Source organism: Botrytis sinoallii (genome assembly GCF_014898435.1).
Source record: "Botrytis sinoallii strain Bc 23 chromosome Unknown BSIN_013, whole genome shotgun sequence".
In the NCBI taxonomy this organism is placed as follows: domain Eukaryota; kingdom Fungi; phylum Ascomycota; class Leotiomycetes; order Helotiales; family Sclerotiniaceae; genus Botrytis; species Botrytis sinoallii.
The window spans coordinates 762,938-835,026 of NW_024066040.1; the positions used below are offsets into that span (position 1 = coordinate 762,938).

At 34.2% G+C, this 72,089-nt stretch overlaps 7 protein-coding genes across 7 annotated transcripts; 5 read left to right on the forward strand and 2 right to left on the reverse strand.

Annotated features, from left to right (window-relative positions):
* Positions 1-14,448: 14,448 nt before the first annotated feature.
* EAF02_007645 (uncharacterized protein) lies at positions 14,449-15,835 on the reverse strand (the record flags this gene model as incomplete). Its single annotated transcript, XM_038903693.1, has 2 exons — positions 15,277-15,835; positions 14,449-15,222 (listed from the first exon to the last, which is right to left on the reverse strand). The coding sequence occupies exons 1-2, from the start codon at positions 15,289-15,291 to the stop codon at positions 14,449-14,451; spliced, it is 789 nt and encodes a 262-aa protein (XP_038756507.1). The 5' UTR covers positions 15,292-15,835.
* A 1,037-nt stretch (positions 15,836-16,872) lies between these two features.
* On the forward strand, positions 16,873-18,060 carry EAF02_007646 (uncharacterized protein; the record flags this gene model as incomplete). The annotated part of the gene is made up of 4 exons (XM_038903694.1): positions 16,873-17,346; positions 17,434-17,751; positions 17,806-17,904; positions 17,965-18,060. 4 exons carry the CDS (start codon positions 16,873-16,875, stop codon positions 18,058-18,060), a joined length of 987 nt encoding a protein of 328 aa, XP_038756508.1.
* Positions 18,061-18,961: 901 nt separating this feature from the next.
* EAF02_007647 (uncharacterized protein) lies at positions 18,962-20,053 on the forward strand (the record flags this gene model as incomplete). The annotated part of the gene is made up of 1 exon (XM_038903695.1): positions 18,962-20,053. The coding sequence occupies one exon, from the start codon at positions 18,962-18,964 to the stop codon at positions 20,051-20,053; it is 1,092 nt and encodes a 363-aa protein (XP_038756509.1).
* A 546-nt stretch (positions 20,054-20,599) lies between these two features.
* EAF02_007648 (uncharacterized protein) lies at positions 20,600-21,733 on the forward strand (the record flags this gene model as incomplete). Its single annotated transcript, XM_038903696.1, has 3 exons — positions 20,600-20,986; positions 21,056-21,391; positions 21,449-21,733. 3 exons carry the CDS (start codon positions 20,600-20,602, stop codon positions 21,731-21,733), a joined length of 1,008 nt encoding a protein of 335 aa, XP_038756510.1.
* A 7,184-nt stretch (positions 21,734-28,917) lies between these two features.
* On the reverse strand, positions 28,918-30,255 carry EAF02_007649 (uncharacterized protein; the record flags this gene model as incomplete). The annotated part of the gene is given in 3 exon segments (XM_038903697.1): positions 28,918-29,718; positions 29,773-30,014; positions 30,030-30,255. 3 exon segments carry the CDS (start codon positions 30,253-30,255, stop codon positions 28,918-28,920), a joined length of 1,269 nt encoding a protein of 422 aa, XP_038756511.1.
* Positions 30,256-32,501: 2,246 nt separating this feature from the next.
* Positions 32,502-33,704, forward strand: EAF02_007650 (uncharacterized protein; the record flags this gene model as incomplete). Its single annotated transcript, XM_038903698.1, has 1 exon — positions 32,502-33,704. One exon carries the CDS (start codon positions 32,502-32,504, stop codon positions 33,702-33,704), a length of 1,203 nt encoding a protein of 400 aa, XP_038756512.1.
* A 3,509-nt stretch (positions 33,705-37,213) lies between these two features.
* Positions 37,214-38,654, forward strand: EAF02_007651 (uncharacterized protein; the record flags this gene model as incomplete). Its single annotated transcript, XM_038903699.1, has 4 exons — positions 37,214-37,239; positions 37,524-37,776; positions 37,919-38,113; positions 38,193-38,654. The coding sequence occupies 4 exons, from the start codon at positions 37,214-37,216 to the stop codon at positions 38,652-38,654; spliced, it is 936 nt and encodes a 311-aa protein (XP_038756513.1).
* Between the last annotated feature and the right edge of the window lie 33,435 nt (positions 38,655-72,089).

Below are 72,089 nucleotides of genomic sequence, written 5' to 3' on the forward strand. Positions count from 1 at the left end.
GCAGTATTGTGGGCTGAGTATTTCTTGTATTAGGGCTATCCACGCTAGACGTCTTGCTATAATCCTTTCAAGGCCCTTTCCAATACAGGAGAGGAGAGCGATAGGCCGCCATGATCGTGGGGATGTTCAGTCTGTCTTCCCCACTTTTGGTAGCATAACTACCTCTGCTTGCTTCCATGCTGTAGGAAAGTGATTGAGCTATAGATACTTGTTGAAAATGGTATGTAGAACTGGGCCTATTTCTGTTTAGATAGCCTTCAGTAATCTCACTGTGATCCGGTCTGTCCCCAGGGATATACTCGAGACCCCTATAGTATTACATTCCACTTCCTCTATAGAGATGGGCTCCCCCCAGAGTAGTTTTCCCCACTTTGATTGTGTCCAGAGTCCGGGAGATCGTCGGTGGCTTTGAAACGCTGCAGAATCTCCGAGCATAGCAGCTCGGCCTTTTCTTCATCCGATATAGCAGTGCGTTCGCCTACTATGATCGGTGGAGAGCGGTATGTGGGGCTTAGGTCGTGCCATCCGATCACTCTATACAGATCTCGATCTGATTTCATCTCATTAAGGAATTTCCTCCAGTACCCTCTTTTGGCCTGTTGTATGCACAATAGGAATGCTCTGCATTCTGTAGAGTAATCGCTATTGGTTGTGTGGCTCCGGAGGTATACATCTCGAGCGATCGTGTAGTCGGGTATCCACCAGGGAGCCGATTTTCCTGTCTTCCGATCCAATCTTCCTGTCGTTCTGATTGCCTATTGTAGTACCTTCTGCATGTTTTCAACAGCTCGATCCAGGGCTATACTTGTGACTGCTGTCTGTGCCTCCCGTTTGATTCCCGCTATATTAGCTGATACCATTCTTTGAAACAGAGGTAGGTCTTCCTCCCTGATGCGATACGCATATTGGAATCTCGGTGCTGAGCTTGCTCTTTGTATAATGGTGAGGAGGGTATTGTAATCGGATCCGCAATGCATATCAGCCCTGACTTCTGTATATGTTCCTGGGATATTGGAAAAGACTAGATCGATCACGTGTCCTGCTCTGTGTGTCGCTTGCCCCGGGATGTTCATGAACTTGAGGCCTCTATCATTGGACCATTCCACAAGCCTATTGCCACCATGCACTGTATTCACACCTGGCTCGAATAGTGTGTGGTGAGCATTGAAGTCTCCCCCAATGATCGTGTCCCCAGTTGGTATTAGATCAAGGATCATCTCCAGGACTCCTGAGGTATTCGGTTCCCTATATAGGTTTAGTAGTTTAATTCCGTTTATAGAAAGCCACATATAGTCTCTATACTCCTCTCCTGCTAATTGTAGCACTTGTAATCTAGTCTCAATTCTGATATATGTCATTACTCGTGGGCGTCCCTGCCCTTCCTCACACGTCCCGCTTCCCCTCCAGAAGGTTACTGGGGACAGGCATTGGTATCCATTATGTATTTGAATATGTGTATTGGATACCCAGGGCTTTTGTATACATATTACATCGATCTTTTCCTCAAATGCTCGCTGCAATGCTACTGTATGCGGTGCGAGGCTTTTCCGTGTGTTTATCTAGACAATAGATAGCGGCTTTGATCTATTCATATAGATCTTCTATTGTTATATCATATCCCCCAGTTATAGCCTGATTATTCAAAGCTTCAAGGTTGAGATTCTTATTGATCTTTGCTGCTCTACTATAAATGATACATTGGCCTTATGTATCCCGCTCTTTATCCGTTGAGCTCCCCGAGATATTGTTTGCTTGCTCTCTTCCAGTATCGCTTTCCGAGTTGCTGCCATCTTCATGTTGGGAGACTGCATCCATCCTAGATTTCCTTTTCCTTCCTTGCACTATCACCGGTATTTGAACTGTTACTGCTGGTGCTAAGGCGATAGTAGTGCTGATCTCCCCTGCTCGTCGGATGATCTGGATCTGCTTTCGATCCGGGCGCACTGTCTTGCTGTTCACCCGCTGGGGCTTGGTGGGGCAGTTGTTATGATCCGCTGGGAAGGGCCCGCGGCATCCTGCGCATTGTATTGGGTGATTACAATCCCCGGTTGGCTCATGAGTAGATAGCGGGTGTGCGCACTTTCTGCATACCGCTTCTCTTTTGCATTTCCAGCTTTCACAGTATTGCTGATACCCTGGGTCGTGTCTTCCCAAGGCTCGTCTTCTACTTGCTGGGAACATTCGGATCTCGTTGAATAGGTTACAACAAGGTGGCTACTCCTGGAAGGATAGTATCCAGGTGATCCGATTCTGCTCATCTGCTTCGAGCTTGGATCTCGCTACCCGTACTGGACGTAGTCCCGTCTGATACCAGATTTCTTCCCTCATTTATTTTTCCCCAATCTCTGTGGGCATTCCCAGGAGATCGGTAATGATCATCGGGACCCCTGGTGCTATATATGTATACCATGGCTCACTGATCGCGAGATCTGTAGCTTTAGTAGCTGCTATAGCCTGTTGCTTGTTCGCAAGAAGGACTATACGGGCTTCTGGGGAAGCTGTGACTGCCCACCCAGTTCGGGTGGTTGTTACTGCCGCAATAGCTCTAGCCCCTAGAGTAGCAATCTCTGGGACCGCCTTTACTAGCACCTGTCTGATCCCCCATAAGGACGACTCCATCTTGGTTCGTTCGTCGAGTCGGAGGAAGAGTCTTTCGTCTGTGCGTTCTAATCTCGGTGCTCCACTAATCACCTGCTTGGGCCCATTTGCAGCCCCTGCTTTCACCGTTGAGCCGGAGGGAGTAGCGGTCGCGGTTTTGGGGGTTTGAAGCATCCCCGTATACGTTTGTGTAGTTGGCTTCACGCTTTCTGTTGCTAGCTTCGAGTTGAAGGTCCCTTTTGTACCGTCTGTGATGGCTGTTAATGCTCTGTGTACCAGTTCTCCTGCCAGTCGGCTCAGATCCTGTTCCGCAAATTGCACTGCGAACTGTACAAGGATCGTCTCGAAGCTGGTGAGTATTAGAGCCTCGTCTGTAGTACGCTTCCGTTGTGTATCGATCTTCTTCTGAATAGCTGTCTTCACAACTGTTTCAATAGTGTTCTGGCCGCTCTCGAGCGAGCTTGAAAGGGGACCAGCGCTTTTGTTGCTAATCCGCGCTCTCTTCGGAGCGGTGGTTGAGGAGCGGTCATCGAGATCGATCGGGGAGCCCGCTGTCCCTGTAGGTGACGGCTGGCTCGCCGGCCCTCTCTGATTCTGCTGCGACAGCATTCTCGAGCCAAGCAGCTCGGAGCGCTACAGCGATCGCGCTGGTATGTATTGTATAATATGATTTCGGGATATCCGTAGATATGGTTGTTATGAGCTCGTTTGTGTTGTTCGTGATTATCTTTATAGTAAGATGCGGATATCTGAAAAAAAAAAAAAAAATATCCAATCACACTGACTAGCATAATATGTTGGCTAATGTATTGTATTATTGGTGATTATGTTAAAATAGTATCTTTTTCTTGATCTTTTTATGCTTATATAATCAATTAGGATTTGGGAAATGCTTTGTCAATTCCTTTATTCTTAATTTCGTTGATAAAACAAGAATTAAAAATCCTTGTATTTGCAGGGATATTCACAATCTTTATAAGTTGGAAAACATTGTTTTCTATAAGTCCATCGATTTCCTTTTGTTTTGATTCTACGAAAATTATTGATGGTAAAGTATCAGTAAATGTTATATAATATTCAATATATTGTATATTGTTAGATTCGTCTTCCTCTAATAGAAAAATCGATAAATCCGATAAGTGTTCTGTGGATTCGATATTTTCTCCTTTCGCGAAAAGTGTTGATTATACTGGAATTACTACTTAAGGGATCCATCATTGCTGAGATTAGGGGTTCCTGAATATATCTAAGAGGGTTTCCTCTGGATTCCTACTTCTGGTAATAGCTGGTGAGGGGGTAGATATAACTTTGCCAGATTTTGGCAAAGTTGTTTTGCTTGCATTAGATATAGCAAGTTGCTCTTACTATATCAATCTAGTTTGTATAGATAGTATTTGTACTAATTTGGCAGGTGGTTGGGGTTGATCCTGAGGTTGATCCTGTATATCCTCTATATAAGGTTTAACCTGAGTAGTACGGAATTCTGTTGATCCGCTTAGTAGTTGTATTATATATATCTTATCTTTTATACCCAATAAATGATATAGTTCTGTTTATCTTTTATATTCTCTTTATATCTAAACCTTTGAATTGATAGGTAAGTTATATAAAGTCATTGTAGACAATCTATTTCGCTGACTTAAAGTGTCAGATATTTGTTGTGTTGCTTGTAGTTTATAAATCTCATTTATTACTTTCTTGATTATTGATTATTACTGTAGAATTATAGATACAGGTAGGTCAGATTCAAATATCCGCGGATATGCTCTAAAGACTAGAAGTGTTGGAACTAATCTGTTTGGTTCTGTAATATCGTTTACTGCTTTTATAGTTATTTGTAGCATTATCTCTTTTGTGATAGAGCTATTAAGCTTGTTGGAGATAATAGTATATGCTTTCTTAATGATTATATGATAGTATTCAACTATATCAATTGATTAATATACCTTAATTGATATACTCTTTGTTCTTATCGATATGGTCGCAGTGTATTGAACAAATTCCTTGCTTACAAAGTTCTTTCCAATATTATATATAATAAAATCTGGTGGATTGGTGTAAATGTTTATCTAGCATTTTCGAAGCGTATCGAAAGTGTGTTTTGCAATAATGTTGTCTAGTTATTACACAGTTTGAAATCGTATACCTTTATTAATGATATATAAAATAGAGTGAATATCAATATATATAATATCAACTATTATTGAATAATTGAAGTCAACATCATTTCGTAAATTGAATTTAAATCGATTTAGTGATTTTCTGTATTTTTGATAATGTTGATAGAATTTGTTGAGTTTGTTAATCTCAGCTTTTGAAATATCATTGTGGTTAGCTTGCTGTAGTACTTGTAAAAGTCTATATACTGATGGATAACTAAAGCGATGGTATAGGCGTTATAATTCTGTATCGGTAAGGTAACACTCACTATTCTTAATAGTTTGTTATATGAATTACTATATATTTATTTGCTATAATAAAACTGTATATTTGTTGTGTTAAATACAAGGGTAATTTTTTTTATTCTTACAACGATAGTGTCAATAATGTTATTGTAGTATATGCCGAGACGATCTATATTATTAAGTAATAATAGGAATAGTGTTTTTGCATTTATGATATGAAATTCGATAATTCCTAAAAATAGATAGAGTTTGACTGATCCGAAAGATTCAGCTTTTCCGATCCTGAATATCATATTTATGATTCCTGCTCTGCTTTTGTTTAAAATAACATCCTCGATAGTTGTTTTGTATACTATATATTGATTGAATCCTACTGTGGACCATTCCGCTGCAGCTGTATCAACAATAATGCCCTTGAACTCTTTGGAGTTGTATTCGTTTATGAATATGGTTTCCTCCCAAGTTTGGTGTATCAGGGTATGAATGAGTGTTTTATTAGCTAATCTTATTATGATCTTTTTATTATTGATAAATTCGTTTTGAATAACAAAGCTTAAATATAATTCTTATTCTGATGAATCTTGAAGTTTATACTAAGCGAAATAAGTTTTGATCTTCTTATTAGTATCAGTATCAGATTCCTCAATATTATTTTGATTGGGATCTTTGTATTTAATAAGAAACTACTCAAAACCTTTATCAAAGTTGTTACTAGTATTCTTAAACCACTTCTTATATTTGTGTTATAACTTGTCGTGCTTTTTCTTGTTATGTTTGATTAACTAATAATTATTCTTTTTACAAACAAAATATTTCTTTTTAGTTTGTGATTTGAATGGTTGTTGATTATCTTATTCAAATTCTTTATTCTGATTGTATTCTCCTTTATATTGATATTTCTGGTTGATGTAGAATGTTATGTTTTTATTCGGATAAGCTAGCTCCTATGTCATAATAGCTGAACAAAGTTCTTTAAGGAGATTTGGTATATTGTTAGCTGGGTGAAAATAAGCTAAAGAACATGCTGGTATTGGTGTATATGTGTTAACAATCTTTTAATAAAATAAATCCTTTATCTTAATTATATTACTGAATCCTTTATATAAGTAATATAATCTTATTACTATCTGTTATAGATAGTGAGTAATTGATTTTCTATTATTCTTTGGTTATACTATTATTTATTTATTTATTTATTTATTTATAGTGATTAACGTCTTGTGGGGGACCTCCCTAGGGGTATGAAAGATGTGGCTAGATCTAGAATTACAAATACAGAAAAGTGCTGATACATACACTAATAAAACCTCATAGGGTAAACCCAGTTCCTTCTATATATCCTAAACAAACCAGTGTAATGATCGCAAATAGAACCATTTGATCGGCCCTATATTCCTAGCGCTTCCTGCTGCTCGTAAAGAGGAGCACTCTGATTGTATAGTTACTCCTGCCATAAAACCATATGAGCAAAAACAGTATATACAAATATATTGCTTCAAAAAAACAGGTGTATGTGTGATGGTGCTCCATAAGAGCAAAGGATTCGGCTATTAGGCCGCTCGAGAGGAGCAGCCGGAACAATGGTTCCGCTGAGTAGTGGAGTGGCGCATAGGCACAGTGGTGATGGCTGGAAGGGGGATCAGTTCCCCCTCAGCATTCGATCGATCGCTTTTACAGCCCATAATAGAAAAGCTCTATTAAGGTTAACAGTAAATTGTCGGAGCTCAGTAAAGCTGTATCAAGAGGTCCACACTAAGGTGGCCTATAAGACGGCATATAGGATAGATCCATGTGGATCAAATCACTATAACCTTAAGTTGTAGAACAGTAAGAGAGTGACCCGATCACTCTACCACTAAACCAGCCGGGCTCCTTACGGAGGACAATGGTCTTTTTGTCATGGTTATACTATTATATTCTTTAATATAACAGTTTCTCATTGCTATATGATATTCTTTTTATACTCGAGGCCTTTGAATATATTCATAAATAACTTGCAAATCTCTTATATCAATATCGGCATAGTCTCTAAATTTGTATAATAGAAATCAAATGCTGTATTGATAAGTATAATAGGGAATATTCTTAGGAATAGATTATTAGATAAATCAATATGTTAGCAATTGTTGAGGAATATATTAAATTTGTATATGAAATTATTATTTTATCTATTATATTTATCATTCTTATTATAAAGTTTCATAAGATTTCCGAGAAGTTGATTGATATTTATAACTCTTGATAATGGATTTGAAAAGATCTTTGGAATACTATAATTATATCCTAGATTACCTTCTCCTTTTTCTCCTATATTGCCTTTATCTCTATTACTACTATTCCCATTATGATTACCTTGTGAGAAATCGTTTCCTCTATCTCTATTACCTTCTTTTTCTTCTTTTTTATTTGAATTATTATTATTACCAGATAGATCATTGAATGGTTGACTACTTTTCTCTTGTAATGGTGAAAGCGGTTGTAGTAGTAGAGGGTCGGGTTATCGAAAAGGTATTTCGGATCGAACTGTCCATACTGAATTGGTTGCAAAGGTAATAGTTTCTTCTGATTATAGAATAAGTATACGAATAAGTTGGATTCATTATTTTCTTATAGAAAATTGGTATTAGATTGGGAAACGGATTTATAATAATGGGGTGCTTGTAGTTTTGATAACACTTTTTATCTAATATCAATACCCTTTCCTTTATTATCTAAAGGGCTAAATCCTGAAATTGTTATGATCTGAAATAGAATACTTGATAATTATGGTAGTCTGTATTGATTGAAACCTAATGGTTCAGACTGGCTGCTTATTTGAAATATCTCGGGTTCTTTTAGTAATGTATATACAGAAACTTGAATATCTTTTTGTCACGAGAGAATTAGCCTATATAAACCCAATTAGCTTAATGCTATCGGTGATATCACTTTTAGCGTGATAGTTATGAGCCCGGTATGCGTTTATAGCGCAGTGGCATAATTCTTCACTTTACCGTACTCTCTTGTAGTGGTTTTTCGTGGGCCCACTTATAAGAGGGTATTTCAACAGACCCACATTAGTCATCTGATCTTGGCCTATTGGAGCTAATGTGAGGACCCTGCTCTGTTGCCCCACTATCTCCGCTCAGCCTATTAGATGTATCCAGAGAGAACCTAATACTAGTTGTATCCAATCAAAAGAGAACCTAGATTCGGCATCACATGGAGATAGGAAGAGATTTGCGCATTTATGACTCAATGAGGCTAGTACAGAGATTACTGCCTATACCCAGCTAGTCAGCAATCTCGGGGGTGTGTCACGAGAGAATTAGCCTATATAAACCCAATTAGCTTAATGCTATCGGTGATATCACTTTTAGCGTGATACTTTTTCATCTATTTTCTTCTATATACTTTTTGATCGAAATGTAAATCCCTTATCTGCAAGTGTATCCATAATCTTTTTATCTGATTATTCTTTATATAGTAATCGGATTGTATTAACTAAAGCATTATAAATAGATTATATCATGCAAATCTCGTGCTTCACAATAAACACGCTGTACGAGTACAGTTTGTATCTCAATTTGTATAAAAGATATATACCGACTGCTTGAAAATATCCCGAATTGAAATATTCAAATTCGCGAAAGTAGTCCGATCATAACTCGTTGTTATAATACTTTGATCGTTGATATTCATAAAGTTTATACTTACAAAAATCCCTGATCTCTTTTATACCTACTTCCTTTATAAAATCAATAAGATTGTTCTACTATTACTCAACTATTATATTAAAATCATTAATCACAATAACTAATGATACAGTCGATTTGACCACGCTTCCAACATCGTTGTCGCATTTAGACTTGTACTCCACAAAGTCGTCTTTGTAAGATCCTGCTATATTGACAAATAACAAATAGATAATAAAGTAAAATACTTAAATATAACTTTACCAAAATCCAGTAAAGTTGTACTTATTCGTTAGAAGATAGTACTTAGCTTGAGCTGGTAACTACTAGTTTGTATTCTTCAACACACATTGCCTTGAAGAATAAAATATAAACTAAGATTAATTGTAAAGGTTATCGCCACATTACCAACTAAACTCGATTTATCAGTATTAAACCACATTAGATTAATACTGAACACAAGAACTGCCACCACATTACCGACAATCCTTATTCACACAAAAACAAATATCAAACCACATTGCTTTGATACAAGAGCTTATACCTCTTCAGAGAAATATCAACCTTAGTCATAAACCCACATTACATTTGAAATTAAGATACCAGGCTTCTGATCTATAATATCACTAATCAGTATTAATATCACTATAGGAATGGTAAAATAATATAGTACTAATGATTCACACTGTTGTAATATTGCTCGAGGTTCTAAAAGCTAAAGGCTACGAACGTATATGCTATAGTGCGGGGGCGCTAGCGCATGCGCTAGCGCGGTCAGTCACATGATCCCTATCCCAACAGAATACTTTTATAGAATTTTATCTTAAAAAAAGATATATTTCATATTACCTCAGGAATTCAAGATATCAGATAAATATATCTTATATATATTGAAAAGCTTATATAACCTTAAACAAACTAAATAAGATTAAAATCAATTTTTAAAATTTTAATTAATCAATTAAGGCTTTATTTAAAGTCTCGCTAATTCATATCTTTATATATATATTACTTATCAACTCAATCTACTAATATATATTAATAATATAATTGCTTTCTCAACCTCAAAAGATCAACTCAATTGGTTTTCTATAATATTTTTATTATATTTCAATACCAAGAACCTAGGAAAGATTAGTAAGATTCTAGATATTAAGGTTATAAGAGATTAAGCAAATAGATCTCTTATATTGAATCAAAAAGAATATCTAAAAGCTATATTCACAAAATTCGGAATCTTATATATTTAGTATTATACTAAAAAGATATTTACTATTGATTATTTATATTTACAATCTACTATAGAAAATAACAAACTGATTAATATTATTAAATACTAATAAGCTATAGATAATTTCATTTATTTAATAATATATACAAAACCAGATATCTCCTTTATATTAGGCTGATTATTATAGTATATAGTAAAGCCAGCGAAATATTATAAAATAAGAGTAAAGAACTTAATACAATATCTGAAAGCTATAATCACTTAGAAATTCAAATATAGGCCCAAGAAAATACAATATTAAATTGTAAAGGAATATAATCTACCAATAAATATTATAAAAGTCTTTATTAATATAAACTAAACAAATAATTGATATAATCGGAAAAGTATTTCTAAAAAAATTGCTATATTCTATAGCAAATTAATATTGTGGGTTAATAAGAAGTAGAATTCAATAGTAATATCAAGTGCTAAATCCGAATACATATCAATAGCAATATTCATCAAGCAAAGGAAATGATTAGTTCAAATACTTAAAGATTTTGAAAAGACTGAATATATATCTATATACAAAAATACTATTCAATTATTAGATAATAACTAAAGAATAATTGCTTTAATCAAAAACTCGTATTTATATAAACAATTAAAGCATATTGATATATACTATTATTTTATCAAGGATCTTACTGAAAAAGAAAAGGTAGTAATTAATTACATCAATACATCGAATATGATAACAAATAGAATAACTAAACCCTTAACGAAAATAGTATTTGAAAAATTCAAAAACATACTGGGATTAAGATAGTAAAAATACAGAAGATCAGGGAGATCAAAGGTGATAATTTCTATAAAGGAATGTTAAAAGGAATAGAAGTTACTAATACTAAGTACATATAGTGATTAATAATACAACTACCTAAATAGGTTAGATTAGACGAATTATAGATAGGCATATTAATCCCTTTATATAATACTACAGGGAGATTAATATGCTTACACGCATAACTATATAGTCTATATAGAGGCCTCTTCCACCCAATCTTCTAATAAATAGTTTATTAGAGATTTTTCGAAGATTATTAATCTGATGGTAGACCTGATTAGAAAGAATGTTCCGTTCCTGTAGAGCTCTGCCTGTCAAAAAGCGTTTGATTGATTAAAGCAAGTGTTTATTGAAGTATTTGTCCTGACTTCTTTCGATTAGAAAAAGGAAGTGATTATAAAAACCGATACCTTCGATTATGTATTTGTTGAAGTACTTTTCTAATACAATAATAATAGAGTATTTAGATCTGTTATATTCTTTTCTAAAAAACACTTGGTAATTAAATATAATTATAAGATTTACAATAAAGAATTGTTAGTTATTATTCATTACTTTGAAGAATAGCATTCTGAGTTAAAAGGTGTTATATTATTAATTCAAGTGATCACTGATTATAAGAATCTGGAATACTTTATTATAATAAAGCTATTGAATTGCCATCAAGCTTGCTAATCCGAATTTCTATTTCGATTTAATTTTCGAATCATTTATTGCCCTGGAAAGCTAAATGTCAAATCCGATATACTGATTAGGAAGTCAAAAGATCTCCTTAAGAAAGGGAATAAACGTTTCCTATACCAAAGCTATATTATTCTGAAACAAGAGAATCTAGATCCCGATCTGTTTCCCACTATTGTTACCCTAATCGAACTCAAGATTATTAAGAAAGTATATTTCACTATAATTACCTGTAACTAGAGAAACCCCAACCCTATCAATACTACCAACCACTTGGATTTTGATAATATTATAACTTTATTAGAAAATGACAAAGTTATAAAGCCTGCAATCCCATATACCATATCTATATCCAATTCTGCAATACAACTAGAAAACTCAGAAATCCCTTTAAACCTTTCTGTCAATTTGTTTACCCTATTCCACAAAGGCTATCAAACCAACCCTATATCCGAATCTATCCTGAAATCCCTACAAAAGGGATTCTCGAAATACCCGAAAATCACTCTTGCCAAGTATATCGAAAACAACAATCTGTTGTATTACTAAGGAAAACTATACATTTCCGATCACAACCCTCTGAAAACCTACCTGCTCTGTCTATACCACGAATCGCCCGCCGCTGGTCACTCGCATTATATCCGAATCTTTGAATTATTGTTCCGAAATTACTACTAATCTGGATATTACAATTATATTATATAGTGAATTCATAACTGCTATAGTTGCCACTGCACTGCCCTGAATCGCAAAGACTAGAAGGGAATTCTCTGTCCGTTTCTGATTCTGCAGAGAGTTTAGCAAAATATTTCAATAGATTTCATTACACATCTACCCGAAAATACCGATTTCGATATTATTATAATAATAATTAATTGATTAATAAAAATGAAATATTTCTTGTTTTATTATAATATCTATAATTCTGAAGAGATTGCTTATTTATTTCAAAAGAATATCTAGAAGCTTTACAACTTACCTCTAATCATTATATCTGATTGTAGAGTTTAATTCATCTCTGAATTCTGGAAATATATCTGCAAGCATTTAGGCATAGCCGCTAAGCTTTTAATTGCTTATTATTCTAAAACTAATAAATAAACCGAAAGAGCTAATACAATACTGAAACAATACCTCTAGTCGTATATAATCTACCTACAAGATAATTAGGCAGAGTGACTTTTATTTATCAAATTCTCTATCAATAATACTTAATCCAAAAGTATTCAAATAACCTTGTTCTTCTCGAATTATAGGTTTTATCTTTATCTAAACTTTAAGTCTATACTATTTCAAAGTAATCGTTCTATTATACAAAATGCTGAAGAATTTGTTATTAAAATGAAAACTATCTCTTTATATCTATAAATCGAATTAATTATTAATCAAACCTGATATTCAAAGAATACTATATTCATTATTCCCTTATCTATAAATATTTACCCAATAATCTGGTTTAACTGAATACCAGAAATATTAAGATCCTATATCTACAAAAAAAGCTTGATTAAAAGAATCTTGAATTTTTTAAGATTCTGAATTTGATAAATCTCTATATTTATAAACTAAAACTTTTGGTTTTGATAAAGATTTATCTTGTTTTTTATATTAACTTGCTATATCCTATATATAATAATTCTATTCCTAAATAGTATAATCTGTTACCACTTTTTATAAAAATAAATAACCTCAAGCGTTTTGAGATTACCGAAATCCTAAACTCCTATTAGAAAAGAAGAGATTATAAAGAACCTTGTTTGAAATACACCATTTATTAAATCAACTACAATACACTGACCAAGGAATCTACAAGCTACCTAGAAGATATATAAAAACTGATTTGCAATTTCTATCGAAAATACCTTAATAAACCAGAACCTGCTTGATCGAATACTACCCGCCTCTAAACAATCGAACTATGATATCTTTGTTTTAACAGAGCTTGGCTTTAGGAAGAGAATAATATTACAGTGTAAAATCACATAACATATTGATTCCCTTAGAGGGAACCGAATTGGGTGCTTACACCGAAATGTAAGTGAGCTAGAGCCCGATCGGGCTAGCTCGCTTAGCAAAATTCTGTATATCTTCAACTTGAAAGATCCTATATCATAACTCTTTGAGCTATATCTTAATCCTCAATCTGAACCTATTACCCCGAATCAGTATAACCTTGCCAGATTAGGGCAAAGTTATTAGAACCCTATCCCGCCCGCCTGCCCTGTGATATGAATATTGTTTATTATTATTAAATTATATATTTTTTAATTTATAAAAACACAGTTTTATAAATTGAATTAAAATTATAATTTATCTTTTTAAAATTTTGAAATAAATTTATTATAATATTTAAAAAATATTTTTAAATTGATTTTTTTTTATAAAAATTGTATAAAATTTTAAAACTTAATATAAAATTTAATTATCAATATTTTTCGAAATTTCAAGTTTTCGATTTATAATAATAATAATAATAAATATAAAAATCTAATTTGCAATTATATGAATTTATTTTAATATAAATTTTCAATATATTATTAATATTTTAAATTATTATTAAAAAAAATCAATTAATATTTAAATTTATATTCAAATCTTTTAAATCTTTGATGTTATTTTTTAATAAATATGAAGTCTTATTGTATAATTTTAAAATCATTATAATGATATTCAAATTTAAAATCGATTTTTAATCTAATAAATCAAAATGTGCATGATATAGGGACGTGCACGATGTAGGGATATCGGTTATCTGTCTCACGCCCTTTTTGACGTCAAAATGTGATTTCTTATAATTTACAGATTGATGCCCTGCTAAATGATTGAGAGTATATTACTTGTTATCACATGCACTCATGCTGTAGACTTCGTGGAGACATGTAAATGGTTGAAACAGCTGATACTTACGTTTATAGATTTTGACATTACCAACTTAATCGCTGCTGCTAACTCATAGAATTATTCCTGCTAATCGCTGAAATTGTATAAGCCTGAATATACAAAGTTATGATCACAGTCCTACCACCTGTCTTATCGTATTGACGCCTTTTGCTTTGCCGCCTGTTTCTTTTCTGCTTCTGCCTTCGCTGCCGCTTCTTTCGCTGCCTCTTTTATCTCAAAATCTTCTAGTTTCGTCTCGGTTTGCCCCCCAAAATCATCGAACCTCTGAAACTCTTCCCAAGTGGTCTCAAATCGGACTTGATATGCAGCTCGAACTACCTTTCTTATTTCCCACATGAAATCATCTTGGTTATACAAGACGGTCTGCACGAACAGTAGTGCTAGTATTTGTTTTGAATTCAGAACATTGGAGTCGGGAAAGTCGCCCAATATCATCAAATACACAAATTTGAAGGCAGCAGTGCCAGCTCTTGCCCTGTGGAGCATTCTGTCATCTTGGGAAGTCTCTGGGTCCGTATACAATAAAATTGAATTCCATAGTCCCAGTAGAGACTCGGGGCTTGAAGACAAATTCTTGGCTGATATAACATCAAGCGCTTGGCAGAGTTTGTAATAATGTGAAAGCTCAGGAGGAAGCATATTGAAGCAGAAATAATATCCATTTATGACTCCTTGGGCAGCTATGAATAAGTAGGGAACGGATTGATCTGGTTCGTATTCGCTCTCATAGCCAGGCTGAGTATAACTTGCATTATCTCTCGGCACCAAATTGATATACGCCCCCAGCCAAGGTACCCTGGATAATTCGACCACAAAGCGGTGACTCCCAAATGATATAGTATATTTTCCCGGAGGACCTGACGCATCGATAGGAGCGACTGTTGCTTTCGGTGAAGGTGTAATCTATACCTCTTTGTATCAAACTCGGTGTAAACAGTGGCTTGTGGAACTCCTCACCTTATTTGTAGACATACTGATTTAGGAATTGCTATATAATATATCGGTATATATTGTTTATTTGATAAGTGTGTGGAAGACCTTTTGACACCAGAGCACATGCCTTTATTTGAGATTAACTGAGGTCTTGTGGTGGCTCCTTCCCAGTACCAGGTATGCATTGAAAGAAGAGATCGGGAATGTGTGACTGAGCTCTGCATCAGCAAAAGGTATCCTGTTGTACCCAAGTTGTTTGTTAAAATCAATGTCGCCAGGCATTTTGCTCATTCACAGCTAGAGTACACATCGAAGTTTAATGTAAGAAAGATTCTTGATCATGATCTTATAACCTACTCCAGAAACCAAAAAAAACGGTAGATGTTATCTGTCCATGAGGTTTTCATCAATTGATTCACCACATTTCCTTTGCGCAATGTGACTCATCTTGAAAGATATTTGCATACTGATGGATGAAAGAAGCTTGTATTGGTGTCATAATTGAAATTCTCGTAAAAGTCATTGAAAATTACGAATCCCAAACAGCTGATTATGATAGGAACAAGAGTGAACAATAGATGACTGGGTCTTGCTTGCAAATATAGAGTTTATTCATTCCTTATTCTCGCTGAGGGAGAAAGAATTGCCAGGCTTACTCAAGCGGAATTCAATGGAACCAAGCATTGCTAGAAACTGCTAAGATGTATACAGACCATGCAATTTTCCCTCTCAATTGAACGACGCTGCGTTGAGTCATCGTTGTAGAAAGCTCTTTCAAACTAGGAAGGTAGGTAAGTGATTGCCTCAAGAGTGCATATCAAATTAAAACTCACCTCTCTGTGATTCGGTGAATTTTGACATGTTTCCAAATCTCGCAAACCACTGCAGGAAGCTATGAGCTCACTCCAATCAAAGTGCGCCTGTTACATACTCTCGAGATACTATGACAATTATTAGGATTGATGATCAACATTGGACAGTCCAGTGAGGTAATTCTTTTACATCTCAGATTTTGGATCAGTCAATCAGATAACAGCGATAGCGACGTTGATGCATCTTAAATAGGTTAGTTCCTGGGCACGGGGCCACTAAGAGTTACCCCTCACTTAGCGCATGATTGTCGGACTACTTATTCTCTGTGTGATTCCGAACATAATCTTCTCCCTTCTCACCATCTTCCAGAAAGCTCATCCTTTACATATCAGAAACAAACAAACATTCGTGTCAGTCATCTTGCACTCAGTTAGAGGGAAACACTGACATCGTCCACTCATCCTAGCAAACGACAACTCGTACCAAGTACAACTCACTTCCAACAGTTGGAAGCCATGTAATCCTTAGCATGGATATTATCCGCTCTGCGGATCAAGGTATCGCATCAATTGTATAAGTCACTCTCGCATGAACCGGTGTTCGATCCTGCAAGTCGTCAGCCTGCCTCTCATTTACCACCTTACACAGTAAGATGATATGAGAGTGCCGTTGATGAGGGGTCGTTCTGAGATTATACGGTTATATGAACTTGATCTGGATAATACCAGCGAAAGGATCATGCTCTTCCATTCCGTCCTCATGGACGTCACTAATCTCTCGCAGGTAATAACTTGAAAAATATCGAAAATGGCACCACCATCAGCATTGTTCGCCGAGGAAACATCTCCCATCGATGGAGTTCAATTGAAATCAGCCTTCGACGTTAAAGTCGAATCTTCGCAGGCAGCCACTCAAGGCAAGACACTTGCTGACCTTGCCGAGAAATGGGACCAAGGATTTACATTTGCTCCTATTCGCGAATCTCAAGTCTCGCGTGCCATGACCCGCCGCTACTTCAATGATCTCGATACATATGCAGAGTCTGATATCGTCATCGTTGGTGCTGGTTCATGTGGTCTCAGTACTGCCTACATGCTAGGCAAGGCTCGTCCTGATCTCAAGATTGCCGTCATTGAGGCTTCTGTTTCTCCAGGTGGAGGAGCATGGTTGGGTGGACAACTCTTCAGTGCTATGGTCATGCGAAAGCCTGCTGATGCCTTCTTGACTGACGTTGGTGTTCCATTTGAAGATGAGGGAGACTTTGTTGTGGTCAAGCATGCTGTATGTTTCAAAAACTTTCTTTATCCATGCCCTTCTAGATGTTCTTCGTTTAACATGTCCCATGGTACTAACGATAGCTGTCAACAGGCTTTATTCACTTCAACTCTCTTATCCAAGGTTCTTGCATTCCCCAACATCAAACTGTTCAATGCGACCGCCGTTGAGGATCTGATTACACGTCAAACTACCGACGGCAACATCAGAGTCGCAGGAGTGGTGACAAATTGGACACTTGTCACAATGCATCATGATGACCAGAGTTGCATGGATCCAAACACAATCAATGCTCCTGTTGTCATCTCTACCACTGGGCATGATGGTCCATTTGGCGCGTTCTGTGTCAAGCGTTTGGTTTCAATGAATCAGATCAAGGAACTCGGTGGTATGAGAGGACTTGATATGAATGTAAGGTTTTGAGGCTTCCTCATTAATGGACATACACTAACTTCAATGTTTCAGGTCGCTGAAGACGCTATTGTCAAAAGAACTAGGGAAATTGTTCCAGGTTTGATTGTCGGAGGCATGGAATTGTCAGAGGTCGATGGTGCAAACCGCATGGTAAGAACTTGACCTTCTACCAAACCAATATCACAAATTCTGACCAGCTTGTTACTACAGGGTCCCACCTTTGGTGCCATGGCACTTTCTGGCGTGAAAGCCGCTGAGGAAGCTTTGAGAATCTTCGATGAACGCAAGGCACAAAATGCCTACTAGGCGTAATCATTGTGCATGTCAAGGAGCAGCACTTGTCTAGGTCAATACACGAGGACTATCAGGGTTCATGAAATGAATGCAATAGCAATAAGAACATGATATTTGCTTTGAAATCTTCGAATTATTTGTCAAAAGTGTGCTTGCAACATGATTTTTTAAGTTTAGGTTTTGTGGTCTCAAAGTTGTCTATCGGATATTTAGTGTCCCGAATAACCTCCGAAACCAACGTCAGATTATAGATGAGGCCATTTTTCTTCCTCGCTGTCTACGCAGTAAAACTCCTTATCATCTTCTAGGGTTCTCAATATTTAAATGTAATCTTGACTATAAAATGGGCTTAGAGATCTTTACTCCAATATCCACTTGACCAAAATTCTGCAATAAACTTTCGGTCCCGAGAAATATGCTTGTTTTAAGTTTAGTCCACTAATTCCCCTAGCCACATACTAGGATCTTAATCCATTTCTCCCCTTCCTCATCCAATTGTAGGACTGTTTGGAATTTCACACGGATATTGACATCCTTATTCAGGATTAAAAGGGCAAATACCGATGCGACAACCCCGCAATCGAGTAATTGAGGGTGTCGTTGCGACGGTAATTTCTTGGCACTGCCGGGCGGAATCAAGACATGCTTTCGCCAACGGTGAAGAACTCTGATTTAGGTAGCTGAGGACGGATACCCTTGATATTTGAAAGACGCGTACGTGTTCTACACACGGACGATGCTGGACGGTTCGGGTGAAGATTCAATGACTGGGATGAAGATCTACATGTACAAATGAGCTGATCTTTTCCTCGCGTCAGTTCCTTATTTATTTCTTTGACATTGCTTTGAACTAGATTCATCTTCGTCTTCTCTCAAATCCTGATTTGCCTTTCAGTAAATTACGAAAATCATCATGTATTTCTCACCTCGAAATCTTCTAGTTTCCACCTCTCTCCTCTCCTCCGCCTTTTCAGCCACCATCCGCCATGCTCCCCGCTCAGATCTCTCTTCCCGTGTGATCCACCAGTTTCCTAATCCTACCTGGCTCGAAAATATTGTGATAACTTCCAGTGATAAAATACTCGTCACTGATATCACAAATCCCTATCTCTACTATATCGACCCTACTATTTCATCATCCGCACCAGATTCAAATGACACTGCCACACTCATTCATTCTTTCACACCTGAATTATCTCTCCTAGGCATCACCGAAGTCGCACCCTCCCATTTCTACCTCATCACAAGAAACTTCACACTCTCCTCAATAGCCAGCACTCTCACAGGTGTCAACACTATCTACTCTGTTGATCTCACATCCTATGTCCCCTCCACCAATAGCGGTGCCTCTGTCTCAAAAGTGGCAGTTATATCCGGCGCCGGATCTCTCAATGGACTCACCACCCTTTCCGAATCACAAAATTTGATCATCGCAGCTGATCCCATCCTCGGAGTTATCTGGTCCATCAACGTTCTCACTTCCGAGTACTCTATTCTTCTCGACCTCGCAGAGTTGAAACCACCCGTTTCCACTTCTTTGGCATTCGGTGTTAATGGTCTTAAAGTTTTGACCCCTACCACTGGTGATACTGATCAAGTGTATATCTATTACACAAACACGGGACTTACAACCTTTGGGCGAATTCCGTTCTCGCTTCGTACTTTGAACGTCACAGGACCAGTGAAGATCCTTACCGATGCTTATGGGGCTGATGATTTCGCGTTGGATTCCAAGCAGGGAGTTGCTTATTTGGCTTATGGAACTGGAGCCAGTGTGTTGAAGATTGGTCTTGAGGGTGGTGATGTGAGTGTGGTTATTGGTGGAGTGAATGATACGTTGGCTGGAAATGCGAACGAGACGGTTTTGTCTGGTCCAACAAGTGTTCAATTGGGCAGAGCTGGTGATGGATTGGGATGGGCGTATGTTAGTCAGAGTGGAAAGAATGAGGGTGTTTATACAGAGGGTGGAAAGGTTCTCGCGATTGACATTACTGGCTCTTCTTAGATGTTAGGATTGGTTGCTGGTAAGACTTCGAGATGGATTTTGATTGTGTGATAATGAGAACGAGAACAAGAAATAGAAACGAATAATGTACTTTAGCTCATCGACCTGCACTTACTTTCAAGTGTGTTTAACGGAAAAGAAATCTGCAAGTGTATGTATTTTGGAAAAAGAAAGAATATTTCCTTTCTGTATTTGTTATCATTGCAAATAAGATCACGAAAAATGGTCAAGTCTATGGCAGTGAATGGAGGCTAGTAATAATCTCTCGATGAGATGAAGGTAATCTTCTTTCATCTTTTATATTATTCGAATATATGAGCGTTATTCTAGTGAATTTCAAGCCTCGGTACCCCGCACAATCGAAATCTAACACAGAAGCTGCTCTAGAAAGGCAAGGCCTAGTTTCCAGTTCTTTCAGTTGCCATACTTCTTTTATTCAACCTCCCATATTCAACAACAATCTTCCACGCTCACGCTTTACCAACATAACTTCTTCAATTAAATTCTCTGGTGTTGTCTTTTCGGCAGACAAACACTTACACCACGATGTCCTCCGCCGCAGATGCATCGTCTTTCCCTCAGTTTCGTCGATTTCCCAAAGAAATACGTCTTTCCATCTGGGAACACACAATTCCTGAGCCGCGCATCGTTCACATTGTTCAAGATGCAGCTACACGAGCAATGAAATCATACACTTCGATCCCTACAATTCTCCACATCAATCATGAATCGTTCTCTGTCGCTTCAAAACAATATCACCGTGCGTTTCGTTGCTGCAAGCCTGGACAGGACAAACCAGATAAGGATGTATCTTATGTGTGGTTCGATTTTGAACGAGACTTTCTACTGATTGATTACACGATGGCTGGCGAACTTTGGCCCTCGTCAGAGGATTGGTCTGCTACTAGTACGAATCCTCTTCGTTACACTTCAGTAAGATGGTTCCCGGATGAAGAGGTGAAGCGCATCAGAAATCTGGCTTGGTATACGAATCCATCTTAGGTTGCTGAGGATGAACATATCTGGAGACTTTTTACTGGATTGAGACAATGGTTTCTGGTCCAAGAACTCATGGGTTGTGGAAATGTTTTAGAGCCACGCAGCGTCCACAACTCAAAACCTTCCATTCGTAAGATTGAACAGTATCATCTTGCACCTTCATATGACTTATCGTTCTGGGATGTAAGTGGCGAGGAAGATGTCAATTTTGAGCTATGTATGAGGTTATTCGACATAGCCAAGAAGGCGCCTCAACCTACGTTAGAACCTCGAGAACTTCTTCGTTATCCGAGTACTACCTCGAGGCGCATAAGACAGGCATTGGAATTTTCCATAAATGTATCATCCTCACCCTATAAAAAGTCAAAAGTTCCTTGACTGACACATAACAAACAGCGTTCGCATCTCAATAATACACCTCTACCCGAGATTACACAAAAAGTCATGCTCAGCCCCAGCTTAAAAAATAAGTTCATGGAGGAAAAACTACGCTATGAGGCACACATCTTGGAGAACACCCAGAATCACGAGGAACACAAGGCTGAAAATTGTAATTGCCACACGACAGGTAAATACTGGCGCAGCGAAATGAAAACTATGGCACGCCATCTCGATACACCTCGGCCGCTGACGCGAGGTAATACAAGAAGTCGAGTTATCAAGTCAAGAGGTCGGAATTAAGCAAACATCTCGTTTTTCCATTGCCATGAACTACCACGTGGTCGCAGGCAATCTAATCGCAAATGCCGAAAAGAATTTGTCCCAATGTTGCAGATCAGAGTTTCCGGGAAGTTGTGCTACGGAAGATATCTCCATGTTGGCTATCTCTGCAGGCAGAGCGGGAGGGCAAGCATGTTTGGAGTTTTTGACCGGATGATCAACAGGTTTAGGATATCGGTATGGAAGAATTTTTGAGACATTTAGTGATATGATTCAAGATTTTACTACAAAATTTGATCGTTGGCTGCATGACAGTGAGGTTCAATTGCAGAGCACACTCCTTTTTGTTGAACCCGCAAAGCAGTCAGCATTGATGGTAACGACAAGTCATTGCTTTATGTACAATAGCATTAAATACTTGAAATTCTCATAACCAGCTTTATCAATATCTCCTGGGTTTATAACAGTCTGCTATGTAGTTCCACAACAAATTCAGCGTGCAAAATACTTAATCTGCCTCTCATGTTTTTTGCCAACAATATAACTTAAGTGGAATGAAATGCGCGATCTCATTCTGATTAATCCCCGGATTTTACTCGCCATTACTGATAAAATGTGACGCCTCAATAATGCTCTGTGTATTCCTCATTATCTACGTCTCTCACCACGTGGGTCTCGATCTTAGCCTCTGGACAGATTCAGTTAAAAAGCTTAGCTCCGACGACTTCGATGTCTACCAAATTTCATAGCTTGTGAAAAGAATATGGGGAGAGAATGCTTCCTATGATTTCGAGGACTATATTGGGTGATACACATTGTACCAAAGACAAAGAGGCGTCATATTCATGATCATGGAGGCAAAATCTCATTCAGTAGTCAAGAGACATTAAATTCTGTTACCATTACTGTGCTATGATTGGTATCAGAGCAAGCATATCAAGCCTTCGGGACTGAGCATCTAACTTGCGGCTATTCAATATTGGCTTGGAAGCCTTTATCAGTTTGGAAGTCTCGAAACCCGACAAACTTCGCGTCTATTAGAAGGGATAAAATACTGTCTTACACATCTTCGACATCCTCAGGAATTAAATTTTGCTACTCCTTGAGCATATAGATACTCAGATTTTGGAGCATTTTTAGCAAGACTTTCGCGATAGGGTTTGTAATAGTGGGTCATTCGCTAAAATAACATGAGAGTGAAGGTATGCCAGACCCACTTATTACTGTGAACATTCTATTACGTGGTAAAAAAGAAGTGGATAGCTTCGATGATACTACCTAACTTTCCAACAAAACGGCTGGTGTTCTTGAGCTGTTTTTTTTAACAACATATTTTCGGCCAAATCAGTTCTCCCTCGATGCACAGAGCTTAGACGATGACTATGCAGAATTTTGTTTATGAGAATCCACAATTCTGTCAAATTAATGGGAATTTGATTTTAACACCGAATGGAGAAGAGACTGGTTTGTTTTACTTCAAGAAGATAATAGGAACCTTTATCTGATAGTAACTATGATCAGAAACATGAGAATATGATAGGACGGTAGGAGACAAACCTTGCATTTGGTAGCAATAACGCATGTTACAAATCCCAAAGAACGGGAATGCTTTTCCAAAGCGTTCCACACGACTCTTCACACGATTGTTTTGACAAACGGTTTTCCTTGCTAAGTATTTGCGTGGTTGAAATGCACAGATTTAATCCCTTTGAAGTCAAGTTGATAACTGATGAAAATCCTGGTAACATCTTGGTATGTGTCACATTAGAGTGAGTGAAAACTGTAAATATTCTAAAGCTTGCAGGAAAATCAAAGTGCCGAATCAGGAGGTCTTCTGTGGAAGCTTCTCGTATTCCTTAATGGTTGGTACTAGATCAATTTATATAGTCAGATGGCCTATGAATCTTATTTTAGTATCAGACAAGACCTTTGACTGTGAAAGTATTCCGCTCTCTCCTTTCAGTGTATGAAAGAGGATATTGAAAAGAGATGAAGGAAAAAGAGATGAAGAAAGGAAAAGAGGAATGGTACAAAACATCGTATGTAACACATTTCCACAGGTCATATGTAGTGAGTAGAAACATAACTTGGATATTCGACGGTACCATCAACTATGGTACCTCAACATAATCTGCCAGCGGACGCTCCCAAGATAATATTTGTAAACGTGACTGACTGCAATGGAGTGCATTCTGTCATGTGTTATGTTTGTTGCAAATTTGTTAGGGCCCACCATTATCAATTCACTTTTCGGCAAACATGTTTGCTGGATATAATATTAAATCGGCTCGCGTAGAGTATCGAACACTCACAGGCTGCTGGCTCAATGGTAGAGCACACGCTTCGCATTTTCAACAAATGTTTAGCAAAGGCTGGTGTAGTGGGTAATACTTGAACATCTTGGGAACCGAAATCACCCCCTGGGGAGCCTGAAACACACCAATTTGCTAGAGGATGCGTTACCCGGTTGAAGAGGCAGTCTTCATCGATCATTATTCATATTACGTTGACCCAGTTGGGCGGAGTGTATCTGTATCAGTGCATGACCGTAAAGTGGAGGAGAGATTGGTGCGTGGGTCTCCCGCCTTTCACTCTGTTGAAGCTTGGATTGGACGTAGAATAATAGACACCTGTCTTTGGGAATCACGAGTCGTTCCAAGCTTTAAGCAGATTCGCCCCAGGTAAAAAGTGTTCCACTTTCCTAACCAACTGTAACAGTTGAGTTAGGCCTTGAGCCAGGAAAAAAGCCTTCGGGCTAGGGTGGTCGCTGGTCAAATATATCCAAAACGGCAGCGGTGCAAAGATCGAGTAACAAGCATCTCTATAGAGCGCGCTACTCCCTCAAGTGAATTTTTGCCTCTTGTGTTCTTACTTGTTCAGTTGGTGATATTATTACTGGCGGGTCTTCTCGTGTCTTTTCAAATAATACTGTTAATAATTTATTCTTGGTCATTGTCATCGTACATTGTTTTTGCGACTTGGTCGCGGATTTGCGACGAAGTGAGTGAATCATCACATGATTAATATCGAGTCCTGTTTCACTGATAGTATCATAAGACTTTGGATACTGTAGCTTTGTTTTCCTCTCAAGGCCACCTCGCTTTCTATACACATCAAAAATATAGCGAAATCGGATAATCACAAATGACTTTCCTGAATGGCTATGGAACGAGAAGCTCAAAATATGAATTTAACACCGAGCAATCTTGCGACATGGAGACAACGTAACGGGAGACAAAATACTGAGTTGGAATGAAGATAGCTAACTTTCAGCCAGCCAAGAAGTATACTAAGGCATTCTACTTAGAGGACATAGACCTCGCATTCATTTTGAATATCAATCTCGTTTCAACATACTACTGCAGTCCAATATCTTTATTGTACTTTCCAGTTCCCCTCTATCGCGCCTACCTGTAAGCTCCAACATATCATGACTTCGGAAGTATGATGGGCTTGATATTTACATTTTATAGAAGTATGACGTATGACGTATGCAGTGCTGTAATTAGTATAACGTGGTTTATCATCGAGTGGCCCACTTTCACCTCAATTTATACTTTCAACTTATATTATTTAATAACAATTTGAATCAATTGATTGAAACTATTAAGATCTAATAATCTAGGATCTATTATATTATTTTGATAGGTTCTTGTATTATATTCTAGTTTTCTGTATTTACTATAATATTGATTAAAAAATACTTTCTTATTAAAATTCCCTTCTTTTTGATATTTATTGTATTGAATCTGAATATTAATTTCTTATTAAGATAATATATTAAGAGCCTTTTATTCAATAAGTATTCCTTTTTGATATAATTGGGTTTTTTTTGTATATCAATATTTGCTTAATATTTTATTTGCTTTTCAAAGTATATGAATCTTTATATTCAAAAGTATATTTTTATAAACTAATTTCTTTATATCTTTAGCTAAAACTAATACAATCTTGAATATAAGTATAGGGGAGCTTAATTGATAACAAATTATTTAAGATTTAATTAATATTGATTGTGACGGACCTAAAGCTCTCTTCTTTACCACTAGGCCACACAACCCTAAAAGGGATAATTTAAGATCGAAAGATCTTAAAGAAGAGAGTCTATATACTAGATAATGTGACTCGTCACATTGATTGAAAAAAGCTTCAATTAAATTGTAAAGGATTTAAGAGATTTATTGATTTAGATTGAAAAAGAAAGAAGTAAGTATATAAATTTAAATATCGAATTTCGAAAATATAGTTTTAGAATTAAATAGAATTAGATTTGTTTTTCGAAATTCTGATTTCATATTCTAAGAAGTGATTGATTCTTTATATATAGCTTTAAAAGCTATAAAGAATTCAATCTTCGAAATATAATTAATATATATCTTGATAAATCTATTAATTCGAGTATTATATAAATATTTCAGATTGCTAAAACAGTTCATATCAAATAATTGAGTTAAATAATTTGAATATAATAATAAATATAAATATATAATATCATTCTCTTTATAATATACTTGAAAAACTACTAACTCATAACTTTCATATTCATTCAATATTGTCACGGGGTGACACTAAGCCCTTTCTGTCCTGTCCTGTCCTGCTATATATGTGAGAGTAAGGTAGAACTTCCAGTTCTACCTCCTAGTCTTTTGGGCGTTTAGCTCAGCGGTAAAGCTTCTGAATACTCCCAGAGGTGATCCTGTGACATGATCGCTCCTTGACAAGTAGTATATTAGTCGTATATTAATCTGATATTAAAGAGTAGTAGAGGTGAATAAAAAATAAAAGATTTTTTTGAAGATTTATTAAATAATCTTTTGAAAATATCAAAAAGCTATATTGGAAATTGTTGGAAAAATGTATAAGGATTTTAAGAGTATTTGTTATTTTAAAACTATTAATGAAATTTTGAAAGAAAATTTTAATGAAAACCTTTAAGTTTTTGATTCAACTTTTTTTGAATTATTTGAAAAACATTTCAGTTATATTTTATTTGTCAAATAATTATCTATTTTTCGTATATTTTTGTTAAATTTACTTAATAAATAATTTTCAAAAAGTGATTCGAACGCACTCTTAGATTTAGAACTAGAATTAGAATTGAGATTAAGATTTGAGATTTATTTTAAAAATAATATACAATTAATAAATGAGATGATATATACAAAATTTATTAGATGAGAATATAAATTAGTTAACATCAAGAATCTAATTATCATTATCTGATATTGTTTTAAGAAAAAATATCCGCATGATATACTATATATAATACTGAATATGTAATATAATAATGAGAATAACTAATATTATTTTAAGATGACTGAATTCAAGACTGCTAGGGTGGGAACTCTACTCTAATGTCTAATAGGATGAGAATTACTCATATCGTTAAGACGAGAGGAGTAGAATTATAAATGATTTCATTAGAGGATGTCATTAACATCAAACATATACTTACAATAATGACTCTCGTAGTCAATAATGTTTACAACATCCTATAGAATGTTACAGGGTGAAAGTCAACATGCTTATCAAACCATCACGTTTGTAAAAAAAATATAGATATAATAAATATCATATACTTATGTAATTCGTCATCATGCTAACCTTAGTTCAAGCTAGTATAATCATCTAATATAATTCATTGAAAACAATCTTTAGTATATCTTATAAATATAACGATATAAATTCGAACTTATATAATTATTTAGAAGTTAGTAATTGATATTTAAGCCTTTTTAAAGCTCTAAATCATCTTATTAAAAAGAGATTAGAGAGATATAAAGAAATTTAGCTTTTAGAAACATATTTATAGAAATGAGTTTTTGTTATAAATAATAGCTATATCACTTAATTACTTTAATAAGAGAATAGATAGGAATAGAGATAATAAACTAGATTAGTATAAGATATAAATTTAAATAATCTATCTATTATATATACTCGAATTAGACGATGTAGCTGTCTATTAAAGTAATACTTATATACTAAAGTATATCGATTAAGTTGAGATTAACTAAAATAAGAAAGTTATAGAGAAAGGGGATCTTTAAGAGATATCTTTATCTCTTATTGTGTGAACAAGGGAATTCACTTCAAAAGAATGACTTCAATACAATGGCTACTGTATCAAAGGTATTTAGGCGAATGCGAAGGAGACTAGCTCTTTCAGTAGTACCTATATAAGGCCTACTACTTCCCCTCATTAGCTAGCTCTTTAGACAGAATACAATACAGACATTTAGGGGCCTACTAATGATAGTGGGAACCACGTCTCCCGTATTCCTGATCTCATTATTGAACCAACACTTATATAATATAGATTGCTTAGTTTAAGCTAGTCTTCAACTAAAATCAATATGATTAGTAATTATTTAGATATATAACGTTCGTTTTAAGATATATATTATAAGTCTTGATGAAACTAGTTCATTTTATAGTAGAATTATAGAACTATACGATCTTATATAGCTAGATTCTCGAATATATATAATTATATTAGGTTTTAGGCCCTATTGAAATGTTATATTATTTTTTTAAAATTTTTAAAATGTCTTGTGAAGAAAATAATATAATGTAAGTTTGAATTTTTGTAATTATTGAGAATTTGAGTAATAGTATATACGATTTTTAATACTTTAAATAAGATATAGATAGAAAGGAATAATTAAAGATTAAAGAATAAATAATAAGAGATTTAATCTTATTCTATAAGATAATAGTAATAAAATATTAAGTTATTAGTCTGCTAATAGTATAATACTAATGAATTCTTTTAGATTAAGTATTATTAATTAGCTTATCTAATTAGGATTATAAAAGACTATCATCTCAAGCTTTATAAAATATAATAATCTATTAAGTATATATGAATTTATATAGATATAAGATATATCTAAAATCCTAAGTAAAGTCGCGATGAATGTCTATATTTCATTAGATCATTGAATCAATGAGAAGAAACTATTAAATGACAACCGATCGATTTTCAGCCACATGTTGTCTCATTAGGACTTCTATCTGACTAACATGAGATGAAAGATTGTAGATCACTAGAACAAACACGAACATTGAAAAGTCACATTAAATAGTTCAGACGAGTCAACTTGAAAAATTCATCGATGCTTTTATAAAGAAACCCTAATGTTTTGCGAAGTGATTTGTCACCCACAAAATGAAAAACTAATGTACAAATGAATATGAGACAATCATTTTCCCCGACCCTTTCCCTTGTTCAAACCACTACCCTCAGCCTTCTTTCCAGCCTCGTCTCCAGCCTCGTCTCCAACGCTCTCCATTTGCTGCAGCTTAGAAGGCAAGACCATTTTCAAGAGGTCTGATTTGTTCCGAAGGGGCTTATTAGCGAAATGCTTGCCACGCTTCTTTGGTCGACCAATGGGAGGTCGAGCTGGCTGCTCAGCCTCGTCACCAGAAAGTCCACCCCCACCAGCAAGAATGGTCTCACTCTCGATGTATTCTCTCAAGCCCAGTTCGTGTTCAAGGTCCCAGCAAAAGTCGTTACCAAGCCGAGTATATCTTCCCATCTCCGTAATGACCCCATTGACCTCAGACAATGAAAGCGTGTTATTGTCTCTACCTCTGCCATTGTTCAACTGGCTTCCAGCAATTTGCGAGCCGTGGCAGCTCTGGAGAAAGGCGATAGCCTTTCCAATGTCAGAAAGCGAAATGGGAGATTCAAGAGCTGTGTCTGGTAGCTTCGAATCGACCTCCTCCAGTAAAGCCAAGTCAAAATCCTCAATTGTGATCAAACGGCCCTCGTTTCTTCGAATACTGTCCAATCGTTTCATAGCAACCAGTGTGAGCGTACGTTCCAACGCGTTCCGCTGAGCCTCAACTTCGTAGACTTCCGTGAAATCGATGAGTTGAAGATCGGTGAGTCCGAGATACGAGACGAGATTCTTGAATGACATCTTCTTGGTCAGTTCGTGAAACAGCATGAGCTTCGCAGCGCTGGAAAGGGAGTCGTAAGAAGGAGGGGCCATTAATCCCTAGAGAAACATTATGATTAGCTATGAAAAGAAAGATAAAATGATCAAACTCACGGGGGGGAACCATCTCTCTTGGCTTTGGTCATCAATATCGATTCCCAAATCATCCCACTCTGGTGTGTGGTTCAAGCCAAAGTAAGGCGAATTGATGTCATAGTCATCAGCAGGTGTGCGAGCTGGCATCTGGGCAGGCTCAACTGGCTGAGCTGACGCAATAGAAGCTGCAGGTTCTTCGACATCTGGCTCTGGCGAACCTTCTAACTCAGCTCTTGACGGCAACAAAGCTCTTTGTTGTTCTCTTCAGACTTTACCAGCTCTTCTATAGACTGGAGTAGGGGTGTTAGGTGCAACACTTGGTGAGGATGAAGAAGAGTACAAAGGAGTTAGTCGTGGAGCAGTAGAGGATGCAGAAGCAACTGAAGCTGGTGTAGTAGGAGCTGGCGCTGCAGATTTGGAGGATGAAGAAGCTTCCTGATCCTCTCCATTGCGAAAACGTTCTGGAAGGGCCGCCTTCTTTCTCTGACTTTGTCGAACCATGATGATTTAATTAATTAATGAAAGAGAAAGACTGTGGATGAAAGAGAAAAGCTTTGAGTAGGTACGAGGGAAGCCAGAGGCTGGGGGTGGAGGTGGTCGAAGTTGTTGTATGGGTGAAGAAATAAAATTGTGGGAGGGGAAAGGTTGACCTCTTAAATAGCGAGCCGTTGGATTTCCATTTCCATTTACCCCGCACGCGCAATCTCTGATGTCTGCCGTATCTTCAGTAAATGTCACTTTTCATGCGATCTCGACGTCTGTGCATGGATTCACTGTATTCAATATCTGAGTAGATGACCTTGGAACTTGCCGTTTTGTTGAAAATTTTCTTCAATCACCCCAAATCGTACGTGCATGGACGTATCTAATTGGCCCAAGTGAGATATGAAGAAGTTATGAGTGAGTTCACTTTGTCGAAGACGTTAGTGAATGTCCTTGATGGTCGTACGTTTGTTGAGAGATAACGGCAGACCCATGAGCTTGTCTAATTAGCGCAGATGGGGCGGTGCATGGGCAGAATTATCATCACATTCACTTCTAGAGTTAGATGAGTAGACGGCTTGATCGTCCCATCTAATCGTGGTATCTGGCTCATGTTACCTCGGGATTACTTGAATTCACTTCTCGAAAAAATGATAAGTGGTCAGTTGAAAACTGAGCGCGAGATTTACACAGTCATTAGCACAAAGTTGTGGGTGGTACTGAGTGTGGTTAATTAGTTGTCTTGACCAAGAGCTATCTGTAAGGAAGATAACTCTTATATACACAAGAGGGCTACCAACCCACCGTACATCATTAGAGAAAGATTTATCACCTCGAACATCCAAGTAGGTACCCATAGGCGCATCGCACAGTCGGCGTGACATTAGCTATGGATAGACTGAATCAATTGAGAAACTGTCGCTTCTACTATCCATATATACTATCATTTCTTCTCAGATTATATCATAAATAATAGCATACTACGATCAATTGAAGTTACTTGGGAAGTAACATCTCTAATATGTCGTCTAATTTAAGTTAAATTCTCACGTGTCCATATTCAATTAGCCAGACTGTCGTCTAATCTTAGACCCAATGTTCAAATCTTTCTGAATGGCCTTGTCTCAATGTTACTCATATTTAATGTTTTCATCTCATCACACTTTTATGTCATTTTCTTTACATGCTAATAAATTCTATTTCAATCAATCTATCTGGCCGCCAAGCCCTTACCGAAGCAAGCACTCATCTAAGCGAAACTATCCACCTCTCCAAACTACACCCATCCAGGCTCCATTTCCCAGCCCCTAAAATTCGTCCTCACACACTCCCCTGACTCAACATTTTCCTCAATAATCTCGGTCAACGTTCTCCCTCCCTCCGCTCTCAACTTCGCTATCTCATCTCTTTTCACCTCGAGCATCCAGCGCTCGACGTAATTTCTGAGAGATGAAGTGATGTAGATTTTTGGGGGCCAGGGGTCGGTATCGAGGTGTTCTCCGTCGGGGTAGTAGAGGGGAGCTTCGACTTCGAGAGCGAAGATGATTTGCGGCCAGGTGTTGCGCCTGGTGCGGTGCTTGAGGCGGATGTTGTGGAGGATGCAGAGGGAGAGGATGAACGATTTTTCGGTAGGTGGGAAGGGAATGGGGGGTGTATGTATGATTAGTTTTGTGGGTTGGATTGGGATTGGGGTTTGGTGTGTCTACTTACTTTTGTCTTTGGAATAGTTCGGATGGGAATGTCTGAAGAGTAAAAGTAGGTATAGATAATAGATGGAAAAAAGAACGTCGAAACATGCTTTATCCCGTTGCTGTATTTGCATGACGATAAGAGTTTTGTTTGGATGCAATTTTCTTGGCTTGGTGGATAGTCAGTCTTGATCGCTTGCTTCAGGAGGGTGCTTCCACACACTAATGCTCAGACTAATCAGTGAACATTTGCATATCAATAATTGAACAATGCTCACACCCATAATGAGAGCACAATAGCCGATTGTTAATATCTAAACATTCTTTGTGTAAAAATGCTTTATCTAATAATTTCTGAAAGAAAAGCGAATTGGATCAAAGAGAGATTGTCTGAGGAAAAGTTACTGAACAATCCACGTGCTCACACATAAAATGGAGAGAAAATATCACATTAATTTATCTCAGCATTTCAAACTATCTACTCAATCTACACACTTCTCACTACAACCAATCAGCCTAGTTAGAAACCCCGAGTATTTATACCCAAGCTTTTTCAACACTCCAAAAACCACCATCATGGTATCTAATAGTCCTCGCTGGATTCGCCAAGAGCTCGAGTTCCTCAAAACCCTCTATCAAGCACAGTCTTCTCAGAGATTAACCGGTCGCACGCTCTACCAAATGTATTTGACCAAACAAGCACGACATTTACCCGGCGGCGATCTCCATCCTTCGGAGCCCTGGCCCCCGAGACCGATCTCATATAAAATATTTCTTTCCAAGTATCGCCAATGCTATAGAAGAGTGCATGAGATGGCTGAGGCGGCCGCGATACGTCAGGCTCGAATTTCGGAAATCCAGGCCCAGATACAAGGGCAGACGCCCGTCCAGGCTCCGAAGGGACAAGAGCAAGTGCCCGTCCAAGCTCCACAGGGACAAGAGCAAGTGCCAGTCCAAGCTCCACCAAGACCACAGCAAGTGCCAGTCCAAGCTCCAATGCCAAGACCCGTCCACCAAGCCCCAAGACCCTCACTTCCTCCAGGCGCCATCCGCATCCCCGGAAACAGCATCCGCATTCCCGGCAGCAACACCCGTTTCCCACACCACACTTACCTCCTCCCGGGCCACCGCATTCTTCTCCCCAACGGGCTGATCATGACCAGATCCCCCTCAGCCACTCTACCCAGCATGCAAAGTCCCGAGTCTCAAGCTCTCCAACGCGCCGCCGCCCTCTTCCTCGCTCGCGCCCATCTGCAACCTCCGCGAAGACACACCAATTTGCAACTTCTACTTCCGCGCATCCGTCAAGTTCTCGGAAGGGAGTTGCAGGGAAGAGCGCATTTAAATGCGACTGCAATCGCTCGTGCTTCTGCCGCTCACTTTCCCCAATATAGACAACGATCTGCTGCTCCTGGGCCTTCGGTTCCTTTGCGCACTGCTGCGATTTCCCATCGCGCGGCAGTACAAGTTTCCCGGCAAAGACAACGATCTGCAGCTCCTGAGCCCTCGTCCCGACTCTCCGCCCGTGGATCCCGCGAGCAACCTATCAGTCTCATCGACGATGAAGATTCCTCATCCACTGCGGAAAAAATGCCCGATTCCAAATCCGGTTCTCGAGATCAAACTCCACTCTTTGCTCGCGCGTTCCGAGCCCTCACGGTCGGGGATGAGAAGTCCTCGCCCACTTCCGTCGTGCGACTCGCAAATGGGAGACATCCTCTTCCTTCTTCTCATATTGTTTCGGCTGGTCCGATGGCTTTGGGGAGGATCTTGAATTGAAATGTCTTTTGATTCTGCTGGTGAGTTTGGATGATGATGATGATGATGATCAGGCTGGTTCTGATCTCGTCTTGCGATTTCTTTATTGTCTTTGTTTTGCAGTTCTGTAACCTATATAAATTGATAATTTTCTCTGCTTAAAAAATGTGTGCTCTTTGTGATATGTGTAAATGTATGTGAGATTGGCTTTAATATGTGAGATGAAAATTTTATAGATAGTAGGATTGGTGAAGCGATTTGCTGCATAAGCTACTTGCTCTAGATGCATTCAAGTCTTTGTATGCCTTGAGATAATGTGCTAATCATTAGGTCGTCTAAAGATAGACAAAGAATTAACCTTGATATCTGGAGCTCAGTCTTTGTTTTCCATATCTTGTTATTTCTCTTCTGATTGTTTCTCTTGTTGACAAGAGGATTGCTTGCAAAAATTACGGATGCAAGTGAATCTCATCTACTACGGATGGTATGTAGTCGAGTCCCGGGAGGATATACTCAGGGTACGCTCAAGTATTCTTCGGGATATTTGATGAATATCTACTTTGCTATGATAATTATCACCTGGGCAGCCTTTGACAATTTGGCCGACTGGTTCCAAGTTCTTGAACAAACTAGTATCTCTTTCAATTTAACTCAGTGAATATTTTAGTCAGTTCTGGAATGAACATGATGATTATATATATTCAGAAATAAGTTTAATATGATATTTATATACATGCTGCGAAAGTTTTACTCCCGATATAAAAGTAATAATAAGACAGTACAGCTTTAATTTATATATATAAATCATTAATTTCAATAATGATCTGATTCTCAACACGAGAAATCGCTATTTTTAACGCGATTTGCTTCTCGAATATGAATCCACAAGACAGTATTCGACGAGAAGATGGGGCAAAGTACATACTTGGAGAGATTAAAACTGTTAGATAAGGTATGAGTGCTCATTACTACATCCACTTGAGAGTGATTTGCTAAGATTATGACAAATTACTGACACAACTCAATATATAAACCAATAAACATAGAAATTAAAGATTCCCTTCATATTTCCATATATCAAGCATCGAGAATGAGTCTTTGAAATCAACAGCAAGACCCAGTCACTCAGATGAGTCAAGCAGACACATCCTTAAATAACATATGAGTATAACAAACATATAGCCCCAGTAACAAAGTCCAGGATGCAGAGTATATATACCAAGAAAATCCCCTCTAACACCATATATAATCCCCATCTCAAAAGCTAACAACCATGAACGACCCACCCACCGAAGCACAGCATGTCGAAACCCAAATCTCCCGCATCTTCAACCCACGCTTAAGAGGGATATGTTCCTTCACCATCGTCGACAGCTTTAATATCTGTCCTCTCGCTACTTGTACTCTTCTCCGAAATTGTCCTAGCATGTGTCGTCTCCCGATGCGAGATTATGGAGAGGACGATTGCATGGAAGATTGGTGTAGATTTCAACATGTGCAACTTACGTGTGGGGATGCGATGGTGGGGGAGTGTAATGGGCTGGATTATAAGGTGCATCAAAATGATGGGGATTGGAGTGATAGGGTGGCATTGTGGGGGTTTATGGAGGGAATTTGTTGGGGGATGTTGGGTCGAGGTTGTTTGGGAGGAGGTGTGAGGAGGAGAGGGATTGGATGGGAGGGTTGGGTTGGTGATGTGTGGGAGGAGGAAGGTTATGGGTAGTAGAGCTAGGGGGGTCGAGTTTGTTTGGAGGTAAGGTTTGGGATGCTGTGAGGGGTGTTTGTATGTCTTGACTCTCAATGAATTTCAATAGAAGAAAGCACAGTTGCTGTGAATCAAAAAGCATACTCTGCAAAACCAGAACACATTATTCCAAGAGAAGCATCATACACGAAGAAAGTGAACCACTCAGTAAACCACTTATCCCGGCGTATTCGACCAAATATCAAAACTTTTAACAATCAAGAGTAGCCATTCTCCCTATTCAAAATAAACATTTCAAACTCACGTGGGAAAGTTCGGCACGCGTCAATGTCATTGATAGGGGTCCGAACTCTAATATGCAGCCAATAACTGCCAAGTATTGGGCATTAATAATTCTTCGAGCTGAATCTCGATCTCAACCTCAAGCTTCATTTTGTAGATGCGTAGAACTACTTGGTTCTTAGCAAAGTTTTTGAGGATACTCTCCTGACGATACTATGTACGACCTTGGGTACACAGTTGATATCATCAAATGTCGAGATTTGTTTGGATTCATACTGCTGTTCTGCCATCGCATCGCCATGATACTCGAGTATGATAGTAACATAAGAGAAGTAGCTGGTTTTAAAGTCTTCGGATATCCCCAATCATGAGATATAGGCAGGTATTTAAACACGTATATGCAGCCAACAATCCAGAGAATGTATCGAGAATATATCAGAATCGAAACCTCTCACTTGATGAATGATTTATAATTTCTTGTCCCACGCCACGCACGACACGATTCCCATCACAACAGATTTCGTGAGATTAATATGCACCAAGAAAATTAAATGATGAACATTCCCATCCATCCATTTCAAAAGCACTCTACGCGTTTGATAAGTAGGTTGGCATCCGTGTCCAGCACGATACAATCGAAAAAAGACGAGAGGTTGGGGAACGCGCCACGGCTTCGGTCCATCCCATGCCAATGCCATCTTATCCCATGTATGTTATCCTCTCTGATCCCATGTCATCCTCTCTATCCCATGTCATCCTCTCTATCCCATGTCATCCCACTCCACCCTCGAAGATTTTGGTTCCTGGATTAAACCATTTTCTCGATTGGGCTTTTATCTTATTATCGTAAAATTATAGGGATGTGATGGGATTTTTCTGACATTTTGATAGGTTCTTCCATCTCACTCTCAAGGGAATTATATGGGGCCCTGATTGATTTATCACCTAATCCAGCCAGAAGAAAAGTTCCACCGGTTATTTTCGTATTTTCGTATTTATTATTTTTAATTATTCTTCTTTTCTTTTCCTTTCCCAGCCACATGTTTGTTACGCTGATGGAATTACTTATTTGTTCAAGGAGGGAAGCTTTGTCATTTTATTGCATCCATTTTGATATACTCACTCTCTCTCTCTCACGCATTCGAGACTGATTGAATTGAATTGAATTGAATTGTACCTAATTAAAGATCTTTCTTTTCATCGAGTTGTTCTTTATCAAATCATACATCTCTTGCTCCTTCCATCCATCCATCCATCATCCAAACGTATTGGGTTTTCCGTTTCTCTCTTATCTTTCCAAGTACACTACACCTCAACCTCCTGTTTCCCGCATCTGCATCTACCGCCCTTCTCCCATCTCTGCCTATCACTTTTTCTCTCCGATATCAAAATCAATCAATTGTGTTTCACAAACGCATACCATAACATCCCTAGGACAAGGAGATTAATTCTCTTGATTCGAAGGAATAAAAAGTGAAACTCATATCTTGTACATCCTTTTCTGTACTATTGGTTTACTTTTTGGGAAAATCATCCGATAGCAATGGCATCCCCTCCATCCCCACCATAGTAAGTTCTATCTATTCTATTCATTTCTTGATTCATTCATTCCAAGTTGTATTCATTCATTCATTCATTCATTCAATCTCTCAATTCCCAAATCATACACACACATACACATTCACATCATATCAAATCACATCAAACCACCGTATGCATTGGCACATATTCAAAATGCCACGCAACAAATACACGCCGACCAACTCCATCCCTCCTACCCAAACCCAAGCTTCCCCACGCGAACCCATCCTCCCCTCCAAACCACAAACTCTAACACATTCTTCTCCTTCCAGCGATACCACCGAGGATCCTTTGGCCAGTCAGAAAATGATGCATGGCAATTCCATTCCGGAACCGAGCGAATCCCCCAAATCCCAATTGCATGATGCGATTGAGAGGATTCAGTCGTTGCATAAGAGGAGAGCGCAGATTAAGACGATTTATGAAAATGAGAGACAGTATTTGGATCAGAGGAGTCAGAAGACGAAGAGTAGTTTTGAGGGTTTGATTGTTAGTACGGAGGAACAGATTCAGAGTATTAATGAGGTGAGCTTTTTATTTTTCTTGAACTTTGATGGAATATGAGCGTGGGGATAGCTAGATGTGGGATAGCTAGATGTGGGAATAGTTTGGGGTGGAAGTGAAGAGCTTCAGTCCAGATTTACAGCTTCTAACACCTAAAAAATAGTTCCCAGCTTTCGACAGTCATCCAGATTACACAGAGGTTAATGGAAAATTACATTCCGTCGCATTAGACACCAAAGCTCTCTTTCAAAATGTTAATGCTTTGAGTGAGTCTATCATCATGGCATTAGACGCTTGGTATCAGAAAGAAGTCGACAAATGCGCATATGAAATCAAGCTAGCAGAAAAAGATTACAAGGTATGTCACATTCACACTCTTCTCGGCACACCTTCTCCTGGCTCCCCAAATCCCAAATTCAATAACTAACCCCATCCAGCGCTCCTTCGATACCTGGCAAGACCTCATCAAATCGGGCGATCTCTTCGGCGCATCCGAACCCTTCAAATCATCCGCTCCCCCAAACCCCGGTCCTAGCTCCTCTCGTTCCTCACACCAATTGCAAGATGGTCCCGATCCCCATATGTACGCGTCTGCTCCGGTTTCCAACCCTAATATTCCCATTCCGCATAAATCCGACACGGTCACTTCGCAGCATAACAATACTAGACCGCAGAGTAGTAGAAATGCGAGTATAGATATGGGTGCGAATATGAGTGGTGCGATGATGGGTGGAAGTATGAATGGAAGAGGAAATGGAAATGGAAATGCGAATGGAAATGCGAATATGAATGGAGATATGAATTATCCGCCGAATTCGAGTGAGAAGCGATCTGGGGGGAAGAAGAAAACTTTTAGTTGGTTGAGTGGGGGGAGTGGGAATGGGAAATATATTGAGTGAGTGAGTGAGTGAGTAGTGGTGGTAATGAATGAGAAAGGGGATTGAATCATGAGGATGGATGGATGCGGATAAAATGGCTTGGATGGTTGGACGGAGGGGATATCTTTGTAAATGAATGGCGTGGCGTTTGGGAATACCGTTTATGCATGTGATGTTAAGGCATACATGGAATTGCGAGAAGATGGTACATATAGTGAGAGATGAAGGATGGATGGAGGCTTCATTTATGTTGTGTTTGTGTTTTTTGGTTTTTTGGTTTTTTGCAGGAATGGTAATGATGATGAAATGAAATGATTGCATATGATGGATGTAGAGATTATGTATTTAATTTATGAGGTTATGATTTTTATGATGTTTTTGTGTGTGTTTAAGTGAATGGACAGGGAGTTTGAGATTGTATGTATGGATGTATGAATTGGGTATAGGATGGGGAGGGGAAAGTATAGGAGGGAGTGGAAGGGAGTAAAGTGAAGTAGAGTGAAGTTCTTGTTGTATTGCATTGTGTTGCATTGTGCTCTTTTGTAGGTAATGGATGAGAGGGATAAGAGGTATAGGGAGGATGATGTAAGAGAGAGGTAGGAAGTGCGAAAGGGAGGGGTAGATGGGTAGAGAGAAAAATGGGATATGGAAGAAGATGGAGAGGAAGAAGGGAGGGGAAGGGGGATGTAAAGGTGGATATAAAGATGAAATTGAATGTGAAGAGCAGGAAAATATAAAGGAGGAGAAAGGGAGGAGAAAGGGAGGAGAAAGGGAGGAGAAAGGGAGGAGAAAGGGAGGAGAAAGGGAGGAGAGAAGGAAAAAGGTAGAGGTGAGAAGGGGAAGAGAGAGGAGGAGACAAGGAGAGTTTTATACTAATAGAATTTGGGAAATAAAGAATTGAAGAGGAAGTTGAAGTTGAAGATGGAAGATGGAATGAAGTGTTGGGGGGGCATGGGATAGGAGGGGGAGGGGGAGGAGGGGGGGGGGGAGGGGCGGGTTGTCGCAGGAGCTCGGTGGGTGGTTCTCAGGGCGTGTGTTTCAGGAGTAGCTACGATGGTGTGAGTGGGTACAAGTGTGGAAACGAAATCGACTTGGAATTGGCCTTGGCTTGGAATTGGCCTTGGAGGGTGTTTTTGTATTTGGGATTTGGATTTGGCTTTGGGGACTTGAGCTTGTCTATCCCTAGGGAAAGGGGGGGGGGGGGGGGGGGAGGGGGAGGAAGAACAGGGGGGGCAGGAGGGGGGGGGCGGGGGGAAGAGAGGAAGGAGGGGAAAGAGGAGGAAGGAGGAAAGAGAATAGGGAGAGGGGGGAAGGAAGGAAGAGGAGGAAAGAGGATGATATCGAATTTTGAGGATTTTGATTTTAATGAGTAGAAGTAGATGATATGGAGGTGATATTGGGGTTAGAGCTGGAGATTGTTTTTGAGGGAGGATAGAGAGGGATTGGGTTTGTGTGAGTGAGTGTGTATAGATGGCTGAGAATAAAGGCTTGGAATTTTAGAGTAGGGAGAGGGGAGATTGGAGGGGATAGAGGAAAGGGGAAAGGGGATAGAGATAGAGATGGAGATGTCACGAAGTGATATTGACTCTAATCTATTCTATTCTATTTTACTATATATATGAAAGTAAAGTAGAACTTCTAGTTTTATCTTTGAGTCTTTTGAGTTTTTAGTTTTAAGGATGAAGTTTCTAAATATTTTTTTTTAAGTAATTTTATGATAGGAGATTTGGAAATTTGGAAATGAGAATGAAAATGAGAATGGAAAGTAGAATTATTTAGTGAGATGGTGGGGGATTAAGAGTTTGGGGATAGAAAAATGAGAAGAGTTGAATGAATAAATTATTTAGAGTTGGATTAGTAGATTTTGATATTTAGATAGATAGTGGGATTTTGAGGGGGAGGGGGAGGTAGTTGTGTTTGGGTTTGAGATATTTGAGTGGAGAGTGGAGAGTGGAGGGAATGAAGAAGGGGGAGAGGATTGTCATGGTACGGGTAAAGACTTATATTGTACCATAAGAGTAGAAGAGCTATGGAAGAGTAAAGCCCTATTTATAGAAAGTAGAGTATACTAATATTCTGTATCTGAGGCATAAAGGCAATTACAGATTATATAATTGGCACTATAATAGTACCCCCTGCTCAAGGCGATTGATTCACGATCATAATATTAATTAACCTTTTAGAATACAAAATAATATTAAAATACTTTAATTTCTATTATTAGATTAAAATAAACTTTTTTAGGAGTAATAATTAATTGATAAAGCTTTTTAGATTTATCTCAATCTTAATTCAAGGGTATGTTTGATATAAGTATTAGTAAGGGATCAGGAGTAGTAAGTCTTTTGAAATCTATTTAAGCAGATGGTTTTGGCTTATTTGGATTTGCTAAATAAAAAGTGATGATTATATCTTTCTAATTGTAAAGGTTTTCAATAGATTACCAGAATGCTGGGTGATATTTCTATTTGATCTGATAATAAAATCCGTTTTTATTATAATAATCAAATAATTTATTGAATTTTTATTATTCGATTTCTTTATTCGTTTTATTATCTTTTTTTAGGATATATTCTTGGTTCTGGTGGGATTCAGTATTGTTGATTGTTTCTTAACCAGCTAATCCGAGTGAGTGATAGAGTGATCAAAATAATGAATTATAGAATATTGGAAAGATCTTGAAATTAATAGAAAGCTAGAGTAGATAGATTTGTTTGTAAACTTTAATGATCTTATAGAAACTATTTTATTTGTTATTGCCTTTTTTTATCAATCAATTAGTTTTATATTCTTAATATTAATTTATACTCTATTATTCTCTTTATATAAAAAAATATCAATACAAATCTTATTAGTGTAATCTTTATATTTCTGAATAAACTGAATGGTTAAGGCTTTCAATTTTGTTAGAATAATATCAAATCGATTTGTAATCTTATTAGCCTTTAAGAACTTGTGTTTGTATTGATATAACAAATTTGGGGGAATAGATAAAAAGGGCTCAATATTAAGGTATAAATGAAAATTATAGTTAGTAAAGAATAGGGATATACTAGTAGTCTCCAAGATTGTATTATTAAATACAAATTCTGTGAGCGAAAACAATTGTATTAATTATTTTAATAAAAGTTTATAAAAGCTCGAAGGTATTATTCTACTATAATATTTATTCTCTCTATTTGTTTATTAGATTTAGGATAGAATAAAAAAAACTGTTTCAAAGTGATTGATAGGTATTTGGATAGATATTTCCAAAATTCTAATACAAATTGCAAACCTCTATCAGATATAATATTATTGGGTGAATTGTATAAATAGTAAACTTTCTTAACAAACCAATCAGCAAACTTTTTTGTAAAGAATTCTATAACCAGAATGAAATAATATATTTTTGTTAGGCAATAAACGATTGTGATAATATATTGATATTTTTTATTATAGTATTTGCTAATTAATAGTAATATAATATAATCAATAGAGATATTGGACTAGAGGCGAAATAGTATAGGCAAAGGTTCTAGAAATCTGGGTGTAGTAAGGCGGGAGGCTTTAGTTCGGAAATAGAGTTGATAGGGTTGTATATAGATTTCGATTTCTCTCAATATATTGGGTTATTAGTATATGCAGGAGACAAGGTCAATAGTCTTAATTCGGCTAGGGTGCCCGACAGGTTTGGTAAAGTGTATTCGGTATATAATCTGAATGCGGAATTTAGTGAAAAGGGGAACAAAAAGGTGATTGCGATAGAAGATTTTATTATTGATTAATCTATAATCTTGAAGAGCGATTCGAAGGTCTTTTTAGATAGATAATGGTTAATAATGGGTGGCTGAGTTCTGAAGGGTTTTGTATATAATAATAATCAATTCAGATAATTTGTATACTATATCGATAAGATCGTTAATCGGCTTCTCGGTGTCGGAAATGATTATATTCATAGGGGCTATAATAAGATTAATATTATTATTAATTTATTAGATAAGATCTTTAAGTATAATATTATTAAACACTTTTTCTGGAAAAACTGTTTATAAGTGATTTTTAATCCGATTATTATTGGGATTAGTGTGAATAGGGCGGTCTTTTGTTTTTCGGCTTAATGTATCAGAGCAAATTGCTTTATAGCTAGGACGGTATATGATATAAAAGTTGAAACCAGATAGGAATTCAGTCTATCTAGCTTGTTTTTGATTCAATATCTTTATTGATATAAAGTATTCTAGATTTTTATAATTAGTAATAATTTCGAATAGCTTTTGGGTTTTATATAGTTTAGATTTCCATTTTTTTAAAAACTTAATAATAGTTAGTAATTCTTTATTATAAATTTTATAATTGTATTTAGCTATGTTATATTTTGAGGAGAAGTATGTAATCGGGTGTAGTTAGTTTTTATTATTATATTGAAAGAGCATTCCGCTTGTAGCCTAGTTTAAAGTATTTGTTTTAATGATTGTACAATAGTGGTAATTAAATATTATAAGAATTGGAGTGGAGGCAAAGGTATACTTCAGATTTTTAAAGATATTTTTTTAATTAATAATTCAATTCTATATATTCTCTTTTTTCAATAGGTGGTTTAAAGATTCTGTAATTTTAGAAAAGTTGTGAATAAAGTGTTGGTAGAAGTTGGTAAACCCTAGAAAGTATTAGAGATTTTTAGCTTAATTAACGACTTTTATTTGAGGATAATCTTAATCTTATTAGGGTTTATTTCGATATTATCAGGAGTAATGATTAAATCGAGATATTTTGTTTTTCTTGTTTCGAATTTATATTTATTAATATTAATTTGTAATCTAGTATCAATAAATCTTTAAATGATTTTGCAAACTTGCTTTCGATAATCTGTAATATTTTCAGAATAAATCAAGAAATCATTTAGATATATTATACAATTCTTATTCAGGAAATCAAAAAGAATATAATTAATATAGTTCTAAAACGAGGCAGAAGTATTGCAAAAGCTGAAAGGTATTATTAGGGATTCGAATAAGTTGAAATAAGTTATAAAAATGGTTTTTTATTTATAACCTTTTGTAATCTGTAGTTTATTAAATACAATAATAATATCTAATTTAATATAAACTTTAGTATAATATAAGGCATTAAGAGTTTCTTTGATTAATAATAATGGATAACGATTCTTAATAGTAATATTATTCAGTTCACAGTAGTTCTGGCAAATTCGAATACCCCCCCCGGGCTTTATAGCTAGGAGGAATAAGGTAGCTGATTAGGAACGGGATTCGCAAATGAATCTTTTATTTAGATTATTATCGAACCATTTACAAACAACTTGAAATTCGACTAGGAATATTGAATAATCTTAATTATACAAAAACTCTTTACCTGGCATAATCTCGATCTTGTGATCCCAAGAGTGTTGTAACAGGAGCTTGTTGGTGAGGAAGGGTAAGAAACCTAGTGAATAGATTGCAAAATCAAAATGATAACTTGCTTTAAATCTTTATTATAAATGATACAGATTGATCAGTGTTGGGATAGGGATCATGTGACTGACCGCGCTAGCGCATGCGCTAGCGCCCCCCACTATAGCATATATATTCGTAGCCTTTAGCTTTTAGAACCTTGAGCAATATTATAACAATATGAATCATTAATATTATATTACTTCACCATCCCCATGGTGATACCAACACTGATCAGTGATATCACAGATCAGGAGTCTGGCACCTTAATTTCAAATGCAATGTGGGTTTGTAATTAAGGTTAGTATTTCTCTAAAAAGGCATAAGCTCTTCTATCAAAGCAATATGATTTGATATCTGCCCTTGTATGAATAAGGACCATCGGCAATGTGGCGGCAGTTCTTATATTCAGTATTAATTCAATATAATTTAATACTGATAAACCGAGTTTAGTCGACAATATGGCAACAACCCTCACAATCAACCTTAGTCTACATTTTATTCTTTAAGGCAATGTGCATTGAAGAGTACGAATTAGTAGCTATCAGTTCGAGCTAAGCACTACTTTCTACAATTAAATACAACTTTGCTAGATTTTAGCAAAATTATATTTAAGTATTTTATCTTATTATCTATCTGCTATCTATCAATATAGCAGAATCTTATAAAAACAACTCTGTAAAGTATAAGCCTAAATATAATAACGATATTGGAAGTGTGACCGAATCGACTATACTATTAGTTATTATAACTAATAATTTTAATATAATAGCTGAGCAATAGCAGAACAACCCTATTGATCTTACAAAGAAAATAGATATAAAAGAAATCAGGGATTTTTATAAATATAAACTTTATGAATATCAATAATCGAAGTATTATAATAGTAAGCTATAGTCGGACTACTTTCGTGAATTTGAATATTTCAATTCGGGATATTTTCAAGCAGTTGGCATATGTTTTTTATACAAGTTGAAATATGAACTATACTCATATAGCATATTTATTATGAAGCACAAGATCTACACAACACGATCTATTTATAATATTTTAGTTGATACAATTCGATTATTATATAGAGAATGGTTAGATAAAAAGATTATGGATACATTTACAAATAAGGGATTTATATTTCAATCAAAAAATATATAAAAGAAAATAGATAAAAAAGATATTTGAGTTTTTATATATGTATTATTAAAAGAACCCAAGGTATTTCAAATAAGCAATTAGTCCGGATTATCAGGTTTTAATCAATACAGATTATTATAGTTATCAAATATTCTATTTCAGATTATAATAATTTCAGGATTCAGTTTTTTAGATAATAAAAGAAAGAATATTAATATTAAATAAAAGTATTATTAAAACTATTAATATCCTATTATTATAAATCCATTCCTTAACCTAATATCGGCTTTCTATAAGAAAATAATAAATCTAATTTATTTGTATACTTATTCTATAATCAAAAGAAATCATTACCTTTATAATCAGTTCAGTATGAACAGTTTCAATCCGAAATACCTTTTCAATAACCCGACCCTTTATTATTACAATCCCCTCCACTATTATAAGAGAGAGATAGTTAATTATTCAGTAATCCATTCAGTAGTAATAGTGGTTTGAATAAAAGAAAAGGAGGAAGAGGTAATGGAGACAAAGGAAACGATTTCCTACAAGATGGTTATAATGAGAATAGTAGTGGCAAAGGTAAAGGCGATATAGGAGGAGGAGGAAAAGGTGATCCAGAATACAATTATAGTATTTCGAAGATCTTTCCAAATTCACTATCAAGAGTCATAAATATCAGTCAACTTCTCGGAAATCTTGCAAAACTTTACAATAAGAATAATAAATACAATAAACAAAACAACAATTTCATGCACAAATTCAATATATTCCTCAATAATTGCTAACATATTAATCTACCTAATAATCTATTTCTAAAAGTATTCCTTATTATACTTATCGATATAGTACTTGATTTCTATTATATAAATTTAAAGACTATACCGATATTAATATAGGAGATTTACAAGTTGTTTATGAATATATTCGAAGGCTCTAAGTATAAGAGGAATATTATATGACAATAGGAAAACTATTATACTAAAGAATGTGATAATATAACTAGAGAATAATAGGAAATCAATTATTCACTGTTTATAATAAATAATGACAAGATTACATTACTTACATAAAGGATTTAGTAATATGATTAGGATAGAGGATTTATTTTATTAAAAGATTGTTAATATATATATATCAATATTAGTATACTCTTTAATTTGTTTTTGCTCAGTTAATAATATATCAAATCTTCTTGAAGAACTTTATTCAGCTATTATAATATAGGAACTGACTCATTCGAACGAAAACATGATATTCTATACCGATTGGAAGTATTAATACGGAGAAGGATATAATTAGAATAAAGGATTTGGATAAGGTGATCGACAATTATTCAAATTACAAATTAAAAAGAAATGTTTTGTTTACAAAAAGAATAATTATTAATTAACTAGATATAGCAAGGAGAAATATAATAAATTACAATATAAATATAAGAAGTAGTTTAAGGATATTAATAACAACTTTGATAAAGATTTTGAATAATTTCTTATTAAATACAAGGTTTTAATTAAAATGATATTGAGAAATCTGATACTAATATTGATAAAAAGGTTAAAGCTTATTTTGCTTAGTATAAACTTCAAGATTTATTAGAATAAGAATTATATTCAAGCTTTATTATTCAAAATAAACTTATTAATAGTAAAAAGATTACAATAAGATTAGCTAATAAAACACTCATTTATATCCTAATGCATCAAACTCAGAAAGAAACTATATTCATAAACGGATATAACTTCAAAGAGTTCAAGAATATTATTGTTGATATAGCTGTAGTGAAATGGTCTATAGTAGAATTTAATCAATATATGGTATACAAGATAATTGTTGAGAATGTTATCTTAGACAAAAGTAGAGCAGGAGTCGTAAATGTAGTATTCGGGATCGGAAGAGCTGAATCTTTCGGATCAGTCAAACTTCACCTATCTCTAGGAACTATCGAATTTTATGTTATGAATGCGGAAATACTATTCCTATTATTATTTAATGATATAAATCGTCTTGGTATATATTATAATAATATTATTGATACTGTTGTTACAAGAACAGGAGAAAGTTATTCTTACATTTGATACAATAAGCATATAGTTCTATTATGATAAATAAATATATAACAGTTTATATAACAAATCATCAAGAATAGTGAATATTATCTTACCAATATAAAACTATAATATCTACATCATTACTTTGGTTATCCATTAGTATATAGACTTTTACAAGTATTACAACAAACTGGCCATAATAATATTTCAAAAGCCGAGATTGACAAGCTCAACAAGTTCTATCAACATTATCAAAAATACAGAAAATCATCGGATCGATTTAAATTCAATCTATAAGATGATATTGACTTTAATCATTCAATAATAGTTGACATTATATATATTGATATTTACCCCATTCTATATATTATTAATAAAGGTATACAATTCCAAGCTATATAATAGCTGAATAACATTACTACAAAACACACTTTCGATGCACTTCGAAAATACTAGATAAACATTTATATTGATTTATTAGATTTTATTATATATAATACTGGGAAGAACTTCGTAAGTAAGGAATTTGTTCAATATACTGCAATCATATTGATAAGAACAAAGAGTGTATTAATTGAGGCATATTGATTAATTGGCATAGTTGAATACTATCATACAATCATCAAGAGAGCATATACTATTATTTCCAACAAGCTCGATAGCTTTATTATAAAAGAGATGATGCTATAAATAACTATAAAAGTAATAAACGATATTATAGAACCAAACGAATTAGTTCTAATACTTCTAGTTTTTGGAGTATATCCGCGGATATCTGAATCTGATCTATTTATATTTATAATTTTATAATGGTAATTAGTAATCAAAAAAGTAATAAATAAGATTCATAAACTATAAGTGATATAACAAATATTTAATACTTTGAGTTAGTGAAATAGATTATCTATAATAACTTTATACAATTTATCTATTAATTTGAAAATTTGGGTATAGAGAGAATATAAAGAATGAACAGGATTATATTATTTATTAGATATAAAAGATAAGATATGCATAATACAACTACTAAGTGGACCAACGGAATTCCATATTACTCAGGTTAAACCTTATATAGAGGATATACAGAATCGGCCTCAGGATTAATTCCAACTATTTGTCGAATCAGTACAAATACTACCTGTACAAGCTGGATTGATATAGCAAGGGCAACTTGCTATATCTAGTATAAATAGAACAACTTTGTCAAAATCTGGCAAAATTATATCTATCCCCTTACCAGCTATTACTAGAAGTAAGAATCCAGAGGAGACCCTCTTGGATATATCCAGGAATCCCCAATCTTAATAACAATGGATCCCTTAAATAGTAATTCCAGTATAATTAATACTTTTTGTGAAAGAAGAAAATATCGAATTTATAGAATACCCATTAGATTTGTTGATTTTTCTATTAGAGAAAGATAAGTTTAATGATATACAGTATGTTAAGTATTATATAATGTTTACTAATACCTTATTATTAACAATTTTCGTGGAATCAAGATAAAAGAAGATTGATGGATTTATGGAAAACAATGTTTTCTAACTTATAAAGATTACGGATATCCCTATAAGTATAAGGATTTTTAACTCTCGTTTTATTGATGAGATTAAGAATAAAGAAACTGATAAAGCATTTCCCAAATCCCAATTGATTATACAAGTATAGAAAGATTAAGGAAAAGGTACTGTTTTAACACAATCACTAACAATATAATGTGTTAGCCAATATATTATATTAATAGTAATAGCGATGCTATCCAAGAACGAGGTAACCATAAGTATTTGCAATATTATATAAATATATATACAATCGATATCGAATTTAGTTCGGAAGTTTTATACTCGATCACTATTGGAAATGGATATTCCAGAGAACTTTATCCTGTAAGTTGTATAACTATTATATAATATTCCGAAAGCAGGCAATCACTGGTTTAGTATCTATCACAAGTATTATACTAATATTCTTAAGATGATATAATCGATTTATAATCTATGTTTGTTGTATATAATTAAAGACGATATAGTATTCGGCATTGTCGGATTACAAACAGATGATATACTTATCATAGCTAATAAAGTATTTGCAAATCATAAACAAGCTGAATTCAGAAATATTAAATTCACAACAAAAGAGTATAAGATATTTATATTAAATATATTATTCAAATTTAATGATAGTCTGATTATTTAGTGGGATAATGGTATGATCTATTTTAATCAGAAAAAACAATGCGAAAATCTTTGTCTAATCAAATCAAAACCATCTGATATGCAAGGCATACATAGCAAGCTCAGAAAGTCGGTGACAGTAAAAGATCAGTATATTGTATAATATGCTTGAAGAGTATATATAATAACTATATGTTAATCAAAGACAGTCTTTAATTTGTTATATGTAGTACAAACAATCAATCCAAAAGAAAAAGATATTAATACTCTCAATAAATATATTTAATAATAGATTAACAATTCAGAAAGAGGATTACAATTTGTTTTATTTGATATGAATTCTTTCAAATTGATTGTATTCATAAATGTGTCCTTTGTTAACAACAAAGATTTATTCTTCCAGATTGGATATATTATTATTCTAATGGATAAATTCGATAGGGCTAATATTATTTATTGATTGTCAATTAAGTGTAAAAGAGTTATTAAAAGTGTATTAATATCAGAGCTTTATAATATGATTTTGGGCTTTGATATTAGTACAATAATTAAAGGTATATTTGATAAGATCTTTTCAAATTGTAAGATATTATTAGTTATATATATCAACTCGAGATTATTATACAACTATCTCACGAAGCTTGGTATAACTATCGAAAAGAGACTAATGATCAATATAATAGCAATTCGAAAGGTATATGAGAAATAGGAGATTGTAGAAATCAAGTGGATTAATGGAGAATCTAATCCAGCAGATGCGATAATCAAATCTAAATTGTATTAAGCTCTAAAGAACTTGATCGACAATAATACTATAAAGATTAAAGTTATGGAATAGGTTGAAAGAGATTAGTGGTATAGATAGTTATACTAAGAAAAGGATATTAACTAGAAAAGATATGATATAACAACTTTAGAGAGTTGTTAGTGTTGGGATAGGGATCATATAACTGACTGCACTAGTGTATACACTAGCGCCCCTGTACTATAGCATATATGTTTATAGCCTTTAGCTTTTAGAACCTTAAGCAATATTACAACAGTGTGAATCATTAGTACTATATTACTTCACCATCCCCATGGTGATACCAACAGTCAGTCTTTTTTATAAACTTCTTAATATTACTTTCCATGATATTATAATATAGTTGAATAGAATTGTTTGTTATTATATAATATAACTCATAAGTTCTATCTAATTCATTCCAGATTACTTTTGTAATATAAACTTTCTAATCTTTACAGAATTAAATAAAGCTATTAGTTGTAAGGAATTTTATATCGTTTATTTTCTATTAGATATTTCGTAAGATATTAATTGGTTTTTAGAGGGTTTTTATAATAATAAAGGATTTAATAGGAATAAAACATTTTGGTTTTGTAATGGTCTTTTGTGTATTCTAAAGCCTGTAATAATTTGTATTGGAGCTGGTTTCAGGATTAGTTGGTTTAATATTATTTTAGCATAAATTTCTGTTTTTTTATTGATTTGGTAAATATAATAGTAATTTGAGTTGAGTAGTATTGGATTAGTAGAATCTATATTATAAAGGTTTCTATTAATATTCTTCTCTACAACTAGAATCGGAGGATTGTATTCCAAAAGTATTGATTAGTTTTGGGATGAGAAAGAGGGAGTCTAGAGATTTTTGTCAATGATTTTTTTGGTAAAGGTATGATATGGGATTGAGGTAGATTTTTTTGAAGTAAACTTCAAAATAGACTTTTTAATGGGTATACATGGTATTGAATTAAGTATTGTATCTGCTGAGGTCGGTATATCGTTACAATTAGGGATAATAGTTGTAGTAGAGTTAACTGGGCAGCAATATCTGAAGCAGTATGTGGATGTGAACTTAAGAGTTATTATTGTTCAATTAATGATAGGGTTATAGTGCTGAAGCTATAAAAGATTAAGGATTATAGGGTTTGTGTTGAAAAGATTAGTAATATAGAATAAGCTAATTTCTTTATAATTATTAATCCGTAGATCTAATAGTATATATTAAGAGGGATACGATGACTCTCACCTATACATGATATATCCTACGAACCTTCGATCGTACGATCAGAGAGCTAAATAGAATCAGCTAGAGCCAGGTAATGATTGTACATTAATCGGAGGCCGTATTGGAAGTAAAGGTATACACAGCTGATTATTAGAGAATAATTGCGAAGATACTCGAAATAAAAAACTACCAGTATAACAGAAATAAAAACTATTCAATAATAAAAGAGAGATGAAAATAAGATTAATACAAAACCATATCTTTATAAATCTGTATAAGGAGTAAAGTCAAAGTATATCATAATAGAACATTTGCAAAATGGAATTAGCCCTTGAAATAACGAATAATGAAGTTTTTATAATATAGCTGAGTTTAACTAAAGTTTATATTAAAAGTAGGGCCGATATTCTTAACTTGATGAATGAAAATCGATAAAACACTTTTGAAACACTAGTATACAAAGTTTTCACAATCTAATAATATATATAATCTGTGGGTATACTGAATCGGATATTTATAAATAATAAGGGAAATAATAAGAAGTATATAAAGACTAGGATAATATCTACTAAAGCTAGCGGGAGCATATATGGAATAAGAGAAGGGACGTTTTTAGCATCTTACCTCCAAATACACAAAAGCAATATAACAGCAGAAAAGCTCCAATACAAAAAGAACGCTTTTAACAAGCCATACTCAACAATACTTAATCAATATTACAGCGACAGAGAATCTCAAACAAAGGCTAATTCTATAATATATATATATAATATATTCCTAGTACTTTACTTTCGATTATAAATTATATATTAGGAAAATAGATTCTATAAATAGAACTTTGATTAATAGATTGAAAACATTATGAAAAAGCTGTCTGACTAGGGGTCTGAAATAGCAAGCCTGTGAGATATAATCAGTTTTGTTATATAGGAGAGATTTGATAAAATAACATGAAACAGTTATTAGTTGTAAGATATAGTATATAATAACAATAACAGCGATACTATCTATATAACTTGAGAGGACAAATATATATGTTGATCTATAATCGGATATTATAGAGCAAAGGGTATAATGGAGGTATCAGATAGATTTAAGAAGCAAACAGGAATGAAGGCATGGAGGAATGGTTTTGGTCCTAACCGGAATTTCCGAAGGTAATTATATAATAGGTGGTTTAATATAGTCAGAAGATTCTATAAAGGCCTAGTACTAGTGGTTTTATTATAAGTGAGCCGGGAAAACGTTTATAGGTATAGCGAACCTACTTTGTATTATAAGATATTCTAGAAAATAGTTATAATATAATTCATTTCTGCCAAGCTCAGCGAATATGCCTGTTGGGCAGGTTAATGAATTAATAGGAATACTGGATTCTTTGTTTGAATCGGCGATTCGCTTAGCAGGAAAAAAGAAAGGCGCCTTTGGATACTCTGCTTTCTGGTAAACAAGCGAATATAAAACAGCATATCAAAATTATAAAACAGTTAGAGCTGAGGGTATCGATCAGGTGGAATAATAGCGGTGGGGATTGATAACTACGATTAGAAAAGCGAAACACTAATATTAGCACAGGATTATTGATGGGGTAAGCTGCGACAGAGATTTATACAAAGTAATCGGCTAGCACAAGCTTGTTGTTAACCTTAGAGCGCTGTTTTTAGTTGTTAATAGCATAGCAATCAAAGATACTGCGGAAAAAGTCCAGGTTCTATAAAAGAAGGTTCTCAAGCACTTTGATAGTAGCAACGATCTTATGACGGACCTACTTTGGTCAGGCCGTATACCCAACAAATTCCTATAAAGCACAGAAGTATCCCTTGAAGAAGTGGAAAAGAGTGTTATAGGAGTTTCGAGTACCTCATTAAGGCCCGACCAGGTCACTGTTTGCCTTCTAAAGGTTTGCTGGGATTCCATTGAACTGGTAATCATTGGGATCTTCAATAGATATCTGTAACTTAACTACTTCCCAGATAGATGGAGACAGGCAGAGGTAGTAATGATTTCTAAAATCAGAAAGAAAGATAAATCGTCAGTATAATCCTAACAACCAATAGTTCTACTCTCATGTATCTCAAAGGGTCTGGAATGTATAATCACTTAATACATTTTATAAACCACAATAATAATAGGTATACTCAATCTTCAATATAATAGAGTACTCCCCAAGCAAACAATAATAAATCTAATTACTTTGTTTGTATACAATATCGAAAAAATCTTTACTTATAAATAAAAAATCATAATAATTATATTGAATATACAAGGCGTGTTCGATGTATTTTTGTTGAATAGGCTATTGGAATGTATATACTAGTAAGGGTGGTTTTGCTCCTTTCTATAATTAGTCCAAACCTTTCTGAACAATCATTTAGTAAAAGTTCAACTGGAAAACGCAACCACAGAATACAATCGTATCAAGTGTAGCATCTTACAGAGCTCCCCACTCTTATCTATACTATATATTCTGTACCTTGCTGAGCTTTTGAATTAAGATATTAAACTGCACTTCGGATATATTAACGATATCTATATCTATTATATATCCAAGAATATTCGCAAAAATATTGATTTCCTTAAATACAATCTCTACTAGATTTTCCAATAAGATAAACAAAACCGCATAATATTTGTATTAGAAAAGCTAGAGATAATATACCTTTCCCAGAGAAGAAAGATATACACCCTATACCTGGAAATGAACAATGAAATAATAATCTATTCAATCAGTAAGACAAATAACAAACTATTTAATCAGCTTTATACTAACTAGGAATCTGATTTAATTGAAAGCTTTTCTTCAAAAGACATATAATAGAACAAAAAGCAAAAACCTGTAAGATTGCAAAATATATCAAAGGGCTTATATAGATATATTACAATCCGCTAACTACAATGTTATATAAAGGGATGATTATTTATATTCTTCCTTTTGCTCTTTATGGATTCGAGGTATAATATATAAACCAAACAAAACCAAATCAAGTAAGGGGAGCTATCTATAATATAATAATAAGCATAAGGCTGGGCAATTACATTATCAAAATCGATTAAGTAATTATCCTAGTAGCAAAAGGAGTTCTATCTATTTGATATACAATTCCGATTATTATAATTCTGAAAGACTTTGAATTACTATCCAGCAAGCTAATATTTGAACAAATACGAATAAGATTCGTATTTCAATTTTGTAAGATAAACGAAAATTATTTATTAATGATTTGTTTAGTATGGGTATTTCAATATAAAATAAATAATATTAATCTCTATAGACTAATTGAATTAATCCTAAAAGCATCAAGATCAATACTCTTCTCATTATATTTTTCTACAGAAAGCCATAATGATTCTATAAGAAGTATAAAGAAAGAAACAGTTATACTTGAATTCACATAATAATAAAACTATCTGCCTAATAACTATATCATAGTCTTCTCAGATAGTACTAAACAATATCATTAAGAACAAAAGATAATCAGTTATAGCTATACAATCTATCAAAAATAATTTCTAATAATATCTAGTTATAAGACGATTAACCCATTTTCGTATATTTTCGATATTGAGATAATAAACACTCTAAAAGGTTTGGAGCATACTATCCGACTAAAGCCGACTGAACAGATTACTATATATATCAATAGCATTTCAATTATCTAATATATTAAAGATAATATCTCCGATTCATCTTAATAAGTATTTTTATATTATTATGAGATTATAAGGAATAGGTAAATAGCGATCCGATAATTGTCTGGATATATTGGAATCCTTGGAAACAAGAAGATTAATCAGCTTGTCGATTTAGGTGCTTATAGTAATTATATCGAAAATAATAACTTATCGCTCTTTATTATTAATGGAATAAGCTCAATAGCCAGAACCCTTAGACAAAAAATAGAATAGAAATAATAAAAGCGAAATGAGATTACCCTTACTAACTAATATCATTGCTAGTACCTTAGTTATCAAGTCAAGGAACCTAAGGAATTTGCTTTTCCCTATTCTATTTTTTAGCAATTAATAGTATTCAGAATCGGATATAGGGACTTTGCATTTTACTATTAATACTTTTAGCATGATAATACTATCTCAGAATACTTTTGTGAATATAGCAAAGAGCCTGAGTATCTAATGCTTTATTGATACTCTCATACTCAATTTAATAACTGGCCGAATAAATCCAGTTTAATTTTGTGAGATACAAAAAGTGTAATCGATTATCTCTTTCTTCTTTTGAAGATTTTAATAAACTTTGTAATCTTTCTAATAATCATTAATTATTTCGAGCAATTATATTTAGTCTTTTCAAAGATTCTCTGATCTCTTACTTTTATATTGTTAATTGGGGCTATATTCCCTTTAGAATTGCTTTCCTTTTTTTATTATTATATATAAACTATATCAAATAAAAACTGATAATATAGAGTCTTCTAGTTAACTACAAATCTAAATTACCTAGTATAAAATAGATTAAACAATATTGATATTGTAAACGGAAAACAAGTAATAGAAACACGCACAGTATCCCTAACCGCTTTTCTCCTAATCTATATCATAATTATAGAAAAACGGAATACATGGCTATACCAGCACCCCCGCTAGTATAGTCCATCCCTAATACCCTCTGGGAGATCGTGGCGAGCCCCTGCGGCTTGCCCTCTGGATGTAAATTAAAATAAATAAATAAATAAATAAATAAGTATATATTAAGATAAGATATCAGAAATCCTTCTGTTTGTAAGTAATAGGTTATGAGTAGTAGGGAGGGGATGTATAGGGATATCAAGTTTGGATATAAGGGTTTTATTTATAAACCTATATTCTGTGGTTTTATTATCTATTAAGCTAATGAGTGAGATAATTATGTTAAATGTAAAGAAAATTTCTATTGAGATTTTAAGAGATTTGTTATTTATTGTTTTAAGATATAAAGGATTTTTAGATATAATTGATCTTTTAATTTACAAAGGCAAACTTTTTACAAAGAATCTTGATTCGCAATTATAAATCGAGGTTAATCTTTTAATATATTTAACTAGAGAATTAAATTTCTATTATTATTTGAATGTATAAAGCCTTTGACAAATCTATTCAGATCTTTTTTATTAGTGGGGATTGGAGAGGTATATCGAAATAGTGTTGTGATAATCAGGAAACGATTAATAGGCGGGAATATATTTTGATAAATAGGGCTATAAGCGTTGCGATAGGGTCTGGGGTTGTAATGATAATTGATAACAGGAAAACGGTGGATATTTGGAGTGTGTTGATTTGCAGTAGGGGGATAATCGGGGTATTGTATAGTTTTTGAGTTGATATTATATTTTATATTATTATATTACTTTTCTTTGCAATTAAATTTAATGTAATCGGGTTTTTTGTAATAAAGGTAGAGGCCAAGATCTAGATATTGTTCTTTATTGTAATGTAATAAGGATTATTGGTTTTGGTGAATAGTATCCAATTGTATAGAATTTTTAGAGGAATTAGGTGTAGGTATTATAATAATAATAATAGGTTTTTTTTATTAGGTTTTTTCTGATTATTAAAATTAATATTTTGATTTTTGTATTGATTGTTAAAATAAATTTTCTTCTCTAAGTTATTATAGATGTTTTGTTATTAGATTATCTATATATCAATATCGATAGCAAAAGGTTTATTGGGATAGTTAATTGAAGTATTGATTAGTTCTTATGAAATTTTAAGTTTAAGATTGGCAATTTGTTATTCAACAATCTTTTTGTATTTAATAGTGAGTTGTTTGAATTTGATAATAAAGTTATTAAATGGGGTTTTTATTCGAAGATTGGGTGGAAGAGGCCTCTATATTGACTATATAATAACGCATGTAAGCATATTGATCTCCCCATAGTATTATATAAGGGGATCAATATGCCTGTCTATGGTTCGTCTAATCTAGCCCGTTTAGATAGCTGTATTACTAATTACTATATATACTTAGCACCAATAACTTCTATTCCTTTTAACACTTCCTTATAGGAGTTATCATCTTTGATCTCTCTGATCTTCTATATCTTTACTATTTCAATCCCAATATGTTTTGAACCTTTCGAATACTACTCTCACTAAGAGTTTAGTCATTCTATCTATTATCATATTCGATATATTGATATAACTAGTTACCACCTTTTCTTTTTCAGTAAAATCCCTGATAAAGTGGTAGTATATATCGATATACTTTAATCATTCATATAAATACAGATTCTTGATTAAAGCAATTACTCCTTGGTTATTGTCTAACAATTAAACAGTATCTCCATATGCAAATATATATTCAACCTTTTCAAGATTTTTAAGTACTTGAGCTAACTATCTTCCTTACTTAATGAATATCGCTATTGATATGTATTCGAATTTAGTACTTAATATCGCTACTGAATTCTGCTTTTTATTAGCTCACGATATTGGTTTGTTATAGAATATAGCAATTCCCCCAGAAATACTTTTCCGATCATATTGATCACTTGTTCAGTCTGTGTTAGTGAAGACTTTTATAATATCTACTAATAGGTTATATTCCTTTGCGATTTGATATTGTACTCCCTCGGGTCTGTATTTGAGTTTCTGAGTGATTATAGCTCTCAGATATCGCATTAAGTTCTTTATTCCTATTTCATGGCATTTCATTGGCTTTGCTATATATTGTAATAGTCGGCTTAATACAAAGGAGATGTCTGGTCTTATATATATCATTGAATGAATGAGACTATCTATAGCTTATTAATATTCAGTAATATCAATTAGTTTATTATTTTCTATAGCAGGTTGTAGGTATAAGTAATTAATAGCAGGTATCTTCTTAGTATAATGCTAAACATATAAGATTCCGAATTTTGTGAGTATAGCTTCCAGATATTCTTTTTAATCTAATGTAAGAAATCTATTTGCTTGATCTTTTATAATTCTAATACCTAGAATCTTGCTAATCTCCTTTAGGTTCTTGGTATTAAACATAATAAAAGTGTTATAAAAAATCAATTGAATTAATCTTTTGAGATCGAGAAAGTAATTATATTATCGACATATATTAGCAGATTGAATTGGCGAGTAGTGTATGTATAGAGATACGGATTAGCAAGACTTTGAATAAAGCTCCAATTGATCAATTGAGATTTTAGAAGTTGATTCCAATTTTATTCAGTTTGTTTAAAGTTATATAAGCTTTTCAATACATGTAAAACGTATTTATCTAATATCTTGAGTTTCTAAGGTAGTGTAAGGTATATCTCTTTCTTGAAATGGGATTCTGTAAAAGTATTTTTTATATCGAAATATCAGCATTCCGAATTCTTTTTTGTAATAATCGCTAAGAACAAGTAGAGTATATTGAGTTGCATTATAGGAGTAAAGGTTTCGTTGTAATCTTTTCCAAGAATTTGATTAAAATTTCTTGTTATTAATTGTACCTTGAACCTCTCGATCTTATTGTTCTTTGTTTTTATTGTGAATATCTATTTTGTTAAAATAAGATTTCCTCTTTTCAATAAAATATACTTTTTCTAGATACTATTTATAATTAATAAATTAATTTCTTTTTTAATAGCTTACTTCCATTTTTCTCTATATTTGGGGTTCGAGATTGCTTAATGATATATAATAGGAATAGGGATTCCTAGAATCTGTTCTGCAGAAAAGGCTGTATCCTTGTCTATAAGGTTTCCTAAGATTATTTGTAGATTTTCGGATAGTTTTGTCTTAATATTTATATCGATTTTTAATATAAGCGGTATAGAGATTATAATATATTCGATAGCATTTTTATCTGGATCTACTATAAGCATTATTATTATTGCTCTGATTAGTTTCTAGATATACTTATCTAATCCATCGTTATTTCACTTGTATTTTCGAAAAGAATATCTTTTAGGTATATTTATATCTATAAATATAATCAGAATTTCGATCAAGGGTTGAATTGTAGATACAGTATCTGATATCTCTGCCTCTATTATTCCTGGAGGTAGTATTGGGTCCTCAGATAAATTGATTTCAATAATATTTCTTTCGCTATCTTTATTGAATTCCTAAATATTGTTTATCTTAGGTGTATTGGAGATTATTACCTTTAGGGTCTTAGGGATAGTAGTATCTTATAATAAATCAAATAAACATTCTGATTTCTCTTACACTTTGTAAAGTCTACCTCTAGGTTTCCTATTAGAAACAACATTCTTTATACCTTGAGGATCTAATACTGAATTCCTTATTCTCAAATCTAGATCTCCTTTCTTTTTGGATTTGTTTATAATTATTCGGCTTGCTTATATAGTGTAGCCTAATTCCAGTGAGTATATTCTAACATATCTATTAATCGTAACCAAGTATCCCACAAAGATGCCTTCTCGAGCTGTATCTCGTAACTTGTTGTGTCATTGATCCTTTAGGATTATCTTGGATTGATATATATATAGCATTTGTTTCCCTATATTCTATAATAACTGATATCCGGGGTTGATTCTGTGAACACTTTGATTGGGCTGATTATACTATTATTGATGATCGGTTTAGTGTTTGTTCTATTCCTGCAGTATGCATTATATTCAATAGTTTCGTTCCAGAATTCCAATGACAATCCGGACTCCTTTAATATAGTTCTCATATCAGCTTTGATAATACCAATATTTCTCTCAGCAGCTTCGTTTTAATAAGATAATGCTATAATTGTTAATTCTGATCGAGTCCCAAAGTTCTATTCTTTAACAGCTTGGATTAGCTTTAATGCATTATCAGTTCGAGCAGCTACTATCTTGTTACTAATACCGAGTTCCAATTCGATTTTCCATTTCTTTAATCTTGATATAGCTTCATCTTTTGTTTTTAGAATTAAAATCCAATTCACTCTTGTTCAGCTATCTATAATCAATAGGAAATAGCGGTTTTCTTGTAATGATCTTGGGAATAGGCTAGCAATATCAAAATGAATGAGTTCTAGTCTTTTTGTCTTGTAGGGACTGAATTGTTTCGGGATTAGGTTCTTTATTTTGGTAAGCGTACAAACTTCGTATACAGGGATCTTAAATAGAACTTTGATTGGCTTTTCTAATATAGTAACTTTATAAAGATTCCGTATTTTCTTTAGATCAAAATAATTAAATCGTTTATACCATAATAAATAAGTTTCTAGATCCTTTTTGGTTTTATCTAAAAAAGTATTTAGAGTAATCTCATTTGACTCAATATTACTAATAATCTCTGTACTCAATAAAACGATATCTTCATATCCTTTTGCGATATCCGAGATTATATAAATTCCTTTATTCATTTTTGCTTAATAATATTTATTTCATTCTTTCGAAAGTACATACAATCTGAATTGAACCTGCCTTTAAGGTCTAGCTTTACAGATCTTCTTACCAGAAAGGAGATTAACTCCTAATCCCAATATATACAATATTTTTGAAAGTAAAACCATACCCCCATTTCTCCAGCTCCATTACAGCAATACCTATCCAATCACAATACATAACTTCCCCACCGACTTTTATTGTCTTTTCTTTTTATCTTCTTGATATTTCTAAAAAGAGAAAGTTGGTTAGATATATAAGGAAATACCAGTATCTGTATATCAATAAGAAGGGGTAATCTTATGGATAAGCTTTTTGGATATACAGCATTCTTCGTTATCAGATTCTTCTTTACTTTCTGATAAATCAAGATCAACTGGAAGGCTTTTTGCTATTTACAAGATAAGCTTGATTGCTCTTCTTAGAGAATAATACTTTAATTATCTTTTTAAGTATTGCTCTCTGTTGCTGGGCTTTATAGTATTTGCGGATCAGAACTTATACAAGTAAGAGATCTTTGTAATTGCATAAAAAGTATTCTTCTTGCTCACACAGGTGACAAGCAGAGGATTTTACATCATCATTTTGTTCTTACTTTCCAAATGGGCTTAATCCTTTGTATTCTTTTTGTTGATTCGGGATTACATATTTTCCATTAACGATATAAGCTTGTTCTGTTTTTTTGATACTGAGTTCTTTAGCTGTAAGATATTTGATCTTATCTTTGATTGCTAATATGCTTTGAATACTTATAGTATTAATTGTTGTTGATAATCAATTGATAGGCTTTTTGTAAGAACTAAAAAGAGAGCTTGATCTTTGTATAAATCTTTGAATACAGGATTGACTGTACCAAGCTTGTATCGATATTCCTTGAGCTTGTCCCAGGCTTCAATAATGGTTATCTCCGGTTGATTTGAGGATTTGAAGATAAATGTCTGGATTATTGTTAGGTATGAGTTTGCTTGTGATATCACTTGTTCTCGAGTATTTGGATTTCAGGTAATTCTATAATGTATATGCTGTATTGTATTCGTTGGCTAGCGCTTTATTATTATTACTGAGCGATCTGTATATATATAAAAGTGCACTAGCTTCGTCCTTTAAATATATAGTTTTCTTCTCAATATTGAGTCTGATACATATTGTTATAATACCTTTAATAATCGAAAAGATTTTAATGCCATCAATCTCCATTCCAAGTTCTCCAATCCTTACATAATCCTGAAATATAAATTCAATTATATAAAACCAATCCTTTCCTCTCAATTATATTTTCATTTACCGGAATTATCTCTTGTAAATCTCTTGGATAAGAGTTGGAATACACTTAGCTTACTCCTTGATATCATCCATTTTGATATCTGTGCAGAGAATTTGCAGAGTTTTTCCTTTTTTTTTTTTTTTTTTTTTTTTTTCTTTTTTTGTATAAACAATACCATACAGATTTGTGATTATAAATATATAAATATAGATAGCACCACATACTCTTCAACTCCGCAAGTTAGTAGTGGTGATCGATCGTAGTACCGCGTACTGATCGTAAGGTAGTGCCGCGCACTCTTCAATTCTGCGAGCTGGATATAAGGTAGTGCCGTGCACTCTTCAGCTCCGCAAGCTGGATGTAATATTGATCACATCAATTCTATCCAGAGGCCATGCTAACCGGGTCTCATAACCTATTCGAAGATTGGGTGGAAGAGGCCTCTATATTGACTATATAATAACGCGGTGTAAGCATATTGATCTCCCCATAGTATTATATGAGGGGATCAATATGCCTGTCTATGGTTTGTCTAATCTAGCCCGTTTAGATAGCTGTATTACTAATCACTACACGTGCTTAGCACCGGTAACTTCTATTCCTTTTAACAGTTTTCTTTATTTTATATTTATTATAATTTATGGAAACTTTGTGTAAGAGATTTAGAGTTTGGTATTATTTATTTAATTTATATTAAATACTTGTTATAGTATATTATTTAGAGGGCTAAAGATCGGAATTATATGTATTATCTGTGATTGTATCAAAGTGTATCTGATTATTTGTATAAGTAGGGCTAGAAAATAGGTTACAAGAAATATGATTTTCTGAAACTCTAATTCATTTTTGTAATTTGTAATCAAGTAATAATTAACTATACTATGAAAAGTTGTGTATTAATCTTAGTGCTTTGTGATATCTTGCTTATTATTACTGAATTTTTCGGAAATGATAAGATATTTGTAATGAAATGAAGCTTATGAATTATTGTGAATAGCAATTTTCAATATTTTAATTATATCTTTCAATTCGATAATCTTTGATTGAATATTAATGGTTTGGGCTTGAGTAGCAATAGTTTGAGCTTGTAATGAGCTCGCAATCAATTCAATCAATTCAAATACAGCTTAAATAGTAATGAAGTGTATAGCATTTGGGTTATTGAATAGGTTTGTAAAGGGAGAGATATCGGTTTCGATGGAATTAAGAATGTAATTCAAGAAAAGAAACTGTGAAGGTAAGCTAAATGCAGGCACTTCTGGTATAGGTATTTGTTCATCTATTTTTGATATTTTTTAAGATTCAAAATATCAGCAACAAGGTGTATAATAGATTAATAGTGAGTGCAATCGATACGATCAGGATAAGGTATTAATAGAGCTTTGGAAATAAAATAGGAAATAAAGCTGTGATAGTTTATTTAATGATGATACAAATTGTTATAATATGGGTAAAGACTTATATTATATTATAAGGGTAGAAGAGCTATGGAAGAGTGAAGCCCTACTTATAGAAAGTAGGGCGCGCTAGTATTCTGTGCCTGAGGCACGAAGGCAACTACAGATCATGTAGTTGGCGCCGTGACAAGGATGAGGATAAGGATAGTGGTTTAGAATAGGAGGAATGGGGGTATAGATATTAGTATATAAGAATGTAAATTTGAAATTTAGAAATTAAAAGGAGAGAGAGAGAGAGAAAGAAATAGAAGAAAGGAGAAGAATAGAGAAATCTGAGTTGAAGATTTGGAGTTTGAGATTTGAGTTTTAGATATTTGTAAATGTTTTAAATAGATGTTAGAGTGAATAATGATATTTAAGGGATTTAGCTTATTTGCTTGAGATTAGATATATAATTTAGTTTATAATTGTAAGTGAGATGAGATTAGAAATAGATTTGAATTTGTGTTTGAATTTATAGTATTAAAATAAAAAGAGAAGATTGAATTAAGAAAGAGAAATAAAGAGAAAAGAAAGATGAGAACAAAGGATTTGAAATAAAGAAAGGAAGAAAGGAAATAAGGAATAAAGAGTACATAAAAATTGAATTAGAAATTGAGAATTGAGAATAAAAAATAAAGAATAAGAAATAAAGAATAAGAAATAAAGAATAAGAAATAAAGAATAAGAAATAAAGAATAAAGAAATATATAGAATAAAAAGTATAAATAAAAAGATAGAGAATAAAAAATAGAAATAGAAATAGAAATAGAAATAGAAATAGAAATAGAAATAGAAATAGAATAGAAATAGAAATAGAAATAGAAATAGAAATAGAAATAGAAATAGAAATAGAAATAGAAATAGAAATAGAAATAGAACTAAGAATAAGTAAATAGAAGATCATATATTATATATATATACATGAGCAAATATATATATATATTATATATTATATAAACATTATTAAAACCCCTTATTGTGACAAGTCACATTATCTAGTATATAGATTCTCTTCTTTAAGATCTTTTGATCTTAAATTATTCCTTTTAGAGTTGTATGGCTTAGTAATAAAGAAGAGAGCTTTAGATCCATCACATTATTAAAATCCATTGGTTCGAAATTTAGTTGATTTAATTATTGGAGATCATATTAGTATAAGCATATTTTCTATACAAAGATATTTGAATCTGAAATCTCTTCTAGATTAAATAAGGTTGTATTAATATAAATATATTCTCTACAAAAATACTTAAATCTAAAACCTTATTCGATATTAAAGCTAGATTATATTAGAATAAATATATTCATTCTACAAATATTTGAAATCTAATTGTAATTGATTAACTGAATATAAAACTTCAAAGAATCTAGTCTTTTGAGAATATTTCTATTAATTGTATACTAGCTGTATATTAGAATATTGAGGAGTTAGAACAAATCCGTATATGTTCTTATAAATAACTATTACTAATTGATCAGGGGATCGATCCTTAACGAATGTAATGGACCTAAAGCTCTCTTCTTTACCACTAGGCTATACAACCCCAAAAGGGATAATTTAAAATCGAAAGATCTTAAAGAAGAGAATCTATATACTAGATAATGTGACTTATCACAAACGAGAAGGTAATATAACGAGTCACATTATCTAGTATATAGACTCTCTTCTTTAAGATCTTTCGATCTTAAATTATCCTTTTAAGGTTGTGTGGCCTAGTAGTAAAGAAAAGAGCTTTAGGTCCGTCACACTTATCTTAATATATAAATTTTGATTTTGAAAACTATATTCTATATTAACTATATAGGAAGATTAGTATTATTATTATTATTATTATTAGTAGTAATTTTCAACCGGGCCGTATAGGCGAGCCTCCCGGGGGGCATTACGGTTGGGCTAACTGCGGGGTGATCTTCTAATTTACATGATCCTCCTTTTTTAGGGATGGGGTCTCAATACCCTCAGTAGCCTCCCAAGTAATAGCTAGTATACTTGTATCTTTGTTTCTGATTTTCTAAACACCTTTGTGTACGCTTTCTGATCTTTTATATAATATTTATTTGAAAGTTGCTTTATTCTGTAAGAGTAGCTTTTATATATATTCTCTTGCAATATAATATATTGTATACTTCAATTTTTTTTTATATAGCTTTTCTAAATCTATTTCCTTTTACTCTCTACTTATATTCGCCTGGATCGATTGATCCCTTTTCTTTTCCCCTTTTATTCTTCTAGTAGTATTCTAGGATATATATTCCTATAGAAATCTATTATAGCAATAAATTTAGCGAATTTGGCTGATATATACATTAGCTGTTTCAATAGTTGTTCTTGAGCTGCTTGATTGCAGAGTGAGTATTTGGGCTTGATATCTAGGGGCCAGATTTCATAGATCGCGAGGACTTTGCGGTAGTGCACAATGTGCTCGAGGGATTTGAATACACCGCATAAGCAGTGGATCGTTGCTTCCTCGTGTTTAAATCGTTAGTAGTAGCTTTCGATAGAAATGAATTATATTATAACTACTTTCTAGAATATATTATAATACAAAATAGGTTCACTATACCTACAAACACTTCCCCGGTTTATTTGTAATAAAACTATTAGTACTAGACTTTTATAGAATCTTCTAACTATATTAAACTATCTATTATATGATTATCTTCAAAAGTTCTGGCCAAAACCAAAACCATTCCTTTATATCTCCATTCCTATTTGCTCCTTAAGTCTATCTAATATCTCCATTATACCTTTTGCTTTATAGTATTCGATTATAGACTAATATACATATCCATTTTCTCGAGCTATATAAATAATATTGTTATCGCTATTATTATATATTATGCTTTATGATTAATAACTGTTTCGTATTACCTTGCCGAATCTCTTCTATACAACAAAACCGATTATATTTTATAGACTTGCTATTTCAGATCCCTAATCAGATAGTCCTTCTATAGTGTTTCCAATCTATTAACTAAAGCTCTGCTTGTAAAATCCATTTCCCTAATATATAGTTTGTAATCGAAAATAAAATACTAGAAGTGTATTATATATATATATTGTAGGATTAGTCTCTATCTGAAATCCTCTGCTGCTGTAATACTGATCGAACATTGTCAAGTATGGCTTGCTAAAAGCATTCTTTTTATATTAAAGCTTCTCTACTGCTATATCGCTTTTATATATTTGGAAATAAGATATTAAAAATGTTTTTCCTCCTACTTCATATATACTCCCGTATCACGGGGCAGGCGGGCGGGATAGGGTTCTAATAACTTTGCCCTAATCTGGCAAGGTTATACTGATTCGGGTAATAGGTTCAGATTGAGGATTAAGACGTAGTTTAAAGAGCTATAATACAGGATCTTCTGAGTTGAAGATATACGGAATTCTCACAGCGAGCTAGCCCGATCGGGCCCTAGCTCGCTTGCGCTCCGGTGCGAGTGTTTCTTTTGGTTCTTTCTGATAAGATCAATATATCATGTAAGCTTATATCGTAATATTACCTCTTTTTTAAGGATCGAGTTCTATCGAGACGGTACGTTACGGTTTACAATCTACAGGTAGGCGGGGTCTGGTCAAGTGGGATCGGGTTTGTTAGGGTATCTATAATGAAAGTTGCAGATCAGTTTTTATGTATCTTCTAAATAGCTTACAGATTCTTCAATTGGTGTATTGTAGCCAATTCAACAAATAGTATATTTTAGGCGAGGTTCTTTATAACCTTTTTTTTCTTAATGGGAGTTCAGGATTTCGGTAATCTCAAAACACTCGAGGCTGTTTATTTTTATAAAAGATAGTAGCAGATTATACTGTTTAGGAATAGGATTATTGTGTGTAGGATATAGTAGGTTGATATGGAAAACAGGATGAATCTTTATCGAGGCCGGGAGCTTCAGTTTATAGGTATAAGGGTTTATCGGGTTCAGGATTTTGAAGGGCCTGAGGTTCTTCTAATCGAGCTTTTTCTATAAGTACAGGATCTTGATGTTTCTGGTATTCAATCAGATTAGGTTATTGGGTAAATATTTACAAGCAAAGGAATAACAGGCATCGGTATTTTTTGAATATTGGGTTTAATTAGTAATTAATTTGGTTTGTAAGTATAAGGAGATAGCTTCTATTTTAGTAACGAATTCTTTGGCATTTTATATAGCAGGACGGTTATTCTGAAACAATACAGGCTTGAAGCTTAGGTAAGGGTGAAACCTATAATTCGAGAAGAATGGGATTATTCGGGTACTTTTGGATTAGATGTTGTTAATAAAGAATTTGATGAGTAGGAACTATTCTATTCAATTGTTTTGCAGATAAACTATATACAATTAGAGATATTATTCCAGTATTGTATTACCCTTTTGGTTTATCTATTAATTTCAGAATGATAAATAATTAAAAGCTTAACAGTTATACCCAAATATTTGTAGATATATTTTCAAAATTCAGAAACGAATTGAACTCCACAATCAAATATAATGGTTAGGGGTAAGCTGTGGAACTTTTAGATATTCTTTCGGAATAGGTAGGCAATCTTTTTGGAATTGCAGGTATTATAATAGGATAAGAAAATATTTTATTTTATTAATCAATTGATTACTATTATAATAATATTGAAACTAATATTTTCGAGTAAATATATAATAAAATCTATTAAGATATCTTGCTAAGCTTTTATGGGATCAGGAGCGGGCGGAGAACTCTTTTTTAGTCTTTACAATTCGAGATAGTATAATAGTAATTATAATAGTTATGGATTCATTATGTAATATAATTATAATATCTAGACCAATAGTAGTTTCAAAATAGTAATTCAAAGGTTCAGATATAGTATGAATAATCAGCAGCAAGCGATCGTGATACAGATAGAGCAGATAGGTTTTTAGAGAATTGTAATCAGGAATATATAGTTTCCCTTAGTAATATAGCAGATTATTGTTTTCAATATACTCAGTAAGAATGATTTTCGAATGTTTTGGGAATCCTTTTCATAAAGATTTCAGAACAGATTCGGGTACAGGGTTGGCTTAATAGTCTTTGTGGAATAGGGTAAACAAATCAATAAAAAGGTTTAAAGAGTTTTCTGGATTCTCTAATTATATTATAGAATTAGATACAATATGGTATATAAGATTGTAGACTTTATAACTTTACCATTTTCTGGTAAAGTTATAATATCATTAGAATTCAAATAATTGGTAGTATTAATAGGATTAGGGTTTCTCTAATTACAAATAATTATAACAAAGTGTACTTTCTTGGCAATCTTAAATTTGATTAGGATAATAGCAGCAGGAAACAAATCGGAATCCAGATTCTCTTGTTTCAAGATAATATAGCTTTAATATAAAAGGTATTCATCCCCCTCCTTAAAGAGATCTTCTAACCTCCTAATCAGTATATCAGATTTGGCATCTAGCTTTCCAAAGCGATAAGTAATTCGGAAATTAAATCGAAATAGAAATTCGGACCAACAAGCTTGACAACAATTCAATAGTTTTATTGTAATAAAGTATTCCAGATTCCTATAATTGATAATTACTTGAATTGATAATATGGCATCTTTCAACTCGAAATGTTATTTTTCAAAGCAATAAATAATAGCTAGTAGTTCTTTATTATAAATCTTATAATTACATTCAGCTGCCAAATATTTTTTAAAAAAGAATACAATAAATCTAAGTACTCCATCATTATTATATTAAAAGAATACTTTAATAAATATATAATCGGAGGCATCAGTTTTTTATAATTACTTTTTTTTCTTAATTGAAGGAAGCCAGAATAGGTATTTCAGTAAATACTCGCTTTAATTAGTTAAATACTTTTGATAGACAAGGCTTTATAGGAACGGAATATTCTTTCTGGTCAGATTTATTATTGGGTTGATAATCTTCGAAAAATCTCTAATAAACTATTAATAAAAATTCGAAAATCTAATAAATACTTGAATATTAGTTACATTAATAAACGGTTTCCAATTTACAATTATTCGAATTTTCTCTAAATTCATTCGGATACCATCACTTTCTATAATAAGACTTAAAAACTTAATTTCGGATTTCAGGAATTCACATTTTTCGAATTTAGCAAATAAGCCAGCTTCCTTTAGTGCTTGCAGAACCTTCTGAATATAATGGATATATTCCTTTTGAGTTCGGCTGTATATCAGAATATCGTTTAGATAAATGATACAAAATACATTTAGGTATTCTGTAGGGAATTATTAATAAACCTTTAAAAAATTATGAAAACCTCTATTAACCTGAATGGTATAATTAAGAATTCGAATAATCCAAATCGAATATGAAATGCAATTAGATATTCCTACCCTTCTTTTATTTTTATATTATTGAAAACAAAAATAATATCAATCTTACTAAAATATTTTATTTCTTTTAAATTATTTAGAAATTCGTTTATTAATAGTAAAAAATATCAATTTTTAATTAATAAATTATTTAAAGTGTAGTAATTTATACAAAACCAAAGGCTTTTATTAGTTTTTTTGATAAACAAAATAAACGAAGTGGTAAGAGAAGAGTTTAGCTAGATAAATCTTTTTCTAAGATTCTCTTCTAATTATTTTTTTAAAGCTTTTAATTCGGGGTAGAATATAGAATATAAAATATTAATAAAAAAAATAGCTTCTTTTTTAAAATAAATCTTATAGTTATATAATCGATAAGGGAATAGTTTCTCTGTATTCTTTGGGGAGAAGATATCTTTCCAATTTCGAAATTCGGTAATAGGTCTTGGAATCGAATATTTTTCTTCTTTTTATTTAGAATATCATTAATTTATTTAATCGATATCTAGAACATTTTATATTTCCAGTAGGCATAAACTGAATAGGCTTTCAGGAAGATTATAGCTATATCCTTATTCTTTAACCCTTTGGGATAGGCAGATAGGTGTACAGATTAGGTTTTTGAAGAAATATCTAGTAGAGCTTTTATATAAAACAAATGAAACAGAGTATTACAAAATTTATAGCAAAACAAGCTATTAAACTAAAACGAGTTTATTGTAAAATCGATATAGGGATTATATTTCTTAAACCAAGCTATCCCTAGCACAATAGGATAATGAGCTAGCTCGATTATATACAAAACAATCTTCTTCTTGATATAATCGTTAATTCTGAGTCCTACTCGAATATAGAAGGTAATTCGATTATCAAACAAGATATTTCTATCGAATCCTATAACTTCGAATACTGTAGATAGTTAATATACTAGTGTCACGGTGTGAGCTCACGTGATATGCTGGTCCTATCGGAGAGGACCGAAAGGAGCGCTCGCACCGGAGCGCAAGCGAGCTAGGGCCCGATCGGGCTAGCTCGCTGTAAGAATTCCGTATATCTTCAACTCAGAAGATCCTGTATTGTAGCTCTTTGAGCTACGTCTTAATCCTCAATCTGAACCTATTACCCGAATCAGTATAGCCTTGCCAGATTAGGGCAAAGTTATTAGAACCCTATCCAGCCCGCCTGCCCCGTGATACTACGTAGCTCCTACCCATTAAAATATCGCTTTCGCGATGACTGCTCCGCACCCGCCTGGCCGGCCTGGGGACTCCTCGGAATTTGGCGCTTCTGTATCGGAGGACCCCCAGGTTTGGTACCAATACCTCCAGTCGGCATCTGCGTATTATGCCGAGCTGGAGGAGACCAACAGATCGCTCGAACGCGAAATTTCCGAATCCCTAGTCCGCGAACGTATTCAAGCCGCTCTGCACGAGCAGGTTGCTACTCAAAACGCCCGTCTACTCGATCGCCTTGCCGAATCCACGCCTACTATACCTGCTCGTTTGGAAACCGTATCCCCCGAAACTCCCGCTGACTCTGTCCCCGAACCTACTGTACCTGCTCCGACCACTCGATTGAGTGAGCGCATCCCCGATCCGAAAGAGTTTGATGGCACCCGCTCCGACCTGCGCAGATTCGTTCAACAGATACACGGAAAATTGAATGCGAATAATGATAGATTCCGACGACTTCTGCCCGCTTGACTTACACTGCTGGAAGACTTACTGGAAAGGCATACGAGCTTATACTACCTAAGATCTCCCGTGGGATTCCTCAGTTCACCGACTATACCGCACTCCTCGAATATCTCGAAAACGCCTTTGGGGATCCTGATCGAACACAAAACGCACAGAATAAACTATATGTACTGAAGCAAAGACACCTCGATTTTAGCACCTTCTTCGCGGAATTCCAGAGACTCGCCCTAGAAGGAGAGATGCCTGATGATGCTCTAACCCCGCTCCTATTTCAAGGAATCTCTCGCGAACTACAAGACATGCTGTTGCATAACCCCGCTCCGACCCGTGAATTTCGTCAATACGCTAACCACCTACAACAACTCGATAACCGATTCCGTCAACACCAACAACAAGTCCACCGTATTCGTCCTATCGCTTCCGAAACTTCATCCCGGAGAATAATCGCTGCTCCGCCTCTACGACTCGCTAGCCCGAAGTCTACTCCTGGAGACCCAATGGACCTGAGCTTAGGAAAAAAGGAATACACTGCTAGGAACCTGGGTTCGCGGCGGGAACGCGGCGAATGCTATCGCTGCGGCTCTGCCAGCCACCTGATACGAGACTGCCCGCACCCCGATACCCGTCCTGTTCAACTCCG